The sequence below is a fragment of the Tripterygium wilfordii genome, chromosome 2 (assembly GCF_013401445.1).
Source record: "Tripterygium wilfordii isolate XIE 37 chromosome 2, ASM1340144v1, whole genome shotgun sequence".
NCBI classification, from domain to species: Eukaryota; Viridiplantae; Streptophyta; class Magnoliopsida; order Celastrales; family Celastraceae; genus Tripterygium; species Tripterygium wilfordii.
This window is the reverse complement of record NC_052233.1, coordinates 6,340,032-6,400,979: the sequence shown is the minus strand read 5'-3', so window position 1 is coordinate 6,400,979 and position 60,948 is coordinate 6,340,032. Positions and strand designations below refer to the sequence as shown.

The 60,948-nt window shown below is 35.7% G+C and overlaps 6 protein-coding genes across 14 annotated transcripts; 3 read left to right on the top strand and 3 right to left on the bottom strand.

The window, feature by feature from the left end:
* The first annotated feature begins 2,030 nt into the window (after window positions 1-2,030).
* LOC120007403 (6-phosphofructo-2-kinase/fructose-2,6-bisphosphatase-like) lies at window positions 2,031-10,736 on the top strand. 3 transcript variants are annotated; one of them, XM_038857605.1, is made up of 23 exons: window positions 2,031-2,314; window positions 2,434-2,497; window positions 3,296-3,591; window positions 4,201-4,419; window positions 4,769-4,975; window positions 5,075-5,170; window positions 5,392-5,490; window positions 5,586-5,615; window positions 6,296-6,349; window positions 6,776-6,829; window positions 6,911-6,988; window positions 7,218-7,309; window positions 7,383-7,440; window positions 7,512-7,586; window positions 7,810-7,857; window positions 8,475-8,572; window positions 8,719-8,794; window positions 9,408-9,470; window positions 9,616-9,701; window positions 9,856-9,924; window positions 10,006-10,069; window positions 10,161-10,226; window positions 10,325-10,736. In XM_038857605.1, the coding sequence occupies exons 1-23, from the start codon at window positions 2,129-2,131 to the stop codon at window positions 10,400-10,402; spliced, it is 2,256 nt and encodes a 751-aa protein (XP_038713533.1). In that variant the 5' UTR covers window positions 2,031-2,128; the 3' UTR covers window positions 10,403-10,736. The 3 variants fall into 3 exon arrangements, with proteins under 3 accessions (XP_038713533.1, XP_038713524.1, XP_038713542.1); XM_038857596.1 differs by having other exon boundaries at window positions 9,610-9,701; XM_038857614.1 differs by lacking the exon at window positions 4,201-4,419 and having other exon boundaries at window positions 9,610-9,701.
* Window positions 10,737-12,181: 1,445 nt separating this feature from the next.
* LOC120007395 (RING-H2 finger protein ATL63-like) lies at window positions 12,182-13,295 on the top strand. The gene has a single exon (XM_038857589.1). It carries the CDS (start codon window positions 12,469-12,471, stop codon window positions 13,180-13,182), a length of 714 nt encoding a protein of 237 aa, XP_038713517.1. The 5' UTR covers window positions 12,182-12,468; the 3' UTR covers window positions 13,183-13,295.
* Window positions 13,296-17,094: 3,799 nt separating this feature from the next.
* Window positions 17,095-19,237, bottom strand: LOC119981461 (zinc transporter 6, chloroplastic-like). Its single transcript, XM_038824586.1, has 2 exons — window positions 18,366-19,237; window positions 17,095-17,576 (listed from the first exon to the last, which is right to left on the bottom strand). Exons 1-2 carry the CDS (start codon window positions 19,026-19,028, stop codon window positions 17,262-17,264), a joined length of 978 nt encoding a protein of 325 aa, XP_038680514.1. The 5' UTR covers window positions 19,029-19,237; the 3' UTR covers window positions 17,095-17,261.
* A 5,840-nt stretch (window positions 19,238-25,077) lies between these two features.
* Window positions 25,078-26,622, bottom strand: LOC120016207 (probable N-acetyltransferase HLS1-like). The gene is made up of 2 exons (XM_038868870.1): window positions 26,292-26,622; window positions 25,078-26,157 (listed from the first exon to the last, which is right to left on the bottom strand). Exons 1-2 carry the CDS (start codon window positions 26,517-26,519, stop codon window positions 25,174-25,176), a joined length of 1,212 nt encoding a protein of 403 aa, XP_038724798.1. The 5' UTR covers window positions 26,520-26,622; the 3' UTR covers window positions 25,078-25,173.
* Window positions 26,623-38,231: 11,609 nt separating this feature from the next.
* LOC120015910 (BAG family molecular chaperone regulator 4-like) lies at window positions 38,232-39,801 on the top strand. Of its 2 annotated transcripts, none has more exons than XM_038868414.1 (4): window positions 38,232-38,439; window positions 38,783-39,039; window positions 39,127-39,273; window positions 39,357-39,801. In XM_038868414.1, the coding sequence occupies exons 1-4, from the start codon at window positions 38,232-38,234 to the stop codon at window positions 39,603-39,605; spliced, it is 861 nt and encodes a 286-aa protein (XP_038724342.1). In that variant the 3' UTR covers window positions 39,606-39,801. The 2 variants fall into 2 exon arrangements, with proteins under 2 accessions (XP_038724342.1, XP_038724351.1); XM_038868423.1 differs by having other exon boundaries at window positions 38,248-38,439; window positions 38,794-39,039; window positions 39,357-39,648.
* A 161-nt stretch (window positions 39,802-39,962) lies between these two features.
* On the bottom strand, window positions 39,963-42,352 carry LOC120015924 (SAGA-associated factor 11-like). Of its 6 annotated transcripts, none has more exons than XM_038868449.1 (5): window positions 42,288-42,352; window positions 41,803-41,888; window positions 40,932-41,246; window positions 40,773-40,839; window positions 39,963-40,690 (listed from the first exon to the last, which is right to left on the bottom strand). In XM_038868449.1, exons 2-5 carry the CDS (start codon window positions 41,842-41,844, stop codon window positions 40,653-40,655), a joined length of 462 nt encoding a protein of 153 aa, XP_038724377.1. In that variant the 5' UTR covers window positions 41,845-41,888; window positions 42,288-42,352; the 3' UTR covers window positions 39,963-40,652. The 6 variants fall into 6 exon arrangements, with proteins under 6 accessions (XP_038724377.1, XP_038724405.1, XP_038724386.1 ...); XM_038868477.1 differs by having other exon boundaries at window positions 40,932-41,312; window positions 41,803-41,880; window positions 42,288-42,344; XM_038868458.1 differs by having other exon boundaries at window positions 41,803-41,880; window positions 42,288-42,332.
* Between the last annotated feature and the right edge of the window lie 18,596 nt (window positions 42,353-60,948).

Sequence of the window (60,948 nt, the reverse complement as noted above, 5' to 3'; positions counted from 1 at the left end):
AGATACAGATAAGAGGAAACCTCGACTTGTGAATACATCGTAAATGTGACCCATAAAATGCAACCTAACTACTTTAAACATTTTCCGACATAGACAAAACATAACTGAAGGTTGCTATATTTGATAAGTAAAACCAAACTAAGTTTATGATAGGGACAAACTTATGCATAACCAATAATACAGAAAGGGCGAAACACCAGTGAAAATATTATTGATCTTGCACCCTTATTTTGCAAAACTATACTAAAATTCAAATTCAAAAGAGCTTATTCCAGGCACTCAAATAATCCAAGGCATAATACATTTTTTATTTAAAAGCAACTCCCTTTGATAGTTGCAATAGATAACATAGAAATACCGTGTGATGTCGATATTCATGGTGGATGTGAGACATTTATTCCTCTTGCACTAAGAAATCAAAAATACCATTTGATGAGGTAGGAAGACCAAGAAATTATAAATCAAACCTTGCAAATTTCTAATGAGAGGTGAGAGAAATCAAAGATCAAACCTTGCAAATTCCCCTTGAGTTTCTCTAAAACCTTACAAATTCAGTGGGCAATTGAAATCTGTGGAGAAATCTATAGAAAAATTTGGATTTAGAAATCAAAACTTGCAATAACTACGGCCAATTGTAGAGAAATTAAGAAGAAACATACAAACCATCTTATGTCTCTTAGATGTCAAAATCAGTATAGGGTCGTACTCACTTGGTCATCAATTTTCATATTAGTTTCAGTGAAACAATCGGAAGAATGTTCAAACTTAGCATCAATTGAAGTGTACTAAAGCTTCATGCTAATAAAAGAGGAATTCTAACCTTATACACATGAGCAAACTGGAGGAGAACTTTTCAATCTTCAAGTTCTTGCAATTCTGCAAAATTCCCTTGAGCTTCCCTTAAACCTTGCAAATTCAGTGGAGGTGGGAGAAATTAGAGATCAAACCTTGCAATTTTTGCCTGAGCTTCTCTCAAACCTTGCAAATTTAGTGGGCTATGGAAATCGAAAATGGGAGCAACAAACAGACAACAAGTTCGTAGAACACGAGACGACTTTTACATCGTACGTTATTTATTTATTATTAATTGCCTCTGGACAAGTTTTATTGGAAAAATAGTGAGCAACGGAAATAGAGATAAGAAGAGTGGAGAGTCCACGTAGAAACAAACAGAGGGTTTTAGCAGTCAGGGTGTCAAAATAATATCAATAGTTGTTAGAGCATCTGTTTTATATATAGGTATAGATACATTACAAGGGTGTGTTAATGTAAACAACAACAAACTTTAGTGTCTTGTTGTCTTATTAGAGCATCCACAGTGGCGGACACTTCATACTTCTCATTTGTTTGTGCAATTACTATTTTTTCAAGTGCAATATTTGGTTTGATGCACAATGGAACATACTTGAAAATTGAATATTTGGTTTGGTGCACAATGGAACATACTTGAAAATTGAAACCACACTCCATCTTCTCTCTCTTCCCATCTCTTTCTCTCTATCTTGCTCTTAGGTGTCCTCAAGTCATTGGTTACATGGGTCCCATAATTTATATTAAATTATAGACATATAACACTAAATTTATCAAGAAAGTATGATTTCAAACACTCTAAAGCACCACCCCATTGTGAATGCTCCAGTTATCCTTATAAAAAACGTGGCAGTTTATGGTTGGGTACCAAAACTGTACTTTTCTTGTTCCCAATCCTAGGTGATAATCGCCCGCTTCCTCAAACGGCGATGAAACCCAAGAGATCTACACTGTGCTTTCGCGGAAATTCTTACATATACTCGCTGCCATTTCTCTACACGTGTCCTTCAAAAACAGCAGGCCCCACTTCTGCCTCGCACATCCTGCGTGTCCGTTCCTCATCAGATAAGGATACACATGTCGAATAAACGAGGCGAGTGTAGCGTTTTACTCGAAGCGAGCGAGTATGAAGTTGATCATGACAACCGCGACTCGCAGCCCGGGCGATGCATGTGGCCCACCAGGGCCCAAAACCTATTTCCGTTGCTTGTTTTCTTATCTAATCCAGAACGACTAGTGGCAAACCAGAGAGTAAAAGCTCACGCCATGGCCAGAACCTAGAGAAACGATTCCGTTTTCAGAGACTAAAGGAGAAAGAATGGGAACTGGTGCGTCGAAGAACATGGAGGATGGGACCAATGATAGCGAGGAGAGAGAAGAGGGACACTCTGGCGGACAGCTCTATGTTTCATTGAAGATGGAGAATTACAGACTCAAAGGCGAGCTTCTCCCTCACGTCTATGGATCCGTCCCTCTCATCGGCTCTTGGGACTCTTCTAAAGCTGTAAGTACCATCACTTCTCGTCGTGTCTTTCATTTTCTTCTTTTGATTGCAGGCACAGTTGTTTTTGACTATTTGAGTGATAATTGTATGACTTAAATGGCCTTCCTATGTCTTGTTAGCTCTCCATGGAACGTGAATCAGCTTCAATGTGGGAATTGAGCTTTGTTGTTCCTCCGAACCATGGTAACCATCACTCTGGCGTTTCGTATTTGTATGTATTGTCACTTTGTATTCAATGTTTGGCAGTCTTGAAGAACTACACATGAGATAGGATGGAATTTCGGAGCATTAATTGGTTATGAAATTTTTAGTGTAACTGGTGTTATTTCTGGAACCATAGTTTTGCTGTACCAATCAACAGGGGTGGAACCAACATCGGATACTTGGGGGGCGATTTTTTTTTGTGCGATGTTTTTTTGAGTTCTATATATATCAGTTCTTAAAATTAAGATAAAAGTAAAATTATATACATAAATTTGGTAAAACGATTACAATTATTGTTTCCAATTATCATCATCATTCATCTTTGGGGCTAAGCGGACGTGCATCATCATCATTAGTTAGATCATTCATCTTTTATGCTTACTTATTAAGTTGAACCTTTAATTTGTTAGTTGTATTGTTCTAGGCCTATATTATGTAACTAATCTTTTATTATGCTAGGAGGGACATTTATTGAGTGCCCACTTAATCTGATTTATATGTGTACACAATTTATTCTTGTATAAAAAATTTACCATTAATTTTTTTTTAAGGTGGGGCAGCCGCCTCTCCTTGGGTAGGGGTGGTTCCGCCCCTGCCAATCAGATGCTGTACGTGTTCATTGTGCATATGGGTTCTTTACTTGAATGGAGATTTTGAATATTTGTTTTTTTTAGCAGCTGGATGAGGTTTTACAAATTGTTCATGAGATGTTGTTTTCTCTGCTGCCTAGTTTCTCTGCTTATTTGATTGATTTTGTTCTGCGGTTGTGGAACTCAGAGACCTTGGATTTTAAGTTCCTTTTGAAGTCGAAGTACAGCAACACACCTTGTGTGGTGGAGGAAGGTCCAAACCGGCTTCTCACTGGAGGAACACTGGAAGGGGATGCTAGACTGGCAGTTTTTAGGCTAAATGCTGATGAAGTTGTGGAGTATAGAGTATTCATTAAAGCTGATAGAGTTTCACCATTTGATCTCGCTGCGAGTTGGAGAGCTTATCAGGAGAATCTCCAGCCTTCTACTGTTCGTGGGATTCCTGATGTTAGCATCAATTCAATGCCACAGATGGGTGCTGAGGTGTGTTTCTATTTATAATGTTTCTCGTGTTGCGAACACAAATGTTAAATATGTTGATAACCAGGTGTTAAATTGAAAAGAATCAAAATGAAAACAACAATTTTCAATTTTTTTTGCTTCATCTTGGTGGGTTTGCATCCAATAAAACTTCGTCAAGAGTGCCTAATCAGCACTTGTATGAAGAGGAAGTGAGATAAGAAAAATCAAATAACTGACCATTTAATTTGTATCATGTGAATTGAGAAATTGTCATGGATTCCCGGTGATCCATTGTGTGAACAAGGGCTTTCTCGTATTGTTCTAGTGTTGACAAGTAACCTCAGTTACATGCTTTCTGCAGCTATCCATGCGATTTGAATTTTATTGACTCCATTCTCAGTTAGTCTTTTTTTCATAAAGGGACAAAGCCTTAAATTAACGGGATTGGCAGCAGCTTATCTTTATAGAATAGAACAAGTAGCATAGACCTACATTGCTGAAAGTCATGCAACAGAACTAATTGTTTAGAGCCTTACCTGTCGGTGCACCAACACTTTCATTGCATTTTTATGAGGTGATTATCGTGTAATGTAATTTAACTGCAATTTTTTGGTCCCATCATCAATGTAGAATGGCTCTTCGGCAAGTTTGGAGCTTGATCTTGAGCACTATTTAGTTCCAGCTCCATCAACTTCTGCAAATACTGGTCTGGTGTATGCAGCTAACAATACGGAGACTCCTAGATCTTTAACCCGTTCTGGGATCTTTTCCAACACCGACGGTTTAGGCAGTGGTTCACATTCCTTGAAGGATAGGGGCGTTTTTGTTGATCGACCTGCAACTATTAAGGTTTCTCTTGTTAGCCTTTATTGTAAAATAGACCTTTTGTGTCGTTCTAATGACATTTACATCAGTATGAGGGTGGACACTAATTAGACTTTTAACCTGGCCATGGATATTGTTTGTAACTTCTTAAGTTGTGGGTGCAATGTGCAGTTTAATTCATTATCAACTTCTGAAGCTGGAAGCATTTGTTAAATGTACTATCTAACCCATGAGCAATTTGATAATGTATATCAATATTAGACACCAATTGTTCGTCTGTTTTTCGGGACTGGCAGATGTATGAGAACCTGTCTATCTCCTTCAGTTAGTACTGCACTAATTTTGATGTAGTGCAATTTGATAAAACTTTCAGGAGATGGAGGTCATTGTTCCAGATACATCCAGTGTGTGTTCAGGTTCTGGGATGGTTGAATCAAAGTCAGTGGGGACCTTTTCACCTTTGCAAAAGCAAGATCATAGGGGACTTTTTGTGGATAGGGGCGTTGGATCTCCTAGGCTTGTTAAATCAGCTAGTGCAAGTACTTTTTCTAGTGATCTCAAACTGGATACAGAAACCAAGGTCTTACCAGAGTACACTCTTACCCATCTGTTTGCTGTTTTTTGACGATGATTTAATTTTTCATTCTACATGTATTATTTACCTCTTGTTCATTGCTAGAATACGATGCCAGCAGCTGCCGGAGCTGTTGCAGCTGCAGCTGTGGCTGATCAGATGCTTGGACCAAAGGAGCACAGACATCTGGCAATTGTCCTGGTATCTCTCTGCATAACTCTTTGTGAGATCTTCTGATTTTATTAACTGGCCTTTCTTATGTTTTTCTTCATTTACTTGCCATTCTGGTAAGGTTAGAGATCAATATCTGACCTTTGTTAATAACCAGAAAGTCTGATTCATTACAATTGATCAACTACCTTAATAATTCATTGAGCCATTACCTGAGAGAAAATAATCCTAACAAGCTGGGATATCTTTAGGTTGGTTTGCCAGCTCGAGGCAAGACATTCACTGCAGCTAAACTTACAAGATATCTACGTTGGTTGGGCCATGATACCAAACACTTCAATGTTGGGAAGGTGAGCGACGGTCTTGCTTCAGTTTTGTGTTCCTCAAAGCGAAAGTCAAAGTTGGAGATTAACATGAAATTTTCCTCTTCTTTTTCGCCCCACAGTATCGGCGTCTTAAGCATGGAACTAATCAGGTACATTTAAGATGCCTAAAGCTTGTGTTTCCTTATTTAGTGGTTTTCATTCTGAGCAGATTTTAGTAGTGTTCTAACATTTTTTTTCGAAGAAGAAAAGTTTTATTTAGAAGCGCCAATAAGTTGCAGCCCAAGAAACAGAGACCAAAGTTAAAAGTTAGCTAGGCTGATACAATCAATGAATTGGAAGAGGCGCCGGAGAGCCAAAATTTTATACCAGAGAGCCAATTGTCTAAGACCACATCTACTGAATATATAGAATCATTAAAAGTTCTCTGGTTCCTTTCTTTCCATATAACACTGTTTGACGCTATAAAGAGATCCAGACATGTATACCTGTTTCCTGCTTTGGATCTCCCTCTTCTTTTCCCTGGTTGGAAAAAAAGTCCTCTTCATCAATGAAAAAAGTAAATATAATCACTTAGTGTGCTACTATCTAGAGCTACCCTGCGACTGCCTTGAATAGTTTAAATGGGTATGGTTGAAAATTTTTTTATGCACAGTCAAAAAGATAATTGAGGGAAGGATATAACAGGATATGCCATTCAGAGGTTTTTTATCAAGTAGTTGAAGGAGATTTTAAACTACTGGTGCTTATGATTGCTTTTTTCCAAGATCAAAAGATTGCGGGAGTTCTGATGTTTCTGCTTTTGTTTCTTGGTGACCCTTTCTTGATGCAGTCTGCTGACTTTTTCCGAGCTGACAATCCTGAAGGACTTGATGCACGCAATGAGGTGAGTGGTCGCAGAGGAAATTTATTCTACTGAGATAATTATGTGCTTACCCAACTGTTGAATCTAAGTTGTTGCTTTCCCTCTCTATGCTGGAATATGTTGCATTTACCGTCAATCCTGTTTCAATGACTGACTTGGTGCAGTTATTTGATTGTATGTAATAAAGGACTCAGGTAGTAAATTTCATTTTTGTGATGTGGATATGCATGATTCCCTCTATGGTTATAAATTGTTTCATTTGTTCAAGCAAGTGGAAAATGAATTTTGCGTCTTTTTGTAAAAAAGTACGTCATTCTTCAGATACTGCTTTTTTTTTTTAATGAACCATTGTTACTTCTGAATTTGGATTTTGTTGGTTGATTGGTGATGTTAACACTCTGTTAACCTCCTTTTTGTTACATAGTTTAATATATCACGTGCTACTAGGTAGCAGCTCTGGCAATGGAAGACATGATATCTTGGATGCAAGAAGGTGGCCAGGTAAGTTCTTTTATGGTAAGACTTTTTATGATTCTGTGGTTTATGCTTAATCCTTTTGTTTTCATTCTTATATGATTTTAGGTAGGAATCTTTGATGCCACAAACAGCACCAGGCAACGAAGAAACATGCTGATGAAGATGGCCGAAGGAAACTGTAAGGTACACAAGCATGGCATTAGCTCACAGATATTTTTGTTGTCATCTTTTTTTTGGATGTGTGGTAAAAGAAGTCTATATGAGTTCTTTTTGTAAGGAAATTTAAAAAATTTATGTGGCATGAATTACTATACCAATGTATAATATAAATAGTCTGGCATGAGTTACTATACCAATGTATAATATAAATAGTCTGGAACTCTTCTGCTAATGTTCTATATTCTTTATGTAGATAATTTTTTTGGAAACAATATGCAACGATGAACGCATTATTGAGAGAAATATACGTCTAAAAATTCAACAAAGCCCTGACTATGCAGAAGAGTATGGATGCTTGCTGAATCTTTCTCTCTTTTTTATAAATGAAGAGATGCATAATTAGTTTTTCTTTCTGCAGGCCAGATTTTGTTGCTGGAATGCAAGACTTTCGAGATCGGCTAGCCAATTATGAAAGAGTAGTTTCCTGGAACATTAATTTTTTAATTGCTCCTTCTGAGATGTTGTTCTCAAAATGTGTTTCTGCCAGGTCTACGAGCCAGTAGAAGAAGGATCTTACATCAAAATGATTGATATGGTCAGTGGATATGGAGGACAAATACAGGTAAAATTGTTTTATTTTAGAGAATTATTCACATATTTTTACGTTTTGATGATTGACATGCACAATGTCATATAGTTCTCGTGTAAGTTTTTGCTTTGTCCCTGAATATCTTTGTAGTAGGTGTTTGTTCATCTCTGTAACTTATTTAATTTGGGTTATTGTTGATTAGTTTCAGTGCCACCTTGGGTATTATTATGTTCAGAGCTTTTACTTGTTTATTCAGGTTAACAATATCAGTGGCTACCTCCCTGGAAGAATTGTCTTTTTCTTGGTATGTTATTTTCAAATTCAGTCATTCTGATGAATGTCATCTATATGACTTTGCTAATAAGCTTTTTGGTTACTTAAAAATCTTTGGAATTGTCTACTTGTTTTCTTCATGTTTGTTAATCGCATTTGCTGATATCCAGTATCTTCTTTACATGAACTTATTCTTCTTAATAGAAGCTTAATTATATATAAATGTTAATTGTGGGGCTGAAATATAAGTTGCTGCAAAAAGTAGAAGGAATGCTTAACAAAGTAATTTTGGTGCCCTTAGTGGCTTAGTTGCTTATCTGTCCAAAGCAGTCCTAGTTGCCCAAGTGATTTCTTTAGGAACGCCTTTCTCTTGATTTCTTAACTATTCCTTTGATATATTAACTTCTCTCTTGGTACCAAGAATTGTTAAATTGCTTTGTCAGTGTATTGCCACATTTTTCTGATTTTATAGAGGTATCTTAACATTATTTGTACTTGACTGCTTGTGAATTAGAAGTAATCGCATATGTGGACCAAGATTTGTGTTTCACTGCTGAATGATCACTATCCATCATTTTGGGATACTCCAGTTATTGAATTTGCTTTGTGCTTTGTATAAAGAATGAACTTTTGTTACTCTAATTGCAGGTGAATACACATCTTACGCCTCGCCCAATTCTACTTACTAGGCATGGGGAGAGTCGGGATAACGTTAGGGCCAGAATTGGGGGTGACTCAGTCTTGAGGTATATCTGACATCTCTCCTGTTGACTGTGGTATAACTAATATTCTGCTCAAGGTTTTACTCAAAATATTTTAATGCAAATTTTGGTTCTTCTGTGAGAGTTGGTATGCTTTAATTTACTTACCTGTTCGTGATGTAATTCTACAGTGATGCTGGAGAAATTTATGCAAAGAAGCTTGCTCACTTTGTTGAAAAGAGACTGAAATCTGAGAGGGCTGCTTCTGTATGTTTCATTATCTGTTCATCCTTTTAATATAACTGATAACACTTCATACAAAAAATCAGGAAGAGAACAGGAAGAAAATAATAAAATATAAGGGGAATGAAGAAAAGCGTAATTGTAATACTACATTAGCTTCCCCTCTTGTTTTCCTTTGGTTGCGAGTTAGCCCATATACTGAATATCTGTCACTACTGCAGCGGCAGGGTTATGTATTGGCTATCATCTGAAAATTGTAAGAGAATATCTTTTAATTAAAATTTGGAAGAGCAGCAATTCAGGTTACAATTAGTTACTTTTTTGTTTTTGTTTGTGTTGCCCATGCGGGCCATGTCTTTTTACAGAGGAAACTACATCCTATTGTGTTTGCTTCCCTGGTGAATTCAGCTAATTGCTGTTATTCAACTAGCCATTTCTCTCTCTCTGTTTTTTTTTGGCTTCATCACCAAGGACGAGTTGTGATAAGCTTTTTTTTGGTCATCCTCTGTAATTTTTTAGAACTTCAATTGAGCCCGTTTGCAATGGTTATATGTTTTGAAAACTCTCCTCATCCCCCTGTACCCAAAAGAAAATCTAAAATGCTAATAACGATTTATGTTATCCTGCTTTTGTTTAGATCTGGACGAGCACACTACAGAGAACAATTCTGACAGCAAGTCCAATTGTTGCATTTCCTAAGGTTAGTAAGTTTGAAATACCTCTATTAACTTGCCATTTTTAGAACAATCTAATCCTCTGAATACTCATGAATGATAGATAGGGATTGAAAATTGTGATTAAGTAATTGAATTCGTGTTATCAATTTTTACTTTCATTAGATACAATGGCGCGCCCTTGATGAGATAAATGCTGGAGTCTGTGATGGAATGACATATGAAGAGATAAAGAGAAACATGCCCGAGGAGTACGAGTGCGTTACATCATTTCTTGCATTTAAATTTTAGAAAATTTATTGTTTCAAATTTTGTTATGTGTTTACTAATTTGTTTCCATTCGAATGCATAATATTAATTTCTATGGTCATCATTCATTATTTTCGCCTTTCTTTTACACCCTATTTCAAGGTCACGTAAGAAGGATAAGCTGAGGTATAGGTATCCACGCGGAGAATCTTATCTGGATGTTATCCAAAGGTAAGCAATTTTGTAGCCCTTGGTGACGAGTAAATTAGAGTGTTCAGGTGACCACATTTGAAGTTTTCCACTTCAATGCAGGCTAGAACCTGTAATCATTGAGCTTGAGCGGCAAAGGGCACCTGTTGTAGTAATCTCCCATCAGGTTGTGTTTATTTCATTGATGGTTCAACTCTTTCTGCTCTCTTAACATGGTTTATTTATTAATTATGGTTTATGTTATTATGCTTGTGCAGGCAGTATTGAGAGCATTATATGCTTATTTTGCTGACAGGCCTCTGAAAGAAATTCCACATATTGAGGTAATCTAAAGGAAATTACTAGCATATGGACTTGTAGGTTAGGGCATATAACAGATAAAGTTAATTTACATTCTTACATGGTTATATATAACTCTCAGGTTCCGCTTCACACCATAATAGAGATTCAAATGGGAGTCACTGGAGTCCAAGAGAAGAGATACAAGCTCATGGACTGAAAATGGCCATGTACACTTTTTGTTTGGGTAATTACAAAAAATGCTCAACCAATTTCAATTCCATTCTTTAGCAAGATGTAAGATTGATGGAAAACCATTATGTGTCTTCCTAACTTTTTTTTTTTTAAACTTTTTCTATGGGTAACTTTTTCTATAGGGGGAAATCCTAAACCTATACGGTATAGTTTTTCACTTAGTTATATAGTTGTACCATCAGAAACGTGATGCCTTTGTGTATGGCATTCTTCACCCATATAGAATGATCAGTGGCCGGAGAGAATTGTATCGGCCATTCTTAATTCTGTAATTATCGGCATGCATAAATTTTTCGGCACGGATTTCTCTTTGTGAGCCATCAAGGTTCTCTCGGTCACTAGAGAAGAATGCGAAATTTCTTCTGCACCACAGATTCAACCTTCAAAAGGTTGTATTAAGGTTGTATTATGCGGGTGACTAATTCGCAAGAATCATTCTTGTTTATAACATGTGATGGAGAGTTTAGGGTTCATTGAGGAAATTGAACGGACCTATCAAGTGAGAAGTTCCTTGATTGTGAAATTAATCTGTTTCTTTTGGGCTTTAAATAGCCTAAAAATCTTTCTTATAGCCTAAATCTTAATTCGGACATTTGATTTCCGAGAATCTCTGATTTTCAAACTTAGGTCCTGCTATTTCTGAGCAGCAGAGGGTTCTCTTGTGGGTGTCTGTGGTCACAGATGGTACGTTGCCCTTAAAGAGAGGGATCAGGGTCAGAGGTCACGAGTCCAAGAAGCCGCTCTAAAAGGTTAGGAACCACTTGCGTAAAACAAGCAGCAGAAAAAGGTGGAGTCTAGCACCCGCTACAAATAGTGGTCTCAGTGGTCAGACGGACGGACTTGGTTTAGATTCACATGGAACCCCTGAACCTAAACCAAGTGCTAGGAAATGATCCCTAGAAAAATAAAATAAAATAAAATAAAAGAAAGGAGTGAAGGTGATGTCTTAATTATTAGATCTGATATAGGTCAGGCCTTGGGATCCCTAATCAATGCCTCATGAATCCAATAAAAGCCTAACCCTTTCTGCTGCCGTCGCCTTCACGAGTCATTCATTTCTGACTCTTCCTCCTATTAAGCTCCTTGGATGAAGGGATACTCTTTTGACTTTCAAGTACATAAATATGACCATATTCACAAATACAATGTGTCTTGTAGCCAACTACTACACGCAAATGTTTCATCATTGCACAACACCTACAATTCTAAGAGTGTCAAAACTCTGTCTGGACATTTGTTTCATTTGGATTAAATTAAGTTTGAACATAAATTTTATGTTTGAAATTCGGATTCAAATATAAATTTTGTTTGGTTTAAAATTGGGCTCGGGGTCTAAACACAGATCCTAATCGGATTAGATTATTGTTCGGTTACTTGTCCAAATTTAAACCAATTTAGATTTGATCAAATAGGTACGTTCGAAATCCAATCAAGATTAAAGTCTAGACGTAAAAATATTTCGTAAACACGTAATGTTGTTCAACCCGGACAGGGGCGAAGCCACACTGTTGTGAGGCTGACCCCCTCAATTTTTTTAATAAGCCTAATTTTATACTAATTTTCATAGAAGATTCCCTGAATTTTCAACTTAGACCCCCTTATTAGAAAAATTCATGTTCATGAAAACAAGAAGGCATGTGACAAATATTGTTTATCGTATTTTATAATTTTTTTATTTTTAGTGTCAGTTTTTATACTTTAAAATGTATAATTAATAGATAATCCAAAAAAATTCCGACACCCCATACCCTGCTAGCAAAATTCTACGTCTACCACTACAACCCTCATGTTAAACCCTGGCTTCGCCAATGAACCCGGAGTCGATGTTTTTCCACCCGTATATAATTCATTCTGCTAACACCCATGGACTGACGGAATATGTTTTCAAGTAACCATCATCTTCAAGTAATGTTGGATCCTTCACAGTAAACTATTTTTGTTTTCCCTATAAAAGGACGTAGCCCAATAGAAGATTCCACTGTTATATATCTCTCGCACTCCCTTGAAGCGAAGTTGGTCAAATTGCAGAAGATGTCGAGTGAATTGAGTCATCTCATCAATGGCATATCGGCATACGACACCAACATTATGCTCGCCGCCCTCATCTCCCTCCTTCTAGTGATCCTCTTCGTCTTGCTCCTCCACATATACACCAAATGGTTCTTGTCTCAAGCCCGCCAGAGACGCCTGCAGTCTAGCTCCGTCACCGTCTCTCACGTCCTCCACCCTTCTAGGTTCCACATGCTCCACACACACCACCTCGACGACACCACCGCCACCAATTCACCCTCCAAAGGTCTCGACGCTTCTGTAATCGCTTCAATTCCGTTGTTTGTGTATAAATCAAACGACGTAAAGTTAGAATACTGTGTGATTTGTTTGAGTGCGTTTGAAGAAGAGGAAATCGGAAGGGAGTTGCCAAAGTGTGGACACGGGTTTCACGTACAGTGCATTGATATGTGGCTGCATTCGCACACCAACTGTCCCATTTGCAGAGCTTCTGTGGTGGTCAACGATGAGACTGAAGAGTCGAACACTGAAACTGTACTTGTTGATGTTAGTTCCATTGATTCTGTGACGATTGAGAATGTGATGGAGAACAACGACGACTCTTCTTCATCATCATCTTCTTCAACAACTTCTTCTATGTCGTCTCTGGGGAATTCACTCAAGAGAATGTTGAGTCGGAACAGTTCAGAACACAAAGTGTGTCCGACGTCGAATCAAAGTGAACTCGAAGCTTGAGAGAAACACGCCCATTGTTCATTGTACAGAAATTCTTGGACTGGTAACTTTGTTTGAATCTCTCTTATATTTCTTTCATTGGGGAAGATAGATCACACATATCTCGGACCATATTTTTTTCTTTTCTCATATTTTTTTTTGTCTAAATAGTAGATTGTGTTAGATCCGGTAGTTCAAAACTTTGATAACACGTTAAAGGAAGCACACCAAGTCACCAACTTATACACATCAACTAGGAGTATTATAAACTCATCACTTTTGAGTTCTTAACTTTTCAATGTGGGATTGAGTTCACATCAACTTACGTGGTTCCATGTGGGCATTTTCGGGATCAATTTCCAATTCATCGGATATTGATTTTTGCAACGATATTAATTTTTGCAATATAAATATACTATGCTCATCTACACTTGGGTTTTTGCAATGTAAATATATTACGCTTATCAATTTACGCCATTCCACATACTCAAACTCGGACTTGTCCCAAAAGAGACGTGTGGATTCCACATTTAATTTTGCCCAAAAAGATCAATTTACATGCTCCAATATCCAACAGATTGCCGATTTAATTTCTTAGTTAGTGAGTCAACAATAGAGTAAATTAATAATATAAAAACTTGAATAAAGACAGAAACTAAACGAAAATAAAATGGGATACGGGCATACAGCCAGCTTCCTTGTTTTCTGGTCAATGTTTTTTGACTCAAGAAACGTTAAGCTTTATTTATTTCAACACCTTGTTTATTAAAAACAGGGGACGATTCGATTTTATCTATATGGATTATGTTCAATTTGGTCCGTTGTTCAACTTTTAAAATTGGTTAATTAGCCAATTTTAGTCATTTAAAAAAACAATAAAATTCAAATTAAACATGCTATGTAACTGTGATTGAAAACAATAAGATTTCTATTACAAGCAATAATTGAAAACAATAAGATTTCTATTACAAGCAATAATTGAAACCAATTGGTTCAAGAAAACTAAGGGATATGCAGCCAGCACTCACCTTTAGGCTTTAGCCACGTTAATCTCCATTGATGACCATGACCAGTGCAAGCTCACCGGCAAGCCATCTATGGTATGGTGAGAAAATAGCAAAGAAAGAGACTACTTCGTTGAGATTAGCTTTCTAGCTTCACGTGTATCTTTTAACTTTCATTGTTAAATCTATGAACCTACTTCTTAAAAAGGTTTTTATTTAATAAATAAATGGCTAAGGTAAACAAGGGGACTTGCTTTTGTCTCGCTTAACAAGAGTCCTGGAATCTTTCAATAAAGTGAGGGAGAGCAATTAATCTCAAGTCTATTTGGCAAGCTAACTCAGCACATGATTGGATATAATTGAAAACTAAAAAATAGCGGGACCTGGAACGATTTTCGATGCATCTCTTTGTCTCTTAAGATTTCGAAATCGATTTCACATGGTTTATTCTAATTCCAAAACCGAAACCCAATGCTTCTGAAATTCATCAGTGCAAGCCATTGATTCTGCAAAGTGAATACTAGGGTTATATGTGTTGAAAACATTCGAGAAGGCAGGGGCGGAGCCAGGATTTGATGTTGGGGGATTGATACTAAACACATATACGTTTTGATCCATGCTAGAAAATTTGGCGGGGGTCCGTTGCCCCCGTAATTTTTTTTAGGGTTATTTACAACACTACACTTCTTATTTTAATCTAGAAAGCATATTAGCAATGAATAGACACAGACTGCACATACAAATAAACTTATATAAAACCGAAGATTATGCAAAGTTAGGGGCTTAAGGTTGTATATCTGATATAAGCTGAAGATTCAAGCTTTCAAATGAAGTAGAGAATGGGAGACTGAGTCTTTCACTTAGAATATTTAATCATACTTCACAAGTAAGTGACACAACATGGCTTATTCATTTATCATAATTCAATACTCAATCAAATAGCACACAAAAGGATTTATATCATCAAAATTACACATGTAGAACCTATGGTCCAACAGTTGGCACACACATGGCGAGTAACTCTTGTAACCACCCATCATTCTTTGGAATTGCCAGTCAAGTTAACTTTAGACATCATCGTACCAAGGTTGATGTCATCAAATTGTTTCTCCCCTTCAGCTATGTTAGCTTATGACTTCTTCTTGTCGATTTATTTGTCTTTACGCAAACGACAATCTTGGGCACAATGCCAACTTTGTCACGCATAACACTTGTCTTTGAACCTCTTGAAGTTTTTATTTTTAGAGCATTTACCCTTGTACTTACTTTTCTTCTTTTCAGAATCATTAGGTTGCTCCACAATATTAGCTTTCACTTTGTTGTACCTTTTTTTTTGTAATTATGATTATCTTTCTCTATCCTCAAATGTACAATTAAATCTTCAAGTTTTATTCATACGTTTATGCTTAAGAGAGTTATTGAAATCTTTCCAAGTTGGAGGCAACTTTTCGATGATTGTAACAACTTAGAATGATTCACTAAGAATCATATCTTCAACATGAATTTCATGAATAATTACTCGAATATCTTGTACTTGATTGGTCACTCTTTTTGTATTACCATCTTATAATCCAGAAATTTACCAACCATAAATTTCTTTGAGTTGCCATCTTCTGTCTTATACTTTTTGTCTAAAGATTCTCATAATTTTGCCTTAGCCATTTGGATTAGAATGTAAACATTATACAATATGTTGTCCAATCCATTGAGGATATAATTCCTGTATAGGAAATCTGAATGTTTCCAAGCATTTATAGTAGCCACGTTTGCATACTATTTTTAGCCTCATCAATTTTGGCCCGTCTTCAAAGAGAAACTTGAAATCTATACCATTGAATTTCTTTGATTTTTCTCCATGGGAAAGGGGCATAGTGACTATTGGTATAAGAGTAGGAAGTACTGTTGGTACAACCATAGTGACTCTTGAGACATTTATCAAATCGTCCCCACCGTTTCTTGTTTCATTCGACATTTATATTTGTAGTCAAACAAATTCAATTATACAAAACATAAATCAAATTCAAACCTAAGAATGTTGTATATTCTATAATGATGTTGGGGCCTAAAAGAATTGTATAATGAATTTACTAAACCAATTGTATTGTATCGTGTGCAATATAACAATATAAATGAAAAGGAAATCAAACAATAATCGTATAAGAATAAAAAACTTGTTTGTAGGAAATTGGATCGAGTTCAACGTTAAACACTATCTCCTTAAGATTGATTTGTCTCCTACAGTTGTTTTTGATAATCAAACAACAATCTCCCAAGATAAACTAATCTCTCATGCACGAGAAAGGAAGCAGCAATTCTTGTGTCTCTTGATGGGAATAATAATGACAATATTCGCTCTTATGCAAATGTGGTGCACATGTATGTAAAACTTCTATTTTCTCTTCTATATGTCTAGTATCTCTCAAACGCATAGGAAAACATGTATTTATAGGGTTGTTGACGAACCAACATATCTATTATTCACAATGTTTGAACATAAACATGTTTGTTGGAAAAGAAATTTGTCAAAAGGTGTGTACATTGACAAAGTCGCTCAAACGGATTGCTCTCTAGACTATATAACAATTCGTATCTTTTGTTGTTGGTCAAGCGATTATTGGAGTTGCTCAAGGGACTAACATCCTAGAATTATTTTTGTTTTCGCTCAAGCGACTTTCACCTTTGACAACACTCTTTTGCCATGTTCAAGCAACACACTTTGAGGCTATTTTTTGTTTACACCTATCATGTATTTGATTTAGTGATTGCTTGATTTTATTGTCAATATATAACTCTTTAAGATTTAAGTTTACATATATGATTTCCATGAATTAGAACTCTCAATTAACCATGTGTCCCGCACTTAAAAAAAAGGCTGGACACCACTAATTATCATATGCATTTTATTTAGTAATCACTAATCACCATTACATGCTGATGCAGAACCCATTGAACTTACTTTTCTTATTTTGAAAACAGTAACCTTACAAAACAACCACTACATATTGAATTCGATATGGGATTTTACAAATGTTACCATTGAATTTGTTACGAATTCACATCCACCAACATAGACGAAGTATAATAAGATTTCAAGTTTCAAGCCCAGAGGGCAAGGATGGACATAGATGTAGAGCCAAGAACAAGGGCAACAAAAGATGCCTTCTTCATTCTTGGAGTAGACTTCATCAACTTGTTATGGAAAAAATCGACAGCAATCAAATCAACAAGACCCATGTATATTAGTATACCAGAAGAGAGAGACCCCAACAGTCCTTCCATGATCAAGGCATTAGGGTTACTGTCATCATAACCTGTCAATGAATATACAATCATCCCTAGCACTATCCCCACTGGTGTCGTCACTGAAAACATGAAGCACATGTATGCTACTGTCCCAACGCTAAATCCTGCCTGCACCCACCAATTCATTATTTGACATGCATGGTTCACCAAATATTATACTCAATGGAAACTACTAATTTGATTTAAACCAAACTAATCTACTATTCTCCATTCATTACTCAAATTAAGCAACCTTATTATTGAAGTAGACATTCAACATGCCAAAAACTATCTGAATTATCAAAATGAAACAAATTTCAACTTCAAGTTACTAACTTGGAACGTCTAAACATCCAGTGACGAAATTGAAAACTGACCTATCTTTCGGCGATGATATATTATATTAACCCATTTTATTTCCATGTATTAACTGTTAGTTAACACAACGTTCGTCAATAGAATGACCAAACTATTGGGCTGAAATCTAAAGTTTCTTTATCACAAATTTAGCCTAAATTAGCATGATTCAATTATGTCCTAATTCGAAGGATATTAAAACTAGAGGTGTCCAAGGTCCCTTTTTACTTATTTTTTAATATAAATTTATCCTGTCGGTCGGTTATCGGAGGTTTGGTCGATTTTTTAGATTTTCAGTCGGTTCTCACTAACATGAATTTAACAATAACCGACCAAACGATCAGTGTGACAATCGACTCGATTTGACACGCCTTTTGTCCACAGTCCTAATTACAACCCGAAAATCACTAACGCTGTCTAAAAGTCAAATAGTCAATCACTAAAGGACAAATAACTAGGGGCCCACAAACTTGAGAAAAAAGAAATTAAAGAAATTGACCATGGCAAATTTTAAGACCATATGGCTTATGGTGATTAGACTGGGCAAAAAGGTAAAGTTACCTGAGCAATGCAACCCCCAAGGCCCATTCCTTCAAAGATCTGGTGAAACGACAGCGCAGCAACCAGAGGTCTAATGGTGCACACATTCTGTGACATACCCATCGTGACCCCAATTATTATCGAGTGAAAAATTATTCCAATTTCCAAAACCTGTGAAACCAGCCGTTGCTTTAGCCTCACCAGTTCCTCCCCCTTCTCCAACCTTGACAATTCCCCGGCTCTTTTTACCTCTAATTCCTCCGGCGTCCCAATCGGCTTATACTCGCACGGTGACCTATGACTATCCTCCACGTGTGCGGTCGCCGTTATGTCCACTAGTAAAGCGAGCAGAGCACCGATTAGAGTTACTAGTCCGGCAAACGGAAAGTCCTTCCAAGGATGATGTGATGCCACGTGGCAGTCGGACAAGGCGTCGTAGGCGTCCGGGAGAACGTGAACGAGGGAAGTGGAGAGTATCACGCCCGCCGCGAAGCACTTGATTATTAGGATTGCCTTATCGTATACTGGTTTTCCATGGAAGTAGCGAGCGAGGACCACCGGAGAGGCGATGCCGAAGATGCTTGTGAAAAAGATTATAAGGAGGGAGATATACTTCAGGTTGGTTGCTGCAGGTCCGTCTCGGCAGGCCAGGGCTCGAGCCGTGTCGGTAACGCAGCTAGCCATGGGTGGGGCTGATTGCACGATAAGTGTTTGACGAAAATACGGATAGAGGTTGAGGGAGAGACTTGAAGTTGTAGACTTGAGGAAGTTTTAAGAGTGGAGTAATGGTGGGGGGTCCACGCACTAAATGGATGGCTTTTGTGAGTGGGATCTTTCCACAAAATGTTAACGATAGTGGTTTTATGATGTGCGATTTCAACACTCAAATTTCCTTTCACTCTTCAAAGCTTTGAAGTTTCTAGCAAGCGTAACTTTAGATTAGTCTTTCCGTTTATATTTCAACATTTATTGTATTGGAATTGGAATAAGCATACGAGTAATTACATCCAGTTGTCAAAATCGAAATTTTACATAAAAGGCAGACAAAATTAAATTGTAAAATCGTAAGGTTTTACAAAAACAAATTGAAAAATAAATATAAAATAATACAATAAATTATTTATAAAGTAACCTAATATAATATTTTATACATAATAGAAAATATTAAAACATAATTTTTATTTATTTATGGACATATTAATATGGTATAAAATTATAATTTTCTAGGGTCTCCAATAAGTTATATAACAAGTTGAAACTTATATTTTATTCTTCTACTTATATGGGTTATCAAAAGTTCTTGGAAGATAAAAAAAATCATTTACATCTGTTCCCACATACACCCCAATGACACCTTTAAGATCAAGAATGTCTTTCATTTTTCCCATTATCTTTTTCATTATTTACATTATTGTCTTTTTTAACATAGTGATTAAAATCATCATCAAAAAAAAATTAGTCACTAAAATCCAAATTTTCTGAGCCGTAGTAGGATGCTCTTCAATCTCCACCACCACTATCCTTAACACTACCTTTAGTAATTTTATTGTCTTCTCCATATCTCAAAATCATTACCACCTAAATTGAAAAATATAAAATTAAAAAAAAACACACACTTTTGAAACAATTCAGATCGTTTTGCATATCTAGGATTGTAGATCTAAATCAGGATTTTGACGACCTTGATTACATCCACCAAAAATAAAATCTTCATTTTATTCTAAATTTATAGGGAATGTGAAATAGTCATTAAATACAAACACATATATAAGACTTACTTAACATGCAAAGAAGTTAAATAAGGTCACATTTTGGGGTCTCAAGCATTATTCTAAGAACAACTTCAAGGGAAGTGCTATATGGCTTTAACTACCAAAATAGCACTTCAACTTCAGAAATCATCATATTCCGAGGAGAGTATTAAATGGGATGCTAAAATAACACTTTGTGTCATAGTTGTTAGAACCAGACCGGCTCGTCAGATTGACCACGAAACCCGTGAACCAATAACCTACACGGGCCAATTCATGTATTTGGACCATTTATGCACTGGACCGTGACAACCTGTGGTTTATTTAGTCAAAACCGTCAATCCGTGAACCGACCGGTTTGGTAAAAAACCGTTGGTCTGCGAATCACCGTTGGAGTCTCTCCTCTGGTGACTATTCTGACCGCAAGTTAGGTGGACTATGTAGAAATCAAGCCAAGCAACACTTCTGTGGTGGTGGAAGCTGTCAAAAGCCTCTACGACGGTTGGATCAAAGACTTATTTTCACGGAAAGTTAGCGACTTCAAAGCGAGTTTTCGTTGAAATGGTAACCCTTTTACAGCAGTGACATGTGGGAATGGGTTTATGGAGGTTCAAAGCTTCAATTCAATAGTTCGTCAGTTCGTCGGCCCCGATCGATGCCGGACGACGGAGATTGGTTTTGACGGGCAAGAGAGACGGAAGTATTGGGTAGGTGAGGAAGAAAGTGTACACACGGCAACACGGCAGTGTGAGGAAGAAAGTGTTGGTTTTCTTCCTAGAAGAAAAGTGTTGGTTTTCTTTAAATCCCTCTGTTAACCATGTATTACAAAAATGCCACTATTTCATTTTCAACCTTGCCATTATATAATTAACTCCTTATTTCTTATATGATGATTTTTAAAAAAATATACCTTTCACAGATACATGTTAGTTGGAATACACCATTTAGGAAACTAAGATTGCAATTCTTAGGTTTATCTATATATTTATATACTTATATATTATATATTTAAATATATTCTTAGGTATATTATACTTATATAATATATATTTATTATTTTATTATTTAGTAAAAACATGTGGTTTAACATTCATCGTAATGGTTGAACCTCGAAAACCTTTAACTTTCAGTCTCGACGGTTTGATACACGGGTCGGTATTAAAAACTACGCATTGTGTGGTGGGGTGCTAAATTTAACACTTCTTTAAGAGTGTGTTTGAATTGAGGGATTTGAGGAGACGGAGGAGAAGGGAAGGGAAGGAAGAAAAGGGATTGTATAATTTTTTCTCTCTCTCATATTTGGATACAAAAAAAATGGGAGGAAAGAAAGAAAATTGGTTTAATTTATTAATTTGTCTTTATTTTTATGTTAAACTATTATGTACAAGAGTAAAATAGATTTTTAACCTATAAATAACTTAATTAGTCATCTCTTCCCTCTAAATGACCCCATTTTAAGGAGGAAATATTTTGATAAAAATTTAGTGAAATCTTCCCCCAATTCTCTTCAAATCAATGTTCTTAATTTTTTTTAAACTATCTAAACAAAGAAATTGAAAAGAAACTCAATTTTATTTTTCTTCTCTTCTCTCAAAACTCTCAATCCAAACACACACTAAGAGAAATGAGAAGAAATGTATAAATGGAGGGAAAGTTAATTAAGAGTGAAAACAATGAATTTTAAATGGGCTTGGCCCAAAAAATCTTTTAGCACATTGAATCGATGCATATCTCTACTCTGTTACACTATTTGGTTTTAGCACCTCTCTTTCGATTTGCTCTTGAGCAATTGTAATGGTAGTATTTTAGGAGGGCATGGATGCTCAATAAAATTCTATCATTGTGGTTACTTAGTACAAATAGCCTATATTGACCATTATGATGGGCAAAGCCAAGCGAGGCTAGGCTTCATAAAACTCTAGAATATGATTCCAGCTGTTCTGAATTGAGTGACTGAAAAGGTTGGTAGGCCCAGATGGTGAGACCTCTAGGCTTAACTGGCGCGTGCAACGGAAGGCGACAAATCTGAATGGGCCTAGATTTGGACCAAAAGCAAGAAAAGTAAGGCCAAGCCCGTACGTGCCTCCAATCCACCGATCCAAGGGCCACAATTCTGAATGGGCCTGAGCCTGGACCTGGACGCAAGGAAACAAAAGAAAGGCCTATCCCACAAGCTCCAGAAGTCACCATAAATAAACTCCACACTCTATAACCCACAAGCTCTTAAAATTGAACCATTGTATAAAGAAAGATAATTGATCTTTCCTTTTCTTTTTTCTTTTGGATAAGTCCCTTAGAAGCCCTTTGAACTCAATGTTAACTTTGAGCCCTCCGACGCAATAAACTAAACATTAAGTCCTCCTACCGTACGCACAAGGCCTCGGTGACTCGACCCTCTCTTACACATAATTTACACTGAAACTAAATCATTCGAAGGCAAGCTGGGCTTACATTATAAAGCACCAATATCATATTTTATGTTTTGTATTTAGATTTTGTTGTAAGCTTATTGATCGCTTTTGATACAAAAATTTATTTCGAATTTTTTTGAGATTTATTTTTTAAAATTTTCTGACATGTGGGATTAATTTGAATATATATTTTTTAAATATTATTTATTATATGATAGTAGGGTTTAATGTTCACATCTTTTAGTGAGAGGACTTAAAGTGTGCTTGGGTTAAGGGAAGAGAAGGGAAAAGGAAAGGAGTTTCCTTCCAATTCTCTAGCTTCGACAATTTAGAAAAAAAAAAAATTAAGAAGAGAGAATTGAGGAGAAGATTTCATTATATTTTTGTCAAAATACTTTCTCTTCCAAATGGGGTCATTTGAAAGGAAGGAATAACTAATTAAATTATTTATAAGATAAAAACCTATTTTATCTTTATACATAATACTTTAAGACAAAAATAATGAAAAATTAATAAATTAAACCAATTTCCTTTTTCTTTTAATCTATCTAAACATGAGAGGGAAAATTATTCTTTCTTCCTTTCTCTCCCATCTCTTTCCCTTCTCTTCCTTTCCTTTCCTTTCCTATCAAATCCCTCAATCCAAACACACTGTTAAAGTTAACATTGAGTGGATTAGGAGGGCTTTTAAGTGACTTTTTTTTATGTGAGAGGAAGATAATTGATCTACTTGAAAAGTTAAGAGATTGGTAATTAATGTATTTGTCTTGGTTAGAAGAAAAGTCTAATATCTATTGACACTTAAATAAAGTAATCTTATCATTCTCTCAAGGTCCACCCTTTTTTGAGTTAGTAACAAAGTGAAAGGGGACCATCGACTTAAGAACTTGTGGAAACCTCAAGGGCTCTCATTTTCAAAGTAGAAAAGCATCTTCATATGATAGACATTAGGGAAAACCCCTCAAGAAATGACATAAACAAACTTGATTAAGAAATTAGCTAGACACAACTTTCACGACCGATGTAACATCTTGTTCAAAACCCATTTAAAACTACTCATCAGGAAAAAAAACATGCTATTAATGTCTCAACCATTTGTCAAGAGATTCCTTGTGATAGAAAAATCAACTAGTCCTGATGTCCAGCTAATTATTATCAATTAGAGAGCTATAGCTGGACAACACTTGGGTGATAGTTTAGTAATAAATTTTTATGGGCCAAACCGTATGGATGAATTAGGTAGGTCCTAAGTTTGATTTTCCACTAGGAAGAGTGACCTTGTGATGGTGCTGAGCTTTAGCACAACTTATCATGTCGTCAAATGGAAAACTTATGTGCGTGTGGGCCTGAAGGCTTGAGTTTAAATTTATATCGGATGTTCAAAGAACAAACTAGTACGGTGTCGATCTTGGTTTTAAACAAACAAAGCTATAGCTAGGCAAATTAAAGTCATGTCCTTAATTTAATATTTGAATAACTTGGGAGATCTATAAGTCAAAAAAGCTACGTACATTGAAAGCAATTTAGTTAAAGATAGCGTTGAATGCTTTTGCTACATTCAATTGAGTTTCAAATTAATATTCCTCTAAGAATATAATCAAATTCTTGTTCATACAAGGATGGGGACCATTTGGACGCGTTTTGGTTAACTAGTCATTGTTTATTACAAAATCCTCTATACACACACACACACACTTAGGCCATTAAACAACATATGGGCTGCCCATCGAATCCAAGAGCTCATATTTGGTGTTCAATGGAGAACCAAGAACTTTTGGCGCGTTTGGGTTAGCAAGTCTTCGTAGTTACACATGGGATTTGAACCTAAACATTTCAAACACTCATATGCATATCTTTGGCAACAAAGAATAGATGCCTAACTCATGTTTGCTTTATCCAAACAAGTAGTAAAGTACCTAGTGACTTGAAACCCTAACCACCTAATTTGTATTTTTTGCTCATCAATTAGCCACCCATGCCCTTCAAAGAAATATGTATTAGCTATGGAAACCAAAATATAGTTTGGCATCTCTCAATGTTTTTCTTCTTTTCTTTCTTAAAACATCAAAAGGAAAGTCCGCCGAAATCTTTATGCAAAACCAATGTGTACGTATGGCTCAATAACAACAAAACAATATTGATCACTTTATAGTACTCATGATGATTCCATTCTTTTTTCTTTTCTTTTTCCCTTTCATTTCACCTAGAAAATCTAAATATATTTGTTAGGTATATATATATATATTGTTATCCCAAGTCATCAGGAAGATTTGTGGATTATTCTTTATTTATAGGGACAAACACACCCCCTTTACAATCTTTTAGGCCTTTTTCCTACCTTGGTGAGTTAGGGGTTAAGCCCACTTGTTGAACTTGAGAAGAACAAACCCGTTGAGGTAATCTGATGTATTCACGAGAATTGAAATCTAAAAGCGGATAATATAATTGGTTGTATGAGGGTGTTGGATTTCTAACATATATTGGAGACAAAGTGTGGACCACTATTGCTTGATTGGTCTAAATCAAATATGATTTTGCAAAGTTGAGATGAATGAAAGGACAGAAAAGATGGGCACCTAATTAAGGAAATCTATTTAGAGATTTCAGTGATAGGAACAAGAGAAGACTCCCCACCACCAATTGATGTTATTTATTTAGGTACTTTGTTCATACCTCTCTTGGGTCTACAAAAAGAGCTTTGGTCGTTGCTTGGGTCTTTGTTAATTCATGTACGGTAGTGGTATGATCTTCATTTTTCAAGGCCTTTATGCACCACAAGTCTTCAGGACAAGATAGTAGTTTCCAGTGTGGGATGTGAAATCTCAGACTGTCGTTTCCTCCAACTTCAGTAACAATCACCTTACAATCCCTAGTCTCCATAGCCATGTTGTGGACAAATTGGCATAAAGCCTTCACAAGCTTCCCTGACACTGGGCCCTCTCTGTGCACTCCATAGATGAAGTAAAACCCAAATGGGTTAAAGAAATCTGGTATTGAAGGAATAACCTTAAACCAAGGAAAGAACTTGTCAATCAATCTTGAACTCTTTGTGTATATCAAACATGACAATGGTGCCTTCCCTAGCCTTAACTTGAATAGCTCACCACTGTTCCATACACTAACCATTGCCCAGCTCTTGGGTTTCAATTCTTCAGACCATGATGATTGTCCTTTTTGATTATCATAAGCAACCCAGGTACCCAAACTAAGCTTGTTCCTCAAAATATTGCCTATGTCATCAGGAAAGAAGTCTGTTGAAGCCATAAATCTTCTGTACATAAGCTCTGCATCTTCAACTTTCAGCTTCACAATCTCGATATTGCTTGATGAAACATGTATTGGACGAGTATTGTTAACTGGGTTTACCAGGATTGATGGAGTTCTGAACTTTACATACCCAAGCTTGTTCACAAATAGATTAACTGAGGCTTCATTGTCATTCTCTGTTGCCATGTATGCATATTCCACATCGCTTGAGATAAACCACTCTTCAAGCTTCTTCACAAGTCTCAACCCAATCCCTTTCCTTCTATGAATCGGCACAACCCTTAAGCCCAATACATAACCCACTTTGGCTTTCTTGTTATACACTCTCACAATCTTTACTGAGCCTTGAATTAAACCAACTAGTTCCTTGTCCATCTCTGCAACCTGTTGTTACACAAAACATACAGAAATAAAGCAAGTTTTTTTTTTTTTTTTTTTCATTTCTCTTCTACTTTTGAGTCATTTGGTCGAACAGATAGAAAACTCAAAATTAAAATCGAATATGACAAAAATTTTACCAGCATCTTGTACATGGGACTGTTTCGGATTCTGCAGATGGGGTCACCCAAAGTATCTGTGTAGAGCTGGAAAACTCTCTCTGCTGGCCCTACTTCACATCTTCTCTCAAGATCTTCTACTCGAGCTCTATCGATTTGATCATCATAGCTTCGTACAATAGCCTCCATATAAACCATAATTATTAATATTTTTTTCTGTATGTATATATATCTATGAACATGCAGCATGTATACATATATATATATATATATAAATATATGTACATGCGCACCAAGAAAAAAGAGAGGCTCTTATGGTATAAGAGAGAAAAGTGAAGCCATGGGAGACAAAGAAAGAAACTTGGCCTTGAAGTTCATACTGATCATGATTATTTATATATACATGTTATTGCGAACAGTGATGTAAACAATAAATTAAAAAATTAAAAAGAAAAACTTAAAAGTTGGAGAGAAAAAGAAACACAATAATTTAAACCCTAAACCCATAATTTCCAAGTTGACATACACAAATATAAACTAAACCCTAAACCATATTACGCTTGTATATGTGTGTCTGTATATTGTTAAAAGATCTCACATGGAAAAAGATATGTAGATTCTTCCTTTTTAAATTAACTAGGTATTTCCTTAACTTAATAAGTTAGGCTTAATCCACTTGTTAGATTTGGGAAGAACAAACCCATGAGGGTAATTTGGTGTATCCACGAAAACCGAAACCCTAAAACGAATAATATAATTAATTAATTGTATGGGGCGTGGATTAAAACTTTATTATTATTTGTTGTGTTCGACCTAATTAGCTTTTATTAAAACTTTAATTAGGCCCTCAGGCTCACGACACGTATGCGTACGAGTACGGTGCACACCCTAATCAATTAATCTGTGTTTGTTTGTTTGTTTATATCAGCGGAAGCTTAATCATGGAGATATAGTAATAGCAGTACCAACTTTCAATGAACTATATATATATATATATTCTGAATTTTAAGTGCGAAATGAAGCTTGTTTTGATAATGCCAAAAATGAACCCTTAGTTAGTACGTATTATAATTAAATTTCTGTACTACTCTCAATGAATATGATACATAGATTCATACACTCTTACCCCACCAACAACCCCATTGTAAAGCACCGTACAGTCAGCAATCCTACTAGAAATAATATCTTCAATCATGTTATTAATTAATAATAAAATAAGGTTAGTTTAACAACAAACTAAAGTAAGGTTTTTTTTAAAAATTTTTATATTTTCAACTAACTCTCAAATGTTAATTGATAATTAGCTAGTTGGCCAAAGATGTGGTTTACCTAAATACAAGGAGCATGAGTGAGTTGTAGTGCATGAAATTAGCATCTGATTTGTATATAATAAATAAGTGCATAAAGGAATTAATGTCAATGAATAAATGATTAGCACTTTGGGGGCCATGGGGAGGGAGGAGGGGGGGTTGTTAGTTTGAGCCCTTTTTCTTTGGTGGTTGAAGTCCCTTTCTAATCACACTTAAAGAGCTTTCATTTGGAGTAGTAATATTTTTATGTGAGATATGTTTGTGAGTATGCTAAGTGGTCCATGTCTTCTTATTAATCACTCACTTAGATTCTAATAACAAAGTGAAAGCCCCACTAAAACTCATCATTGGCCTTCTTATATTTGTGAAAAGTATGGAAGTGTATTCAAATGATAATAAAGTCAGGCTTGACGCGTCTTTAGCGCGTGAAGAAGGTAGCTCCATTATATGGCATTGATAGTAAAATTGAAATAAAATAATTAGAACATGAAACATTTCATCAAAGAAAAATAATACCTAATTATGTGACATACTGTTGGTGTCTTATGCGTTTGGGCAGGAGCTCTGTTGATTCTGGCTCCTGGGGATAGGAGTTTGAGATTATAAGTTTTAAGCGTGTTAGGATTTGCTGTTAGTCCAAAAAATATGATATGGGATTTGCATACCAATCTGACTTGTCATAAAATGAGTTGTGTGTAGTTTGAGAACGTAAAACTACTGGTTCGAGTGTGCCTTCTTGAAAGGGAATTTAAATTGAGATAGAAGACAAATACTGTAATGAAAGTACTTCTATTGAATTGAATGAAAATAATACATTGTTGAAATTTATTAGAGTTTCCATTGGGAATACATCCCGGAATGTAGGAAAAGCATGCTTTACAAGCTAAATTAACATAATAGCCGTAGAGGCTTGAAAAAGAAATAAACTAGGTTAAAAGTAGTTGACGCGGGGTGATTGTAAATTCAATTTCTTCTTCTTATGCTACTGGTCTAGATTCCCCTGTAAGCTTCGTGTCTTCATGTTGTGTGGACCATGGTGATGAATCCAGATCATAATCTTCATTCATAGTGGTCCTTGGGGCACTAAGAACATGTAGCTCCTCCAACCTGCTGCAAGGTAGGCTTTATGCATATTGATGATTGAGACTGGTGGTTGTCATTTCTTGTTACTCTTGGTGGATGATCGTGACAAATGGCTTGACTCTTAAAGTGTAGGAGAAAGTCAATTCTAGTATCTGCTCGACGTGCAATGGCTGAAACCATGTCTAAGACAAACGAGGAGCGTATGGGAAAATCAACTGGAAACTACTACGTGTATTCGTTTCCGTCATTCATTTCTATTTGCGATCATACTTTCATTAACTCTTATTGAATCCATATCCTTCCTTACTACTTCAAGTAATGTTTTGTAGATCTTCCTCTTTGCTTCCTATACTCTCTCCTATAGAATTAATTATCTCGATTCTGCTCAATATCGCACCGCTATCTCTATGTTGTACATGCCCAAACCATCTTAGAGCGATTTCTTAAAACTTATCTACAATTGGTGTTACTCCTACCTTAGATTTAATAACATCATTTCTTATGCTATATTTCCTCATGTGGCCACGCATCAAATAAAATATACGCATTTCTATTGCATGTATTTTTGGATATGTTATCTCTTAATAGCCAAACACTCAGACTGATACATCATCGCGGATAGTATAGTTGACCTATAGAATTTTCTCTTCAACCTTAAAGGAATCTTTTTGTCACATAAAACCTTGAATGCACTCCTCCACTTCATCAACACATATTCAATCCTATTAACTACATCTTCACTAATTTTCCCGTCTTCTTGGAAAATCAAATAAAAGATATTTAGAAATTTTATTTTTTGTTATTGCTCTCCTATCTACTTAATCGTTTGTTCGTTCCATTTTCCGTTGTTCCTAAACTTACATTTCATATTTTTTTGTTTTAATCCTACTTAATTTAAATACTTTAAACTCTAAGGCTCGTCTTTATATCCCGAGTTTTGAGCAACTCCCAATATTATCTCATCCATTAACATCATATCATCCGAAAAACATACACCAAGCTAGGTACCTCACATTGGATATGTCGTGTGAATTCACTATCAAAAATAAGAATGACCAACTGTTGACCCTTGGTGCAAACCTATTGTGATGGGAACTCTCTTGTAACTCCTCCAATAGTTCTAACACTCTAGTTACAACTCTTTCATACATACCATTGATGACAATAATATAATTAATTGGGACTCTTCTCTCCTCTAAAATCACTGCATTACTTCCCTAGGTACCCTCTCATTTGCCTTCTCAAAGTCTATAAATAGTAAATGGATGTCTTTTGCTATCTGTCTATATTTTTCACAAGTCCCCTGAATAAACATTACTTCTATTGTGGATCGTTGTAAAATAAAACCAAATTGGTTTTTGGATAGTATGTATATTATGGATGGATAAAAATCTCATGCCTAGTCAGTACGACATGTGGCAACGGGAGGAGGGACATCCTCACAGAGGAACTTCCTCATTGTGAGAAACTTCCTCGCATCAACACAGGGAGGATTCAAAAATTCAAACAAGTCAGATGAGGAAGAATCCCCATTGCATAACAGTCTCAATGTCGATCACATTGCATCTCAATCGACCCATATCATGAGATAAAATAATAATAATAAAAGAGAAGAGAAAGAGATGAAGGTTCGTGGTCTGCTAGCCAGACCACTATGTGACAATAGTCATGGTTTGCCAGGCAGACCATGCCAAGATAAGGAAAAATAAAAAAAATAATTAAAAAAAGAAAAAATAGAAGAGAAGAAGAAATATTTTTTTGCGGCAAGTCGTTGAAGAAGAGAAATCAATGAAGAATGATGAAATCAACACACTAGATTCAAGACAGGATACAAACAACGAACTCCTAGCCTTCACCTCACATTTTTTAAGAAAGGAAAAGGCTTAGTAAAGGGGGCATTTGTAGATGGCTAAAAATCATATGCCTAGTCCATATGATAGGTGGCAAAGGGAAGAGGCAAGATCTCACATAAAAACTTCCTCGCCTCAACATAGGGAGGATTCAAAATTTCAAACAAGTTAGATGAGGACGAATTCCCATCACATAACAATCTCAGCATCGAGATAACATCGCATCACATCTCAACGACCTAACAATCGAGAATATGAAAATCCCAACAAATGATTTAGAGCACCTATAAGAGAGACTTTCGACTTGAGACGAGGTCTGCATTGAAATTCACAACTTATAACTCTTGATTCACTCTATAAGATGAATCTGATTTGAACGTCATAGTGTCCCCAGGTTATGAAGGGTCACCCTCCTTTGTTCTTATAGGTATATAGGTTCGCCATCCACGTCAGTCATTGGCATCAGATGTCGACATGTCAGGTCATGTAAGCAATTGCATCGATAGATACCTACTCAATCTCCATTCCACAACACTCTCCCAAAGTTTTGATATATGGGTTGTAACGCCCCGACCCGGAATGCGTCACTTTTGGTATCCTCTTAATCAATCTCCTAATTAATTCAATCATTAGATCACCCAAAAATTTCGACAGCACCTCCCCATAATACGGAGGATGCCAACCTGGAGTAACACGCAGCAATTTCACAAATATATTCACAACCTAGGCAGGGCCTCCGGCCATCTAACAATTCATACCACAATTGAAATTCAAAATTCTAAGTAGGGCCTCAGGCCACCTAACAATCATAGCATCAATCAATTCTCACATCTAAGCAGGGCCTCAGGTCACCTAACAGTCACACATAATTTCTCCACACAACAACATATATAATCAACATCCAGCACAAATAGCAATCTAGCAAACATAAGAAGTCGTCAGGACACAAAGTTCACAAACCCGGTTCGGGAGTCTCGATCACACGGAGTACCCTCCCTACCGTCCATCCCCCAGTCAAGAATAGGGATATCACACAACGTCTCAACTAAGAAATATAGATACGACTGAAATAGTAATAACATAAATCAAGTTTAGAACTATCTAGTCCTATCACTCTCCAGGGGTCCATCCATGTCACGCACCCTCCTCCTGATCCGCGACCCTGGTACCGGAACTAGACTCACCTGCGAGGAGGGAAATAGAAGAAAGAAAAGGGTGAGCGAAAGGCTCAGTAGGGAATCATAAAGAGTAAGTGAATAATATAAGGCTGAAATATTAAAGAAAGACACAAATGCAACAATATGATAGCTAAAATCATGTACACCAAACACAAGTAGATAACCATACCATACGAGATCCTAACTTGGCCCACCGGCATCCCTACACATATCGGGACCCTGAACAGCCCAACGGCATCATCGCATGGTGTTTCAAGCACAAATAGAATCCTGATCCGGCCCACCGACATTCCCGCAGTTATGGGAACCCTGAACAGCCCAACGACATTCCACATTTCATATCACTCACAACTAGGAGATATACGGGTCCACACCCGACATCTTCCATGCAATTACAATGTATGTCCAACATGGTTATGCAATAAGGTAAACCTACAACCTACATATATACATATACTACTACATGATGCATGTTCAAGAGTAATTCATGCTCAATGGAAGATTGAACACGTAAGGTATGCAATATAATTCAAATCATACACTAAAGAAATCACGAAGTGGGGTTATTCTCCCTTAGATACAATTAAGGCGAGAACGCATCATAATGAACAATGGGGAAGGATAAATATTCTCAATAGGAATACACATTCAAGAGAATAACAAAGGGTGGAATTTCCCTACCTCGCACTCCAAAAATTAGCTATGTAAATCAATACTCAACCTTGACTTTTCCCGGCCTCAACTAACATATTATTCGGTAAACCCATCCTCCAATCAATATACAAACAACTTCAATTGCACATATCTAACACAAATTAATCCAATAAATCAAGAACTCATTACCTTCTCTTACCCAAAACTTCCCAAATTCTTGAACTTCACCTACTCAAGCTTGCAACTCCAATCCACAATAGAATCTAGCAATACAACCATAAACAAGTCTAAATCAACCTATTAGATCACTAATTTCATCTAATTTAAAGAATTTCCCCCAAATCTACAAAACCCATAAAACCCTAAAATCTCAAATCACCCAATCTTTAAATACTAGCTTTTAGGTTTAAGAAACTTACCAAGGTTGTAGAAACAAGTAGAGGGAAGGGATTCAAGCTTCCTTTAGGCCTCAAATGATGTAGGAACCCATGGATTTGAGTTTGGGTTCAAACCTTGAAAGATTAGAACAAAGAGAGGGATTTAAGAATTTGTAAGCTAGAGCGAGAAGTTAGGAATCCAACTTGAAACAACTTGAAAGAGGGTAATCTTACCTTGGTTGATGATCTTAGATTGATGGGAGGGAGGAAATTTGAGAGAAAATGAGGTTTAGGGTTTGTTTTGGTCGGTTATTTTGAAAGAATCGTGAAAATGGGTGTTTAAAACAAATTCTCGGGTGCAGATTTTTGGGAGGTGTCCGGACACCTATACCTCTATAGGTGTCCGGACACCTATGCCTGAAAACTCCCTGTTCCAGTTTCTTCAGTAGCTGTCCAGATGGCTTTTAAAAACTGTCCAGACGGTTACCTCCGTAGTCCAAAATTTTCAGTTTTAAAACTACTCGTACACCCCTAAATCACTCAGTATTATTTTCTAATGATTTTATATACATATATACATACTTGACACATGTTGGTCCTACCTAATTTCTAAAAGAAAAGAAGTTCGGGGTGTTACATGGCTCATAAGCATGATGTCCCTATAATTCTTAGAACTTTAGATATCACATTTGTTATTATACATAAATACTATAGTGCTCCTCTTTCATTCATCAAGCATCTACAGGTCTTAATAATTTGATTAAATAGCTTAGTTAGTCATTATTACCTACATGTCCTACACATTTTCACACTTCAATTAGGATTCCATCAGGCCCATGGCATTACCCCTTTCATTGTCCTTAAGACTTCCTTCACGTTAATCACCCAAATACGTCTTACATATCAATGATTCCTATTCTCAAGAGAGATATGTGGTCTTTAGTGTTTCCTCCGTGGCCACCATTAAATAGTTTATTGAAGTAACTTCTCTACCTCTCGTTAATTTTTATGTCCTTCACTAAAACTCTATCATCTATATCTTCAATATATTTTACATGATTTGGATCCATAATTTTTCTTTCTCATGTTTTAGGTAGCTTATAATATCTTTTTTCATCTATTGTTTCTGACTTATTATATAACTCAGTATATGCTTTATGTCATGTATCTCCTAAAAGCTATATATTTATATATCTTTTTATAGTGCACCACGTAATTTTATACTCTCATGCTACTTCTCCTAGACCCTTTTTAAAATATATGTCGACCACTATCATTCTATGTTGTATGATTAGACTCTCCCCTAAAACCACCTTACAGTCCTTACAAAGTCTTCTATATATTTTTTGCGTAAGAATGAAATCTATCTGACTAGATTATGCCTAGTGCTAAAGGTAATAAAATGTGGTTCTCTCTTCTTAAATGAGATATTTATTACACACAAGTAGTAAAAATCCTAAAATAATCTTTGCAACCTCATTTCTATCTCTAAACTCATGTCCTCCATGTACACTACCAAAGTTTCAACTGTCTCTCCTTATATGTCCATTTAGGTCTCATCTTCTTGGAATACCCTGAACAATCTCACCGAGGTACTCAAAAAATTAATTCTTTCATAGCACCAATTTAGCCATTAAGATTCTATCATTTTTTCTTTTTATCTCTATAATATTTTCTTTTAACTCGCTATCTATTACTATACCTACATCATTTCTATTTCTATCCATTCCAGTGTGACATAATTTATAACTTGTGTTTTCAATCTCTAAAGATTTTTCACCCACCCAATTAGTCTCCTGTAGAGATATTATGTTAATCTTACCACTAATCAAACTAGTTCGGTTAATATCACTGTAAGTGACCCTATGTTTTAAGGGTTTATCATAATTCTATAATTATGGACTAATTTCTTCCCCCACCCATCCATAACGAGGAAACTCTTACCTAAGAATCTATGACTCACCACATTTGAGTGTAGATGCACTGCGTCGTTTGTAGGAAATACCCTAACATGCCGTTACTCATTTATCAATTCTCTCCGAGTCCGATGTAGTGCATCGCTATTGAGACGCGTCTGTATCAGTGCTCGCTTATTTATCACTATATTCGAATTTCGATGCAACTCACTGCAAAAAAAGTGTCATTGTGAGTGAATGACAAACAAATCTTTCCACTTGCACAAAATAAAAGAATATAATTTCTTTCTCCTTTAAAAGATTTAAAGTATGGAACCAACACGCGCCGTCGTGGGTAGTGGGTTTGGCTGACATTATCCGGTTTCACTCAGTAAAAAACAAAAGAACATATTATATGGAGCTGTCAACAGGAAAGTCCAATAACATAAAAAAAGCATGCACCATCAAACATTAATCCATACATGTTCATCCTTAATCACACTCACAAAATGCCTCACGAAAGCAATTTCATTGAACCATCGCTATTAATCTTTTCCACTTAACTTTATTTCCTTTTAGCACCACCTTTAACCTCACTTTTCTTCACTAATAATCATTATAATCATCAGAACACCCCTCATCATTAGTACTAGACTAAGACACCTACACCAATATATATATATATATATCTCCATATGCTCCATTAAACCCACATAGACAAAAGCTTGCACGTGTGATCTAGAAAAAAAAAAGCACTCCACCACTACCAAGTGCCAACAACAACAACAACAACAACAAAGGTTTATAATGTGAACCAAAGTGGTTCTTCTTGTGTCTCTATTCAGTTTGGAATTTCTTTGCATGAATTATGATGTCTGCATGCTTTATTAAATGGGTTTACACTTGGCAGGGTTTCGAAGGCCATCAAATTGGGTAGGGGCTCTTTTTGTCGTCTTCTTTTTTTTTCCCATTATAATTAATATATGTAGGGATAGATGTTAGAGATGATACAAAAATGTACTGATTATGATACAAATTTGGATATGGCGGCGGCTATCGTGGTGGTAGTGGTGTAAGATGGCTCAAGATAGAATAGAATCCTCGAACCTACCTATACTAAACCAACTTTGATGCCATAAATCTCAGTCTTTTATATATATGTATATATATATATATATGGAATTCTCCTAGTAAAAATTCAAAATGTGGATAATTTTTTGGTGAAAATGATAAATTCATATTTTAGGATTTTATTTTAAGTTTGCGAGGGAGAATATATATATATATATAATTAAATGGATGGCTATTAGCCTTCGGCACTTGTCACTAGAGATTGAGTTATCTAGTTGGGCTCAAAATTGACTTATGCGAGTCTTGGTTCAGATGGAGGACACATCGGGCTTTTCTGATGCTGCGTAATGGGCCTTTGTGTTTAGATGACGGACTCATTCTGTTTTGATAAGGCTGAGCCCACAGTCCAACTGCTGCACTGCGGTATATGATGTTAGAAGCTTATGATGGTGCGTAATGGGCCTTCTCGTTCAGGCAGACAACGGACCCATCAGTTCTATTAAGGTTCAGACTTGAAGCTATTAAGCGTCCCAGTTTGGGGTGCCCATTCACATCGCATTGTGTCTCTATAAGGCCACCGAGATGACAACTTTTGGGCTTCGGCCTGTTTTGTTCTTCCTCTCATTTTTCCCCCCGGCGATTCTCATAATAAGGACACAATTGAAAAGACACGTTCCAATAAATATAATTTTTAAAAAATAATTAATAAGGACACAACTCATTAAATTACTTATGTACCCATTTTTATTTAATAAAATTATAAAGTTTAGTGAATTGAGGTGTTATCATTTTAGTTCTCCCACATTTTCTTCATATATGACATCATCAGTTTTAACTTTTTTTAATTAAACGAAATATCTAAACAATTTATCACTCAAAATACACGACGGATTCATCATCAGGGTAAAAAGTCTTTCAAATAACATCTATCATCAATATATTTTGAGATGAAAAAAATTTCATATATAAATTTATTTGTGGTGCATATAATTTAGTTGCAATGCAAATAAATTTATCTTCAGATAAATTAATACATATAAAATTCAATATATACCAACCATGACAAAACCTTTGTCACAACAGCTAATGCAAAAGAATTTAGTGGAGATAAAATTCAATATATACTAACCATAAAAAAACCACAATAAATAATGCAGAAAACTAGTGCAAAATCTCAATATATGTTAACCATAACAAAACCACAACAGATAATGCAGATAAATTTAATGTTGAATTGTGTTTACACACTTCACAATTTCGATGAGCAAATTTTGAGCCTCGATTTAACATCTAAAATGTTTGAATCTCCAAATATTTATTAGACACAATTATGTGGGTATTAGATTCTTCTTTTGAACACCACAAAAATCGTCTCAATCAGAGCTCAAACGAACAAGTTATTGTTGTCCGAATACACTAACATCGAACACACTGATGTCAGAAACACAACTCCAATACTCAAACTTTGAGTCTCGATTTAACCCTTAAAATGTTTAAATCTTCAAAAAAAATTATTAGATGTTGTTCTTTGGATTTTCAAGTTGTCTTTCGAACGTCATAAAAATCATCTCAATTGGAGCTCAAACGAGTGATTTTTGGTTGTCCGATCACACAGACGTTAGAAAAGATATTTAATTGTTGAAATTGAGAACTAAAATAAGGGTTGGGTTGATGATAGTTTGGTTAATAAAAAAGATATTTTAAGTCATTTGTCTTTATTGGAATAAATTTTATCTACTCATAGAATTTATGGGTTGAAAAAAAAATTAGATTGGACCTACTAAAATAAAATTTTATTTTGATACATCTATTGCTAATTAAACATTCCACCTATGCTTGCAGCCAGTCCCAAACCCGAATGAAGGAGGAGGGTTGCGGTAAGTTGATAACTAACATAAAACTTTGCCAAACACATGAACATGAGTCTAAACAATGATGATGATCTATTGCTAATTAACCTTTTTCTCATGCTGTAAAAAAAAAGAAAAGAAAAGAAAACAGCAAATTAAAACTGAATATTTTAAACATGCACAAAGTATTCCCGGTTGTACTGGCTTGGTCTCATAAAATGAAGACACAAGGTTGAGCTGTTCACTTCACCTCGAACTAGCAAAATTTCACCTACACCACAAGCCATCCATAAAAACCTGCAAATATTTAGCATCAGGTGAATCATATGATTCCTTCTGAGCATTTGTGGGACCCTATCAGCTAGGTCTAGAGGGGGGCTTGTGGTTGTGGTCTAGGTTAACATTGTTCTTAGAAAAGGCCCACGAAAATAGATGTGCTTTCAAACTATGGAGGACCTTTCCCTTTCCCTTTCCCTTTCCCAAGAGATGATACCGACTTTTCTCCAGTTGAAACTTGAAACCCAACAAGTGGAAAGCTCTTGATTTTTTTGTTGAGTGGTCATGGTTTGTACCTAAAGCCTCTTTTTGCTTGCTTACTCAACAATCCCTCTTTGCCATCACTGTGATCTGACCTAAATTCTGGTCTTCTACATATTATGTTTAGGATTTTTTGTTTCCTTTTCTTTTCTGAGTATGAAAAAATCTACTTCAAAAGGTGGATTGAAAACTGGGTCTAACAACAACAACATCAGGAGGGAGATAGAGTGGGAGCTGAGGCCTGGTGGCATGCTTGTCCAAAAGAGAGATGATGGGGAAGTCTCTTCAGGGCTTATGATCAAGATCAAGGTCTCCCATGGCTCCTATCACCATGAAATCACTGTCCCTGCTCAATCCACTTTTGGTATTCATTTCATTTGATCATTTCAATTTTAGAATCTTTTTACATATTTGTAACAACTTAGCTTTTAGATCTCTCTCATTGCTTTTTGTGGTCTATTTAGTGAAAGGGTATTAATGCACATAGGTTGCGCGCAGGGGACATATCCAGGTTTTCCATTTTGGGATTTTTTTTGAAGGTTCATTATTAGAAGTGGGTCATAGTTTCATACAATATTAATCTTATTACCTAGATTTTACTGAATATTGATCTGGCATGGTTATTGTTGAATTTCCTTCACTATTGATCTGGGAATTTGTATTATCCCAAATTTGATTGACACTCATGGTATTGAATTCAATGGAAGGGGATTTGAAGAGGGTTCTTGCTTCTGAGACTGGTCTGGAGCCCAAGGAGCAAAGGTTGTTGTTCCAAGGCAAGGAGAAGGAAGATGATGAATGGTTGCACATGGTAGGTGTAATGGACATGTCCAAGGTTATGCTTTTCGAGGATCCAGCTAGCAAAGAGAGGAAACTTGAGGAGATGAAGAGAAATCAAGGCATGTTAAATGCCTATGAATCAGTTGCCAGAGTTAGAGCAGAAGTTGATAAGCTCTCCAAGAAGGTCAGACTCAGAGTTCTCTTACAACTTACATGGAACCAATTTTGTTTGATATTGCATCAATATTATCCCTCTTTCATGATCTTAAAGGTTGTTGCCTTGGAAACAACTGTTCGTGGTGGAAAGAAGGCTGCGGACAAGGAATTCATTGTCTTGACAGAGTTGCTTATGAGACAATTACTTAACTTAGATGCAATTGAAGCTGATGGAGAAGCAAGAGTTCATAGGCGGATTGAGGTTAGCGATTGTTTCTGCCATCTTTGATGTTTAAAGTTTCCAGAAACATCAAATGTCAGCATTTGTCCAATTTTATCTTACAGGTTCGTCGAGTTCAGAGCTTCGTCGACACACTTGACAATATGAAGGCAAGAAACTGCAACCCTTTCGGCAACGCTAGCTCAGTGTCAGTGACTACTAAATGGGAGACTTTTGAGACAGGATTTGGAAGCCCCAGTGCTGCAGTCCCACAAGTATCTTCAACAAAAACTACTCAGGATTGGGAATTGTTTGATTCACCATCTTTCCACCCAATTGATGGGTCTGTAAATATTCAAAAAGAGAGTCTATGAAAATGGAGCTTCTACCTCTTGTTGAGGTATTGATTTGATCCGGGAAAGCTGTATCGGCCATAGAAATCAGCCTCTTGTTGAGGTATTGATTTGATCAGGGAAAGCTGTATCTGCCATAGAAATCAGAGTGAAGAGCATGTTTTGCACCACTAAGATATATGAAATAATGGCTTCTTCATTGTTTAGATGGTTTAAATACTTCTCATTTGTTTCAGGTATAGCTTTTCATTGTATATCTCTGATTTATTGCTAGTGAAGCATCCAGGGTCAGCAATCGAAAAATAAGAGAGAAGAGAAGAACACAAGATTTATGTGGTTCGACAATTTACCTACGTCCACATGGTTTACACTTTCCTCTCGTACAACTTCTCATTTTCTAGAGCTTTTAGGTATTAAATAATACTTTTAATATGAGTTATTATTTAATACATATATAACAAGCTTTTAAGCTTGGAAAAAGTTCATAAGCTATTGCATGGTCGCATAATCTCTGATTTCCTGCACCAGCCTGTAACCTGCCTTGTCGGAAGAATAATCCTTTCAACTTTCCCAGCCATTTTGATCCCATTTCAGACTACAATGATCATGGATCACCTGAGTCAAAGAAAATGGAATGCAGAAAAAAGGAAAAAGCACAAACAGCTGATGATAATTGGTTTGCTTTCGTAGGCTTGATTGAGCTGCGCTTTTGAGTTTTATAATCGCAAATAAACTCCAACGCCGTATCCGTTGTAGCCTTGTTGGTTAGGATACTTGGCTCTCGCAGGAGAGACCCGGGACTCCTATACAATTCAATACAACAAATGAAGAAACACCCTGCAATTCATCTGAAAAACTTCATCATACTTCCAGTACCCCTATATTTGAGGAGAGTCTAAGCCAACCCTGCTGAATAATGAAAACCATGTCAATTACCTATCCTCGTAAGAAAATGTAGAAGGAAAAAATATCGTTTATGAGGTTCCATCAACTAGATCTATGGAATGGCTTGCATCTAACAACTTGAACTAAGGGTTTTAATCAGCTGGCCTCTGGTCCGATCTTGTTTCAAGAATCTTCAGTTGTGCCATCAGGGCACTCCTCACCTGCAGCACCAGGAGTTTCCATTTGGTTACTAGTTAGTACCGGTGGGATTTGAATGAGGATAGTCCAGTTAAACAGCGGTACCTTTTGAGTACCGATTCTGATTCTGTAGAGCAGTGCTACTCCTTGTCTTGGGACGAGACTTTCTACCCTGTACAAGACAGATGAAGATACCAAACAATTTCACATAATAAAACAGAACCATCCTAAGACATTAAGAGGAGGATGGAGGAGAGGGATCACCTTTCCCATACAGTTCTCCAGATGGGGAGCAAACTTTCCAACCGCAGTTGGTTTTCCACATTTCATGCACTTGAATATTTCATTGCCTGCAGCAGAATTATCATTTCCAAATATGTCATGCACATCCTTGCCATTATTCGTTTTACCACTGTTACTAGGATCAGCAACCTGAGCTCGGGCTAGTACTGACGATCTCAACTCATCTTCCCCTTCCTCCAAATTTCGATCCAGGCCCAACTTTGCCATCCGGTGACACTCAGATGCAACATCAGCAATCATAGAATCAAGAAAATTCTCAAAAAATTGAGATGATAGCTGCAAATGCATTTATGGAAACTGTAACAGACTCTTGAGTAGACACATCAATCCTCACGAACAGCACTACAGAACAAATGTAAAGCAAAAAAAAAGCCAACAAAAGATTGAGTAATCAGGAGATTATGATCTGTTTGAAAAACAATACAGTGATAAGCAACTCGTGAAGCCAAAGGGCTTTCAAAGTCAATAAATCATGATAAGAACTTCGCATCAGTTCAAGCAGCAAATATGCATCACTTGTTTCCCTTACCTCTCCATTCAATGATGCTTTGGTGGTAGAAAAGATTAAAGAGAAGAGACTAAAAGGATTTATAACATGGTATCCCTAAAGGAGATCATCTGTTATGCTATGAGCTATCCATTCCCACTAACAATTAAGAGGAAGAAATTTACTATGATCATCTATTATGCATCTCTTGTTTCTTACCATTCATGATAAGAAAGGCAGAGAAGGAAAGAAAGATCAACACACCATTTCTCATTGTAGCAATCTTTAACAAAAAAAGTTTTCTAACACGATGGAGGTCAAAGTCTAGGACAAAAATGAGCTTACCTGAGAATGAGAAGACAAGTTATCCTCGTTTGGCGCTGACATGAGTGCAGATGGCAAGAATCGAAAGCTCCCGAACTCCTTACGACCTTGCAAGAATCAAATCAATACTAGAAACGCAACTCTAATTACAACATTAACATTCAACGAAATCAATTTATACAAACATAAAATCAAAGATTGCTCCCGCAATTCATCTATAAATTGACTATTGGGGAAATCGATACCAATGATTAGGTATATTCGATATTGCAATGCGAAAGCAAGAATTAGGTATATCGATCCTGTTCATATATCTTCAGATGAAATGAACAGAAAATACTGTTGATTAATCATCTCAGAAGATCGCAAGAAAACTAGCTACTACGGACAAGACAAGCACTAAAAGACTGTGAATCGCCAATGAATTTAACTGGATCGAGACTTCTCCATGTGAATGTGGGAGCTTGTGCTTCAGAGATGACGATAAGGAAAGGAAGAGAGCTTACGGTGAGGGGGACGCCTGAGAAAGCTTTCTTGCGATTCTCGAAGGAGTCTGGACAGTGCAAGCGGTTTCGATCCACTGCCCCGCGCTTACCGTATGATTTCTTGTGTACCACAATCAGTAAGGGTGTTCATTCGATTTTCGATTCGGTTTTTAACCATAACCGAAATATCCGAATCGATTCGGTTAAGATATTTTAAAATCCATAACCGAACCATATATGTTGGGATAACAAAACCGAAATAATCATATTTTTCGGATCAGTTTTCGATTTTTGAAGAAATGAAAAAAGTATGAATAGCCTATGATGGACTTCAACTCCATCTAACAAAAGTTTGATAAAAATTCATGATAATGATAATAAATATATCATCTCATCACAATTAAAGAAAAATAAATTTACAAGAGCAAGAGAAATAATATGACTAAGAAAAAAAAGAAAAAAAAAAGAAAACATATATGAAGATGTCTCTCCACTTTCGCTTTAGCAATAATCAATCTTAATTTATAATTTATGTAATGATTAGGTTAATTGATATCTAAATTTATAATTTGTTATGAAGATATAATCAAAGTTTTACAAATACTACTTGGCCTCCCATAGTCTCATATCCCAATATGTAACTTATATATATATATATATAGATAATCTAATCTAATCTATATTTATAATATATATAATATAATATATGATATATATAATATATAATATATATTAATATTATTTGGTTTTTTCGGTTATAACCATAACCGTAACCGAAAAACCATAACCGTAAAAATATTCAAACATTTACTAAAATCATAACCGTATCCGAAGCCATAACCGAAAAACCATATCCGAAAATCAAATAACCATGGTTACGGATCGGTTTTTGGTTGTGGATAGGTTGTGGACACCCCTAATAATGAGTAATGACAGCTTTTATGCACGAGTTATGAGTATGACAAGGTCGGAAAAGCTATTGAGCCATTAAAATCAACGGTAGTGTTACACATCATACAGATTTCATCTCGGTTTGGTTGAGCAGTTGCATTGGTTTTCAACGTCAGTTTAAAAAATTACATAAAAAAAACTGTGTAATTAGTTATAAAGTGTTCTGCAAACTAAAAATGCTTATTAACTTATAGGCTGTTGAATATTGAATAAATTGTGTAGTGTTTGGTAAATTAACAAATAAATGACTCAAGAGCATCCTGAACGAAAAACAATACCCAAGATCTACACCTAACGAAAGCAAGGGAGAAAAGAAATAATAGATCTAAAGCATTTTAAACTTTAAGGTGTGAAAGAACAAATCTAGACAGAAGATAAGAAATCATTTCCAAGAACTTGGCTTATTGTTTCCAGATCCAATACTCATAAGACTTTAAGAGCTTAAGAGCTTAAATACTTTAAGAGCTTCTAAATGAAAATGCAACATTCCAAGATCCCACATTCCAAGATATACACTTGAATGAAAGAACAGATCTAGAGATAGAGAAAGAGAAAGCCGGTGACTTTTTAGGTCGAAGGAGTAGGTTTTCACGAAAGGGGTATACAGTCGGTTTTTTGTGAAACTGACGGTTCACGGATCAACATGAAATCCACAGTTTAACCTATTTATGCCCGATCCGATCTCAGTATTTTAGGAGCAAAAAACTGATTGTACCATTGATTCAATATTCTTTCCAGTTCGACTGACGGTGTAGTCTTGTTATGAAAACAATGATCTATATCCTTCGTGTTCTTTTCATTTATGATGGACTTTATATCAAAATAATTTAAAAAACCATTTAAATTTTCAAAAATAGAATCATTGGATAATTGTTTACCATTTAATTTTTAATATTGTTTTATTTTTTCTTAAATGGTTGGATAATCATTTTCAAACCAGCAAATCCGAATTGGTTTATGATTTATTAAATTGGGAAATTACTAATTAATAATTTAGTAAATTAGTATGATTCATATTAGTATGATTTATAAATTTATTAGTAACATAATATTTTATTTAGTATGAATCATACTCAAATATAGGTCTTATCTCCAGACAAGCACCCACTAAAATCAGCTCTAAGCCCCATCAATAATGGCCACTTTGCACTTGAACAATGAGCACATTAAAACCATGTCAGACACATTCCAATGAAACCATTATCTTTTAGTATTAGGAAAATGATAATGAATTAGTGCACTTATGACACTAGATAAGAATATAAGATAGTTTTCATTACACATGACATATACTAAGATATGCTATAGTCAATCCATAATAAGTGCTCTTAGGGCACCCGTTATCAATACCCTTAGCATTATGATTCAAATTTGTACACTATTAATTGGTATAATTCTATTAATACAAAGTACGATTACCTAATAAACAATTTGGGTACCCAAAACCCGGCATCAAATATTAATTGGTATAATTCTATTAATACAAAGTACGATTACCTAATAAACAATTTGGGTACCCAAAACCCGGCATCAAAAATTACAATCGACCCAAAATCATTACAAGTTTGAAATTGAAAACCAAAACCATTTCCAAATCCCATAGAATCAATTTTCGATTTTTAAACGGATCTAGTATCCTGTTCTCGGGTCATTTTTTTTCCTCCCTAGATGCTTTACCTCTCTAGCTATTGACACTCCCCTTGCATTGAGTCGGACACCATAGCTTCTGTCTATGTTAATGTATGTCTATGAGCCCGTTTGGGCCACAATTTCAACCAATAATTTATTGTCTTTCCACCATATATTGTTATGACCAACCAAACAATAATTCTTTGACATAAAAACCGAGACATTTTTTTGTTTTTTTTAAACCGAGACATTTTTAAAACAATATATGGTTATTTCTCAAATTATCCCATTTGAGACACTTTTACAACATTTTTTCATTTTTACCCTCATTTTTTTTGAACTGACCAGATTGCCCATCTACTATTCCTCTATCTCTTCTTCTTTCACATCTTCTCTGTCCTCACCATTATCTGTCTATCCCATTGTACTTTTTCTCTCATACATTAAATCTTACAATTAATTAATTATTTTAATTTTAATTTCTTTTATTATCAATTTAATATGTTACAACTAAAATACATAATATCTTTACACGTAATTTACACAATAATTTTAACGCTATATATGCTATCAAAAAAAGTACAACTAAACACTTACCAACATTTCAATCACTATTTATGCTACCATTTATTGTCACCATTTATTATCTATATTATCTATAATATATGCGATAATATATGCTATCGTGAAAATTGTTTATCAAACGGACCCTATATATAACAATGGATAAAGATAAGAACATAACAAAACTAGATAAAATACGATAGAAAGATTTGTCACTCCAAGGACCACACACTGAAGCACACGTCCAAATCAAATTTATGATGAAATTTCCAGGAAGCTAACAATAAGGGCCACCACTGGAAAAAAAAAAAAAAAAGAAAGAAAATTTGGTTCTGGGATGATGTATATAAAATCTCCCTCATAAAAGAAAACTTGAGAAAAGATATGAAGGAAGAGGGTACCTCACTAGCAGCCATGGCTCCTTTTATTAGTCGAAAACAGGAAGATGAGGAGGGTCTGCATCACTATAAGTTACACGGTGAAATCATGATGCTTATAATCATTGTCATGTTTTCTGTATTTCTTGTATTCCTTGTCATGGTTCCTTGCGTTAGGCGTTGTAGAGATCCTGAATCAGGACATGCAGAGTACATCTTTAATAAGCGTCTTTGGTTCCCATGGAAAGCCAAGAGAAACGACGATGAAGACGCATCAGAAGTATCAGTACTGCAGTTCAAGAGCAGAAGTACCAGCCAAGAGTTACCTATCAGGCAAATACCATGAAATCACATATATGGGTCTGGTTTACATGAAGGTTGGCTGTAAAGAGAGCATAGAAAAACAAAGTAGCATTGGTTGGTTGTGTGAAACAAGTATGAGAATGCATGAGATTCACTGATCAGTCGTCCATGGATACGGTCCGCGGCTAAGCAGTTGCAATACTAATGAGAAGAAGCCTCCACACTCCACAGATCTGAGTAAGTGGTGAGTTGGGAATTCTCCTTAAAGGCCATTAGCTTATGAATGACAGGTAATGTAAAGTTTTTATGAATGAGAGTGGTAACTTTTTGAGAGATGAGACTCGAGATTCTATATTAATACTTTTCTCTACCCACATTATTTAAATCATTAGCACCTATAAACTCTACATTTGAAGAATATTAACTTTGAAGCTGATTGATCAGACCTTCAAGATATATGAAGGATGATATTTTACCCCTATTAATGCTGTTGGGTGAATACTCCATATGCACCTGTGCGATTTTCTGGAAGATTTGCATGATACGGTTGTCTACTGAAAATAAAACGGCAGGGGCTTATCCCTCGCTGGGTAAAGAAGAAAGAAACATCAAGGGGGCACTGGCCATTGCCAGCAACTCAGCAAGAATCAGCTTACTTTTATTGGGTAACAGCATTTCATATCGCTACGTTAGGAAAAAATCAAAAGTTACAGAGGTTACCGACATTAGAAAACCAGACGACCTGTCAACATCGATGCAGTGGTGATGGTCATATTGTCATCAAGGTCAGTACTTATAGGGAGAGATTCCACCAGGGTAGAGGCAATGGACACAATCAAGAAACCCAACATCATTTTCCAACTTTTCTCCAAATATCCAAACAGAAATTTTATTTACGTACCATCAAACTATTAAGTTTACAAACAAGTGAAAGTAACATCTCCGGCACAAAGGTTGCATATCGCCGCGATTGCAATTGGAAAAATCATCCAGTAGATTATACATGCTTATATATCCGTATTTTGTATGTTTTTATACCTCAATTTACATTAATTTTTCTCTCTTTTGATTGAATTATGTATGATTTCTGTCTAAGTTCTTTTTTTTTTTTGGGTCGTTTAGTTGAGATTTGTCGAAAAGGTGCTGATTGAGTCAAAATTACAAAACTTGGCAGAGTGTTCTTCTTGGAGTGGGCGCTCGAGCGGAAATGCTCCCGACGAATTTTTAAGTACTGAATATGTGGAGTCCGAGTTTTAACACGAGTATGATTTCTTTTTGTCCTCGATTTAGGAAATATTTTTACAAGAGTTTTGAACCGTGGAAACCTAGAGAATATATAGAGGGGTTAAACAATATACTCAGGGGAGTCAGAAGGAATCAAAGCTACAGGCAGACCTGGAAAGAGGGAGCTTCTCTTGGTTTTAATTTTTTTTGAGTTTCTATGGATTCTTCTAGCTTAGTTTTATTGTTTGATTGTATTAGGAGGAATTAATCCTCCTTGGTAAGGCTCCAATGTAGCCTGATCATGAATATCGATGATTTTGATTATTGTTAATGTAGGTATTGTTGGAAATTCATGTCTTTGACCATGAATTGAAATGAGATCCAATCATTGGATATCTTGGAACTAAATATGAATTTATTGAGTTTCATGTGGAGAATAATCATGTGTGTTCACTTGTACAAAGCCATGAATATAGTGAATGAAATGTTATTTCAAAGTAAGCCATTCGGGCATGACTAAGTTTGAGGAAGAATAAAGGTCCCACATTGGAGGATTTAGTGAACCAACTCTTGTTTATAGGAGCGAGGGTTGAACTAATGGCTTGGGCCCAAGGGCACCCAAGCTTTTGTGGGAGGGAAAGAATGCCGGTCCAATTCGGTTCGCATGTGCGTGTGTGTGATGGGCCGGATCAGTCCAGGTCTTTCCTTTCTTTTTGGACTACAGACCAATGGGCCCTCAGGCTATTCCAGATCTTTCCTTGATTGGCCCACAGGCCAGCAGACTTCCAGCTCAATCCAGAAACTTTGTCTCGGCCCAACCCAGCCCGTGGGGCTCAAACAGATAAACAAATAACAGATTAAACATTTATCTGTGTAGAACAAACAGATTAAATTTTATCTGTTCAATTAATTATCTGTGTTTTGATTATTCTCAAGAAATATTGGAATTATCTGTGTAGATGAGCTTCCAATCCATTTTCGTCCATTCCTTGATACCTCCCAAGCACTATAAATAGAGGCCTCCATATCATTCACAAATCACACCTTCAAAGCATTTGCATTTGTTATTAGAGAGAGTTGAGAGCTGCCTTTGTTGTTTCCGAGAGTTGCCTGGTTTGAAGCTTCCATTCCGTGCAGAGCTGTGGCCATTCTATCCTGGGAGACTGTCGTCTGTATTCCTCGAAGCAAACCGACGGTGGGGAGGCGATTTAGTCTTAAGGAGACAGAGACTACTCTGGGCTTGGCTTTTTTCATTCAATCTTCTTTTCTGTTCTTCATTGGTAATGTATTATCCAATTGATCGGTAATATGGTAATGTTGTTTCTTCATTCTGATATTCCATAAACACCCACTTAATTCACAACAGGTATTACTTAATTATTGAGTGTCTATTGGTGTTCTTAATACTTTTGAATATCTAACTAATATTTGAATGATTTGATGCTAAATTAAGACTGAAATGTGATATTTAGGATTTTACTTTTTGTAATAGATATTATAGATTGCATGCTTCACAGTAATGTAGAAGTATGACTTGTGTGGTCGTTATATAATTTTCATAGTTCTTAATGGGTTCTTATTATCTTAATTCGAGTGTTAGAAGTAACAGAGATTGATAGTTAGAATACTTTTAATATATGCCACACATGGAGTATTCAACAGTTAGGGAAAAATCTACTGTTAACATGGATAATAATTATGATTAACATGCCAAAGGAATTAAATAAGATTGGTGATGATAAAACTAGATGCCCCAGTGCTGTTTTTTTTACTTGAATTCATCAATTGTTTTGAGTTTTAATTTCTAGCTCATTATTTTTGATTAATAATCCAATTCAACTGTTCGATTATTCAATAAAATTTAGAAATAGTTACAATCAATACTTAGCAAATTTTATACAATCCTCGTGGGTTGACACTCTATTCATCATTATAATACTTGAGCGATTTGTATACTTAGGAATTTTACGTAACAAGTTTTTAGTGCCGGTACCAAGACATGTTTAAATTTTTTGACATCAATATAGATTTATTCTTATTTTAAATTGAATTTTTTTCAGGTACTTATGGCTGCTAAAGTAGAATTGAAAGGGACTATGCAGTCCCAACTATGGAGGCAACACCTTCGAGATAAGAACCCCCAACAATAGTGCTAACAATTTTGAGATTAAGTCGTCTATCATCACCATGCTTCAACAGTCTTCAACCTTTTGTGGTATGTCACATAAAGAGCCAAATAGTGTTGGTTATGGAAATCAATTTTAGACATTAGCCAAAGCATCTTAGGATCTGCTTAACGTAGGTACAAATCAAAATTTTAACATATGATGCCCTACAACCCATTCGGAACCCATGGCCTACCTAGTTTATTGTCTAGCATGTGTCTAAAAATTTATTTGGTTACAAATAATATTTTAACGTGTTAAACAAACAAATAAGATCAAGTTTTATTCTTTTGTAATAATCATAGCATGCTCCTAGGTTTATACTATACAAAATAAAACTAAATCATACAAGCACACAAACATGACATCAAGGGGGTTTTAGAAAACTACAACCTCTTTAATATCGAGATCCTTCGCTTTTTTTCTTGAATGCACAAACCACAGTTCTTGAATGTACGAACCACTGTTCTTGATAGCCTACATTGTTTCCTAGCTATTCTCCTTAGACTCATTCAAACGAGCAAAGCAAAAATTATTGATTGGTGGTGAACCAAAATCCTTGCTATTCTCCTTACACTCCTTACAAACAAGGAAAGCAAAAATTACCAATTGGTGGTGAATAAAAAAATCACAAACATACACCTTGAGAACCAATACTCAGACACCTGGGGAAGTTTAAAACACATCCACGTAGTGTTGATACACTTGGCCACCTTGTGATGACGTCTCCTTTCTTTGGAAAACCAAAGCTTAATAAAATTATGTATATTTGGTATACAAATTCTATTCTCGTAATATCTCAATAACTGTTGTGATATGGTGAATTTTGCTAATCTTCCTTAAATAGGACGAGAGACTAAAGTGGGGCTACCAAGGGACTCTCCAAGACATACAAATCTAGGCACCCAAAATATTATTCTTAACTGCCAAGTCCTATAACTAGGAATAACATTTCAATCCAATGTTCGTCTGACACCACCTAAACTACGGATGAACTCCCAGAGATGTACGATTCTTACATTGAGGCTTTTCTTACTAGAAACTTGTCCCTAACCTGTGAGATGTGTACGAATGTATCCTCCATGCAACACCCGATAAGTTGGAGTGAGAGTTTGTGTACTATCAAACACTCCAAAGTCCATATTTCTCCTGAGCTCTCGGTTACCTTGTATCTATCCACTAGGTATATTAGATTGATATGTCGATAAAACTAAATACTAATGCTTGATCTAGAAGGACTACTATGCATAGCTTCTAGGTCGATTAAATTGAACCTCTTAGGTGGGTGCTTACACTCTCATAGCCCGAAAGTACATAGATGACTATATTGTGGGTGTGGGAGCACACCCTAGTGGCATATGTCCAATCCATCGAGCGTATCGACAATAGTGTGTGTCTCACTCATTGATGAATCAAGACACACATGCTACAAGTGCAAGAGTATTGACCTATTCAAATTTAAGAGATATCATACTCCCACATTTATAGAATGAACAACTCATTGTTCGTACTTTTCTGTTTGTTCATTCCTATGTAAGTCCATCAATGTATGTTGTCTTACACTACTGCACCAATTCGAGAATCCTCTCGAGTAGTCAATACAAACCACTCCCCTATTTGGAAATGTCTGTGCACTAAAACCTATATCAACAAATTACCTAGTTTTGTTAATTTGGTTGTGACTAATTATGTCGGATGTAATAGAAAATCTTGTGTCTGTCTTTACTCACACATAAAGTTTGTCTGAGTATCCAAGATTACTACATTTTAACACCCTATAATTTGATGGAACATTCAATATATAAATGATACATTAAATAAAATATTTAAGAAATACAAATGCATTTGTAAATGTTTATCTATAAATTCTAAGAATGTCATCATACATGGTATGGTTTTAAGACACACTTCCAACAAATAGTCACTTGGCTTGTTTCTTGGAGATCTGCGACACTTTTAAGTTCAATGGAATTATTGACGACGTTATTAGATCGAGGCTCTTCCCATTCTTGTTGAAGGATAAGGCAAGGACATGGTTGACATCTCAACCACCGAACTCTATCACCACATGAGACTACTTTGCAAGAAAATTTTTGACAAAATATTCTTTCCAATTGCTAAGATTGTAAGACTCGAGAATGAGTCATGTCATTTTTTCAATATGATATGGAACCTTTTTATCTAGCTTGGGAGAAATTCAAGGACATGTTGAAGAAGTTCCCTCATCATGCCATACCCATGTGAATGTAGGTTAATTTATTATATAACGGTATGAACAATGAAAGTAAATAATGATAGATGTTGCTATTGGTGGAGCTCTGATAGGGAAGATAGAACTAGTGTCCTACAACTTGCTAGAAGAGGTGACCTCTAATAGCTATCAATGAATGAGTAAGCACTCAACTCCAGAAAAAGCGGGCATCCATCAGTTGGATGCAATCTCTATGTTAACTGTTCAAATTTATACTCTTTCTAAAGAACTTGGTGTTTTAAATGTCAATACTATATGGTCATCTATCTCAAGTTGTAATTGGAGAGTGAAACATCAAGAATAATTTATCTAACATGGAGCATGTCAACCAAGTCTTCAACTTCAATAGGCAACCGAACAATCCATACTCCATTAATTACAACACAGGATGGAGGAACCATCCAAATTTTTCGTGGAGTAACAATCAGAATGTTCAAAACAGGTCTATAAATCTTCAACCACAAAAGAATAAGAGTGGGTTGGAAGACATGATGGCTCAAATGGCTGCCAACACAAATCAATTCAGGAGTAAGACTAAACAATTCATGAGCAAAGCTGAGAAAAATTCTAAAATCAGGCTGTTGGAGTTTGGAAGCCAATTAACCGAAGAGAAAGATGTGTGTTGCCAAGCCAAACTGAGAGTAATCCAAAAATTTGTGTGCATGTAATGGCTATCACACTTTGGGATGATCGACAATACAAAATTACTACAGATTTGGAAGAATAGACAACTGTTGAAAATTCTAAAAAACTGTCCAAAAATTCAAACCAGAATGACATAGCTTGAGTGCAAGGACAATCGCTTGAGCGGACTATAAGGACAACACTTGCTCAAAGGAAATCCTTCAACTATTTTCCTGTTTGCATAGGAGTTTTTTTATCTCTTGGCTCTAGTCCAAAAGTCTTCGTCTTGAAGACCTTGGAAAAGTTCTTTTCCTCCTTATCTTGTCCTGGTATGGAGTTGACAAGTTCAAGGTTTCTTCCAACAACTCTGGGTTCTAGTATCTCTTCTCATGCATGACTCAGAATATTTCATAACGCTATTAGTTTGGTCTCCCTCATCACTACAGCCTCACCCCCACATTGGAATAATGTAGAAGGTCTCTTGTAACAGTTAAAAGAATTCAATGTCGTCAGGTGATTTTCTTAGTTCTCTCCCTCAGGGCCTCTTGTAGATTTTGGATAGGAATCAATGTTTCAATTGGTTTTCTTTTATCCCTCCTCGTTATGGGGTTGCTTTGTTCAGCTTTCCTCAAATGGCATGACTTCAATCTAGATTCCTGTCTTAGGTTGATAGATAGACATCAGTGAACTTGGATGAAGAAGTTTTTAACTGTAGGAAATCAAAGAGTATCAAAATTCTGTGATGATTCTGGCTTTGATTTTGAAGTTTTTATCCTTCTACAAGATTAACGAAGATTGGATTATCCATTTTGGATCAAAATGGTCAACCGTTGAAGATAGGAATGTTAGTTTGCTGTCATAACAATATGATGCTTCCATGGCTATTCACGATTTCATCTAGTTCTGCCCGGTATGGATTGGGTTTGCATCTTGTTGATTGAAGTTTCTTGGCATCTATTTTAGGCTAGCATTGTTCTCCTCAAAGTTCCCTATTGTTATAGTTTTGGACTATTAAGGTGTCTCATTCTGTAAAGGTATGCTCTTCTTTTCCTAGTGTAATTAATTATTTCCCTTTATCAATAAAATCTGATTTATCTGAAAAAAGAGACACTAGGGTTTCTACCTCGAGTGGATCATTGAACCCTGCTCGAGCGGAAGTGGTGTTAGGGCAAATGGAAGTGTAGTGATTTTAATCTATGAGTAGAGAAGAAGAAAAATAATTTTAGGACATGAATATGTTGTAGTGTTGCTATACCTGTAGTTATTTTATTACTTTGGAATTTCTGAGGCTCTCTTACTCTATTGCCTAGTACAAGCCATTATTTAAAATACCTTGAGCTAAGTCTAGAAAGTTCTTGTTAAACTTCCTAGGACTCTTGAGAACTAAAAAGACACACAAAAAAGACATCACAAATTAGCTTCATTTAAAAAACAATGTGTGAAAAATTACAAATTAACTTCTCAACATCCTCCTATGATATGCAATTTTCAGCATGCTTTTGAACTTATTCAGTTTCCTAATTGGGACTGCTTTTGTCAGAAAATATGCTGGCCGAACATTGGTGCTAGTGAACTCCAACTAAATTTCTCCTTTGCTAGCAAACTCTCTAATATAGTGATACAACAGCTCTATGTACTTTGTTCTTGAATGAAAAACAGGATTATTTGTCATTGCTATTGCTGACATATTGTCACAATAGATGATTGTTGGCTCCAAGTCTTTTTGAAACACATTCGTTAACATTCGTCGTAACCAAACAACCTCAGATGCAACTTCACTTTGTCCCCAAAGTGAAAATATAGCTTGATGTGCTTTTTCGGTCCTCAATCCAACCTGCACAATCACTATCTGTGTATTCAACTAATTTGTAATTATCCTCCATCTTGTATAGAATTTCATGCTTCTTGGTTCCTTGAAGATATCGAAATATTCTCTTAGCAGCTGTAAGATGAAGTTTATTAGGCTCATTCATGAACCTAGCAACCACAGATATTGAATGTAATATCTCCGGCCTAGTATTTGTTAAATATATCAATGAGCCAATCAAGCTTCTAAAACTTTTTACATCTACCTTTTGAACATTATCACATTGCTTTAACTTTTCATTAAGAGTCATGGGAGTAGACAGAAGTACTACAAGAAAACAGTTTTTTAGCGACAGACATTTGCAATGAAATTTTGTTCTGTCGCAAAAAACATAATTTGCGACGGAATTTTCAAAATTTTCTGTTGCTAAATTTCATTCAAATTTTAAGAGATTTTGTGACGGAATTTACAACAGACAATTCTGTTGCAAGAAATTTTCATCTCCAATTCCGTTGCAAACTGTGGCGCAAATTCTCGCTAGAGTTTGCGAAGGAATTTAGCAATGAATATAACGATGGAATATAAATTCTGTCACTAAATTGTATCTTCTGACACCATCTTGAGAAAATATACTTTTTAGCGATGGAATACAAATTCCTGTTAGAATTTGTGACGGAATTTAGCAATGAATATAGTGACGAAATATAAATTCCGTCACTAAATCCTATCTTCTGACAACATCTTGAGAAAATATACTTTTTAACGACAGAATATGTAATCCATCGATAAATTATTCTGTCGGTTATATTATTTCATCGCTAAATTTGCGATGACTATATTATTTCATCGCTAAATTATATTTTTGACACCTAAACATTAAGAAAGTCTACTTTTTCTGACACAAAGTTGCGACGGAATAAGACATTTGTTGCTAAATTAGAGACGGACTACATACTCCGTCGCTAAATTCTATCTTCTGACACCTAACCCCTACGAAAATATACTTTTTCTGACATGAAGTTGTGATTGAAATTACTCTAAATTTAGCGACGAATGCCTTATTCCATTGTTAAATTATATCTTCTGACGCTATCATAAAAAATATACTTTTTTCAATGCAAATTTAGCGATGGAATGAGTATTCCATCGTTAAAATTAGCAACGGGATTTGAATTTCGTTGCTAATATGCATTTAGTTCGTAAAAAATTTGTTGTTTCTCGTTACTACCTCATTTGCTCCTTTCTATCTTTTTTCATTATGTTCTTCCCCTTCATCTTCCTTACTACTTCTTTATCCTTTCACAATGGACATGTCTGAGTCTCGTAAATGGATATACAATAGGGTCGGACCCAATCGAGTGGGACCTAGCGATGAATGTTTTAGTAGGGTTAAGGAGTTCATTACTTATGCATGTGGAAATAATCCATGATTTGTAGACATGGGAACAATAAGGTATCCATGTGTGAGGTGTAAATGCACAAGATTTCAAGGGTTGGATGATATAATTACTTATATAGAAAAGATTTTCAACATGGATATTATTATTGGACAGCTCATGGTGAAGAAATGTCTGAAATTCCCCCGTGATGACTGTCGATGTTCAAGTAGATGCTGTAAATTATTACTGACAAGATAGTGATCGGGCTAATTTCAATTCGTACAAGTAGATGGTGATGGACGCTGTTGGACCTTCGGTTGGGGATGAGCTATTACAAAGAGAGAATAACAACCAGCATTTTGTGCCGGAACCTCTTAATCCCAATGCATAAACTTTCTTTAACATGTTGTCTGCTGCCCAAGCTCCACTATGAGATTGATGCGAGTCACACTCAGAGTTGTCTGCTGCAATGAGACTATTAAGCATTAAAGCTTACCACAATATGCCCCAAGGTTGATTCGATGATATCATTCATCTTCTGAAAGAGACTATGCTTGAAGATAAAGGATGTCTGCAGACTTCTATCAAACGAAGAAGTTAGTGTCTAAATGATGTGGGATTTAAGACCCGCTAAAAATATAGTGATTCCAAACCCAAATCATACTCGCAAGTGCATGAATTAATTGTAGTATAGAAGTGGCAAATACGAGTGTCGTATACACAAGGACTGAATATTAAATATCTGCAATTCCAACTCTTTGTAATTGTCAGTGAAAAAAAAAAGAATAATAATTAACACAAGTAGACAAACACTAAGGATCCGATTACACCAACTCTATTGTATTTAAATTATTTAGGCTACAATTATCATTTCATTCATGCATGTCAAAGATCAAGTCCCCTAATTTATGTAATAGTCATGAGCATCTAACTTACCACGTCTATCCTTAATCGCAACCATCCATGGGCATCTGGATTGGCTAGGACAATCAAGAACGCTTTAGAATCTATGGTAACTTATGTAGCTATCACAAAGACCCTAGCATATGACATCTATGTCTAAGTAACTCCGGTGTTAATTGTAAGAAGTTGGTCTCAAATTGGACATGGGCATATGCCTCAATTTGCATCATGGTAATCAAACCTAGATGGTAGCTAAACATCAGGGTTTAATTAGCAATAAAACATAGCTAATTAACACTTGACATAGCATAAATAAGCTAACAATTAATCAAACTAAAATTATTTAAGCACAATAGAGTGGATCCATCATCACCCTGGTAAGAGGATGATTAGTTCCTCATGCTAGGCTTACACAAATAATATAATATACTCATAAGAACACCCCCTTGTATAGGAAATCTAAACTTCCTCTCAGCTTCCCAAGAACAACTTCCTCACTTTTTGCCTCTCTCTGCCCTTTGTTTCTCCAGAAAAATCTCTCTCCCGAAATTGTCTTAGTGTCTCAATTTATAGAAGTGAAAATCTATTGATGAGATGGAGAATACTAATGATAGTCTTCACATGGGATCTCATCGATGTTTAATTTGTAGTATTGATGAAGAGTTGAAGACTTTAGAAGAAAATGAGTTGCAGTATTAATGCGTATAAATCCACGTGAAAACCAATAAAAATAGATGTGGTTTATGGTGATATTTATTGATGTCTTGACAACTGTATACATATATATATATACACACAAGTATATATATACACTACTTATGCATTGACTTTTGGTACCACATGCAGATGGAGATAAATGATGTGGGGTAAACCTATATACATATGTATATATATTTATCTTCATGATAGGATGATTAAATAGAAAGGTGATATGCAAATATACAGATGATGCAAGTGGTCTATTTGACACTTAGGATGATGACACATGGCTGAACAGAACTAGGTTTCATATGATATGTTTATGGAACCAGACCAGAATTGAAAATGGGCTATACTTTTTGGGCCTAAAAATATAGAAATAAATATAAAGTGATTAAAAATGATATTTGTACTTTAATTATGTAATAATCACTTCAAGCTCTAATTGTATGACAAATGTCCATGATAAATTATCAATTAAAGTGTACATTTAGACACTTATCACTAAACTCGGACTTGGGTATCAACAAATCGATTGTTGTACGAATGGTTGTATGATATATTATAAGGATGATGCGAATGAGACGTAGTGCAAATTTTAAGGGACAGACCGTTATAAACCTCGAAGAACTGGATGAGAAAATTACAAGGATATTCCGTTTAAATGTATGTGATACCTGTCATTGATTCCAAGGCTTCAGAGGCTTTATAGTTCAATAGTTATAGCAAAAGAGATGAGATGGCATTATGAGCATTGAAGCGACTCTAACATCCTATGTCATCCATCAGATGGAGAAACATGGAAACACTTTTACCGAACATATCGTTATTTTGCTTTAGACCCACGAAATATAAGATTAGGTTTATGCATGGATGGTTTCACTCCTTTCGGACAATTTGACAAGAACTATTCATGTTGACCTGTCATTTTTACTTCTTATAATTGACCATTTGGCATGTGCATGAAAAGGGAGTTTATGTTGAGGACAGTAATCATTCTGGGTCCTCAAAATCCGAAGAGCAAAATCGATATTTATCTACAACACGTGATAGATGATCTCAATCAGTTATGGTGTGAAGGTGTGATAATTTACGATGTGTCTACGTAAGAAAATTTTGTTATGAGAGCTGCGTTGATGTGGACTATCAACGACTTTCCTACCTATGGTATGCTGTCTGGATGGATGACACAAGAGAATTTGGCATGTCCTTGTTGCATGGAGTGTTCAAGGGCATTTACATTGAAAAATGGTACGAAAAATTCATGATTTGATTGTCACCGATAATTTTTGGATACAACACATCCTTTTAGGCGGAACAAGGATATGACACATCCTTTTAGGTAGAAGTGGTGTTAGGGAAAATGGAAGTGTAGTGGTTTTAATATACGAGTAGTGAATAATAAAAACAATTTTAGGAGATGAATACGTTTCAGTGCTGCTGCACCTCCAGTTATTTTATTACTTTGGAATTCTTAGGGCTCTCTTACTCTATTGCCCAATACAAGTCATTATTTAAAATATCTTGAGATAAGTTTAGAAAGTCCTTGTTAAACTTCCTAGGACTCTTGAGAACTGAAGGGACACATAGAAAATACATCACAAATTAACTTCTCAACAAGTGGAAGATGGGCAGTCCCAAAAGACCTTCCTCGAGAGGAAGAAAAAGAAGCTCCAATAGTCACACATAACGTCTTTGGAGAAATAAAGGAGAAACGATGTCACCTACTTTTAATGAAATATTCAAGTATTATGGAGACAAGAAAACCCATCTCGTTGTTGGGATAGTTGCTTTCGGATGTGGCGGCACTTAGAACCCTAAATCGCGTAAAAGATGAATAGATAGGCTACAAACGGAGATGATGAGAGTGAAAGTAAGAGACATAGAAAATACATCACAAATTAACTTCACCCAAAAAACAGTGAGTGGAAAATTACAAATTAACTTCTCAACAAGTGGAAGATGGACAGTCCCAAAAGACCTTCCTCGAGCGGAAGAAAAAGAAGCTCCAAAAAGAAGCTCCAATAGTCACACATAACGTCTTTGGAGAAATAAAGGAGAAACGATGTCACCTACTTTTAATGAAATATTCAAGTATTATGGAGACAAGAAAACCCAACTCGTTGTTGGGATAGTTGCTTTCGGATGTGGCGGCACTTAGAACCCTAAATCGCGTAAAAGATGAATAGATAGGCTACAAACGGAGATGATGAGAGTGAAAGTAAGAGAGAGATGAAAAGTGAAGAGTAAAAAGTAAGATGAGACATAAGCAAGAAAAATATATTTCAGAATTTTGATTTTTGTAAAAATAATCTATGTGGCACGCTAACATGTAATGCCACATGGGTTATGTAAAGTTGTATATAAATCTATTATGAACGTTTATTATTTTCTCTTCTTCTTTTCTTTTAGGATGGTTTTTTATCCAAGTTGATGTTTTTGGGTGGGATGTTACCCTTCTTAACAATAACCCTTGTTTTAGTTTAAAAAACTTTTTAGTCATTTTGAATAATAAATGGGAGAGAGTATTTAATAAAATATTGCTATTAATTATTTCACTATTCATGTGATTTATTTTTTACTTGTCTAACATTGTTAAGTAGAAATGAAAAGGATAAATATCCTAGTAGTCGGTATCCCAGTTATTCTAACTGCTAACTTGTACACACAAAATTCAAATGAATTCGTGGGCTCCACATGTCTCACATGATGCACATAAAATCTTGTGCGTACAACTCAACAACTGGAATAACTGAGATACCAACTGCTCGGATCCATATCACAAAGAAAATTCAATAACCAAAAGTCCTTATGATTCTTTCTACCACTTTTTATGGAAATTTTAAGAACAATATATGACAAACTCAAGTTGACATGCATAATCACATGCGTAATTGAGTTTCATTGGTCATACTAATTCAATAGTAATTATGATTTTTTTTTTGTGTTAGCCCCAACTACAATATGCCCTCAATTAGGACCATCAACAAATACATTTAAAGTTATATATAAGTTGGTGCACTTTCATAATCAAAAAAAGTAATGCACAGAAGCGTAGCATGCTAATCAAGCCACCAAATGCATTTAAATTTAAAGTTATATACTGATTCTCAGTAACTGAAATAACTGGAATAACGATACGCGGAAAACAAACAAACGTTGATAATACTAGATAAATACACTAACGTAAACCAAACTCCTTAGTTTGAGTATTAATTAGCATAGTCTTGGTAAAATAATAATATTCCAGTTAAGAATGTAATCCTCATGGGGCATGCCCTGTCTTATGTCACGAGTTATCTGTGCTATATGTATATAATGATTAGATTTCCATATATAGCTTCAAAAATCAGTTTCAAAACCATGCTATATGCCATGCATCACATTCTCGTGCACTCAAATATGTCATATTAATCAGATACAGCTATGTATATCATTTCTTCCATATATTAGAGTGATTAATGAGTGACAACTATTTTAAAGATAAGTCCAAATATCCAATTCTAGAAATAAAATTTATCAAGAATTCCATAAACGAAGATGATAAAGATACCAGTAGTCTGGTATCATAGTTATCCGACCTGTCGAGTTAGACGCATGAGATTCAAGTGAATTCGTGGGCTCTACAGATCTCACATGATACACATAAAATATTGTTCGTACAACTCAACAGCTAAATAACTGGGAATTGACCAAAATATTTCAACGTGAACAGTACTAGTTTCCTAGAGGGGCATTAATATAGATGGAGGGCCAATTTTGGTAGTCTCACTGGATTTCTCTGTATGTAGTCACAGCCAGCCAGG

Bases quoted from the DNA above. Each gene is read 5' to 3' on its own strand.
- LOC120007403 (XM_038857596.1), top strand. From the start codon at position 2,129: ATGGGAACTGGTGCGTCGAAGAACATGGAGGATGGGACCAATGATAGC. The intron at 2,498-3,295 runs GTAACCATCACT...TGTGGAACTCAG, and splicing joins TGTTGTTCCTCCGAACCATG to AGACCTTGGATTTTAAGTTC. The intron at 6,989-7,217 runs GTACACAAGCAT...TTCTTTATGTAG, and splicing joins TGGCCGAAGGAAACTGTAAG to ATAATTTTTTTGGAAACAAT.
- LOC120007395 (XM_038857589.1), top strand. From the start codon at position 12,469: ATGTCGAGTGAATTGAGTCATCTCATCAATGGCATATCGGCATACGAC.
- LOC119981461 (XM_038824586.1), bottom strand. From the start codon at position 19,028: ATGGCTAGCTGCGTTACCGACACGGCTCGAGCCCTGGCCTGCCGAGAC. The intron at 17,577-18,365 runs GTAACTTTACCT...TGGTGGGTGCAG, and splicing joins TTGGGGGTTGCATTGCTCAG to GCAGGATTTAGCGTTGGGAC.
- LOC120016207 (XM_038868870.1), bottom strand. From the start codon at position 26,519: ATGCTGCATGTTCATAGATATATATACATACAGAAAAAAATATTAATA. The intron at 26,158-26,291 runs GTAAAATTTTTG...GTGTAACAACAG, and splicing joins GTCCCATGTACAAGATGCTG to GTTGCAGAGATGGACAAGGA.
- LOC120015910 (XM_038868414.1), top strand. From the start codon at position 38,232: ATGAAAAAATCTACTTCAAAAGGTGGATTGAAAACTGGGTCTAACAAC. The intron at 39,040-39,126 runs GTCAGACTCAGA...ATGATCTTAAAG, and splicing joins TTGATAAGCTCTCCAAGAAG to GTTGTTGCCTTGGAAACAAC. The intron at 39,274-39,356 runs GTTAGCGATTGT...TTTATCTTACAG, and splicing joins GAGTTCATAGGCGGATTGAG to GTTCGTCGAGTTCAGAGCTT.
- LOC120015924 (XM_038868433.1), bottom strand. The intron at 40,840-40,931 runs GTGATCCCTCTC...TGTCTTGTACAG, and splicing joins TGGAGAACTGTATGGGAAAG to GGTAGAAAGTCTCGTCCCAA. The intron at 40,691-40,772 runs GTACCGCTGTTT...CTGGTGCTGCAG, and splicing joins TCAGAATCGGTACTCAAAAG to GTGAGGAGTGCCCTGATGGC.